The sequence below is a fragment of the Clupea harengus genome, unplaced genomic scaffold (assembly GCF_900700415.2).
Source record: "Clupea harengus unplaced genomic scaffold, Ch_v2.0.2, whole genome shotgun sequence".
NCBI classification, from domain to species: domain Eukaryota; kingdom Metazoa; phylum Chordata; class Actinopteri; order Clupeiformes; family Clupeidae; genus Clupea; species Clupea harengus.
The window spans coordinates 10,736-80,564 of NW_024879706.1; the positions used below are offsets into that span (position 1 = coordinate 10,736).

General features: G+C 41.0%; 7 protein-coding genes across 11 annotated transcripts in view; 2 read left to right on the forward strand and 5 right to left on the reverse strand.

The window, feature by feature from the left end:
- Positions 1-3,045: 3,045 nt before the first annotated feature.
- LOC105893520 (asporin (LRR class 1)) lies at positions 3,046-8,943 on the reverse strand. The gene is made up of 8 exons (XM_012819946.3): positions 8,317-8,943; positions 7,025-7,304; positions 6,486-6,598; positions 6,043-6,256; positions 4,086-4,196; positions 3,654-3,747; positions 3,388-3,526; positions 3,046-3,240 (listed from the first exon to the last, which is right to left on the reverse strand). The coding sequence occupies exons 2-8, from the start codon at positions 7,251-7,253 to the stop codon at positions 3,046-3,048; spliced, it is 1,095 nt and encodes a 364-aa protein (XP_012675400.3). The 5' UTR covers positions 7,254-7,304; positions 8,317-8,943.
- Positions 8,944-14,047: 5,104 nt separating this feature from the next.
- On the reverse strand, positions 14,048-26,542 carry ecm2 (extracellular matrix protein 2, female organ and adipocyte specific). 2 transcript variants are annotated; one of them, XM_042704671.1, is made up of 10 exons: positions 26,264-26,542; positions 24,241-24,502; positions 20,739-20,927; positions 19,382-20,077; positions 17,401-17,516; positions 16,457-16,592; positions 16,148-16,305; positions 15,744-15,883; positions 14,923-15,249; positions 14,048-14,655 (listed from the first exon to the last, which is right to left on the reverse strand). In XM_042704671.1, the coding sequence occupies exons 2-10, from the start codon at positions 24,491-24,493 to the stop codon at positions 14,490-14,492; spliced, it is 2,181 nt and encodes a 726-aa protein (XP_042560605.1). In that variant the 5' UTR covers positions 24,494-24,502; positions 26,264-26,542; the 3' UTR covers positions 14,048-14,489. The 2 variants fall into 2 exon arrangements, with proteins under 2 accessions (XP_042560605.1, XP_042560604.1); XM_042704670.1 differs by having other exon boundaries at positions 19,382-20,113; positions 26,264-26,541.
- A 7,123-nt stretch (positions 26,543-33,665) lies between these two features.
- LOC122129935 (centromere protein P-like) lies at positions 33,666-34,650 on the forward strand. The gene is made up of 3 exons (XM_042704675.1): positions 33,666-33,816; positions 34,067-34,158; positions 34,243-34,650. Exons 1-3 carry the CDS (start codon positions 33,752-33,754, stop codon positions 34,359-34,361), a joined length of 276 nt encoding a protein of 91 aa, XP_042560609.1. The 5' UTR covers positions 33,666-33,751; the 3' UTR covers positions 34,362-34,650.
- A 1,508-nt stretch (positions 34,651-36,158) lies between these two features.
- Positions 36,159-50,336, reverse strand: LOC122129934 (inositol-pentakisphosphate 2-kinase-like). Of its 3 annotated transcripts, none has more exons than XM_042704673.1 (14): positions 50,227-50,336; positions 50,016-50,103; positions 46,079-46,138; positions 45,827-45,922; positions 45,661-45,727; positions 45,072-45,193; positions 44,582-44,671; positions 40,800-40,858; positions 40,583-40,655; positions 39,292-39,571; positions 38,978-39,113; positions 37,949-38,051; positions 37,618-37,697; positions 36,159-37,390 (listed from the first exon to the last, which is right to left on the reverse strand). In XM_042704673.1, exons 2-14 carry the CDS (start codon positions 50,094-50,096, stop codon positions 37,162-37,164), a joined length of 1,476 nt encoding a protein of 491 aa, XP_042560607.1. In that variant the 5' UTR covers positions 50,097-50,103; positions 50,227-50,336; the 3' UTR covers positions 36,159-37,161. The 3 variants fall into 3 exon arrangements, with proteins under 3 accessions (XP_042560607.1, XP_042560608.1, XP_042560606.1); XM_042704674.1 differs by having other exon boundaries at positions 50,191-50,256; XM_042704672.1 differs by lacking the exon at positions 50,227-50,336 and having other exon boundaries at positions 50,016-50,161.
- A 2,489-nt stretch (positions 50,337-52,825) lies between these two features.
- Positions 52,826-53,993, reverse strand: LOC122129937 (protein BTG1-like). 2 transcript variants are annotated; one of them, XM_042704678.1, is made up of 3 exons: positions 53,857-53,993; positions 53,545-53,687; positions 52,826-53,288 (listed from the first exon to the last, which is right to left on the reverse strand). In XM_042704678.1, the coding sequence occupies exons 2-3, from the start codon at positions 53,660-53,662 to the stop codon at positions 52,933-52,935; spliced, it is 474 nt and encodes a 157-aa protein (XP_042560612.1). In that variant the 5' UTR covers positions 53,663-53,687; positions 53,857-53,993; the 3' UTR covers positions 52,826-52,932. The 2 variants fall into 2 exon arrangements, with proteins under 2 accessions (XP_042560612.1, XP_042560611.1); XM_042704677.1 differs by having other exon boundaries at positions 53,545-53,738.
- A 3,545-nt stretch (positions 53,994-57,538) lies between these two features.
- Positions 57,539-69,339, forward strand: LOC122129936 (ATR-interacting protein-like). The gene is made up of 13 exons (XM_042704676.1): positions 57,539-58,353; positions 58,648-58,730; positions 60,303-60,473; positions 60,857-60,975; positions 63,183-63,325; positions 63,457-63,531; positions 63,692-63,815; positions 64,951-65,667; positions 66,029-66,171; positions 66,291-66,382; positions 67,913-67,999; positions 68,579-68,837; positions 69,031-69,339. The coding sequence occupies exons 1-13, from the start codon at positions 58,041-58,043 to the stop codon at positions 69,102-69,104; spliced, it is 2,400 nt and encodes a 799-aa protein (XP_042560610.1). The 5' UTR covers positions 57,539-58,040; the 3' UTR covers positions 69,105-69,339.
- Positions 69,340-69,414: 75 nt separating this feature from the next.
- The window catches only part of shisa10.1 (shisa family member 10, tandem duplicate 1), a 9,821-nt gene continuing 9,406 nt past the window's right edge, over positions 69,415-69,829 (reverse strand). Inside the window, exon 5 of the mRNA XM_012819939.3 lies at positions 69,415-69,829. This exon is cut by the window's right edge and continues 1,315 nt beyond it. The gene's annotated coding sequence lies outside the window, so the exon portion shown is untranslated.

Consider the following 69,829-nt stretch of genomic DNA (forward strand, 5'->3'; position numbering starts at 1 on the left):
TCTGTGTGTGTGTGTGAGTGTGTGTCTATGTGTGTGTGTCTGTGTCTGTGTGTCTGTCTGTGTGTGTGTGTGTGTGTGTGTGTCCTGTGTGTGTGTGTGTCTGTGTGTGTGTGTGTCTGTGTCTGGGTCTGTGTCTGTGTGTGTGTCTGTGTGTGTGTCTGTGTGTGTGTGTGTGTCTGTGTGTGTGTGTGTGTCTGTGTGTGTGTGTGTCTGTGTGTCTGTGGTGTGTGAGTGTGTGTCTCTATGTGTGTGTGTCTGTGTCTGGTGTGTCTGTCTGTGTGTGTGTGTGTGTGTGTCTGTGTGTGTGTGTGTCTCTGTGTCTGTGTGTGTGTGTGTGTGTGTGTGTGTCCTCTGTGTCTGTGTATCTGTGTCCTGTGTGTGTGGGTGTGTTTGTGTGTGTCTCTGTGTGTCTGTGTCCTGTGTGTGTGTGAGTGTGTGAGTGTGTGTCTCTATGTGTGTGTGTCTGTGTGTGTGGTCTGTGTCTGTGTGTCTGTCTGTGTGTGTGTGTGTGTCTGTGTGTGTGTGTGTCTCTGTGTCTGTGTGTTGTGTGTCTGTGTGTGTGTGTGTGTGTCTGTGTGTGTGTGTGTGTCTGTGTGTCTGTGTGTGTGTGAGTGTGTGTCTCTATGTGTGTGTGTCTGTGTGTGTGTCTGTGTCTGTGTGTCTGTCTGTGTGTGTGTGTGTGTCTGTGTGTGTGTGTGTCTCTGTGTCTGTGTGTGTGTGTGTGTGTGTGTGTGTGTGTGTGTCTCTGTGTCTGTGTATCTGTGTCTGTGTGTGTGTGTCTGTGTGTGTGGGTGTGTTTGTGTGTGTCTCTGTGTGTGTGTGTGTGTGTGTGTGTGTGTGTGTCTGTCTGTGTGTGTGTGTGTGTGTGTGTGTGTGTGTGTGTGTGTGTGTCTGTGTGTTTGTCCATTTCGTCCCCCCAGGTGTTTTCCTGGTTGGGGAGCACATAAATGCTCCAAACCTGTTGTGAGTTTTCAGGAGACGTCGGTATGTGAGACGTGGCAGAAGCAATCCTGGCCAATCTGCAGATTTGTTCCATATGTTTCCTGACCACATGCAGTCTGCCTCTCTCTTTCTCTCTCTCCCTCTCTCTTTCTCCCCCTCTCTTTCTTCTCCCCTCTCTCGTTCTCTCTCATACACACTTACTGTCCCCCTCTCTCTCTCACACTGTAGGCTTAAGACTGTCCAAGTCATGGTGAGCAGAAAATTGATTGCAACGTTTCGTTCTGTAAATGGCAGCATCGATATAATTTAATAATTAGAAAATATGCCATTGTCAGTGGTTTTAAAGCCGTTAAATGAAATGTGATATGCTCTCCACAAACTGTTTATGAAATATAATTAAAATACATTTGTTTGAGAAATCTTAGAGGCAAATGTGGCCAAGTACTGTTTTTATGAGCAGCGTTCGGAATCTAAATGGTAAACATTGTCACTTATGTCATGTATGAAGAGAGCTCATGTTGACTTGTATTGATTTCATTCACAAATACACTTTTTAGTTGGTTCCTTTTCTCCGATTACCAGATCAGGCTGGGAGCTAAACAATTTCTTAGCAGCAGTTTGGCCAGAGTTGAACAGATACACTTACAATTGAACTGGAGTTTTTACTTTACTGTTGAAAGTTGAAAGACTTGCTGTTTTATTTATTTTTGTGCTTTCTTGGAGACATTTTTACAAGAAAGTAAATAGTCCGTCTTTGTAACATGGATTGGATGGGATAGTATTTTGTTTTGTCAGTCCTGCTGAAAACACCCCTCTGGCGCCTCCTGGTGCAGGCATAGTGTACTGTGAAGCACTGATTTAAGCTTGCTGCAAAACTAGGGCCGTTAAAGTAATGAGTGAGGGCTCCCTCTACTGGTCGAACAAGCATAGTGAAAACAATTCATACACGGTACAATTCCAGTCGCAAATTTATTGGGCTCATTTAAACCAGATATCCAAAACAACAAGTAATAGAAGAAGACATACAAGAAGTTTTCTACCAAAATAATGTTTCAATGTATTTATAGAGGGATTTTGAAATGACTTGGTGAAATAGCCAATCAAATCATCATTCAACCAAACACATGTCATAGTATTTTAGTCAAGGGTTGAAAGGTCGCCAGAATGAGTCATGCAGTGTCCACTTTTCCTGAAAAAGGAAGTTCGTCCATTCTTTGTAATATAATCAAATTCTTCATCAAATTAATTTATGGCCAAGCTCATTATTTTTGTCATTTGCTGTTAACATATACATATATCTCAGTGTGTGTGAGTGTATGCAGATGACGTTTTGGGATAAATGTTTTTTTGTGTGTTACTAGGCCTTTAAAACTGTTGTAGCAAATTATAATGTAATATTGCCGTGCTTTAAGAAATGGAGATACAAAAAGTGAAAAAAGAAAAAATTATCTTAAAGATATAGATACAATTCTGCAAATCTAGCTTGAAACCATTTAACATTTTACTGCTAGGATAATGGACAGGCCAGTATTTTACCACATCAAGAACATTTCAATGAATAAGATAAGGTAAGTGTAATGTTACTTGCACTGTTTAACTGTAACATTACCGAGGACATGCAATATTTATGCTATGTTTTTTTGTGTGTGTGTCAGGATCATGCTGGAAAAGATGATCACTGAATTTTAGTTTACCCATGACTTTCTAACATTGACTAGATGCATATGACAACAATAACAATGTAAACAGTTACTTTCTAAACCTACAAACCTTCTGATTGAACAAAATGGTTCTTAAAAAAGTGAAAGAAAAAAAAAATCTGTTCATTAGCACCAGCTTTAACTTAACCTCTCCTGCGCTTTCCTGTACCAGATAATTCAGTCACGGATGGTTTTATTTCTTTGAAGTCACTGTTCATATTCAAGTAATTAGACTCTGCTTTGTCTTCTCCAAACCCATGCCGAGTCTAGAGAACTGCAGTCAATGACTGGTGGTAGTATTTGATGTAGGTCTCTAAACAGGATGAAAAGGTGTTGTTTGCTACATACTGAGTTGGAATGATTCCCTGTAGGGCAAGAACACAGAACACTGTCTCAGTGTTGCTCACTTCCTCCTGTTCCCAACATGGAGTCCTCGGCTTGAAACACAGCGGAACGCAGCGGGCTGAATCTGCCAGTGCCTGACTGGATTGGCAAAGAGACTGATGCCATTGTAGAGGGCCTTTTTGGCCCGGACGTCAGCAGGGCAGAAGTCATTCATTCCCACAGTTTGAATTTTATTGGCATGAAGTAACAAAACCTAGACGGCGGTAGACAGGTAGAAACTCAGGTTCAATTTTGTGTCTTTGAATTTATTGAATCATTTATTGTAGAATATGACCTTCAATGCCGTAATTCTCTCCTGAGAAAGATGCATAGAGTAAAAATAAACCCACAAAAAGCTTACCTGGAGATACTTAAGTGAATTCAAACCTGGCGGAACTCTCTTCAGTTTGTTGTTGTCCAAGCGGATTTCTCGGATGTTGGGAATGCTGGCAAGGCTTCCATTCTCCACGTACTTGATTTGGTTGAACTCTAAACCCAATCTGTCAAATGATGCTTTGAGTCAAAGGGGATGATCGACATGCCTCTACTGTGCTTCAGTAACACTTATCTTTGACATGTTCAGAGACACAATAGAAGGACTTGCATGCATCTCCAGTGTTTTTTTACCTTTGCAACTTTTTGTATCTGAAAAAGTCCTCAACCTCCACTTTAGCGATCTTGTTGTAATCCAGGTTAAGATCGACGAGCGCAGACGGCAGATCTACAGAAATAACATTCGTTTATCACTGTGCAAAAAGTTGGTTTTATGTACGCATATCCAAAAAATAAATTAAATAGGTACACACTCAAAGTGGTGAACAAAATAACAAGGTAAGTTGCGGCAAGCAGTTCAGTCTTCCATGTCATTTATTGTTTGCTCTGTTTCCATCCCACAGGATCTTTGCCCGGGGAAGTTCCCATGGGATCAAAACATTACAAACAATAAATGCCTTTGGAGATGCAACTGTTTGTCACTCCTTACCTTGTGCTTTTTATCACTGTGCAAGCTATAACATGCGGCTGCATTCCACACAGGCACAAGCATATGTGAGAGTTTACCTTTGGGTACTGCTGTCAGCCTGGCCTCAGCAATCCGCAGATAAAAAGTAGACATGCCTTCAAAAGCTCCAAATTCAATACCACTGTTCGGAATCGGGTTGGCACTCATCTCTAGGGCAGACACAGTGATAGAAATATGTAAACAAATGTTTCAGTGGAATTAATAATTCATTGAATAGTCAGTATTAATACGCAAAGACAGTCCAATTTTGACTATTTTAATTAATACGTTTTTTATGTCATTTAAGGCATAAATATGCACAAAAACCTTTTTAGCATTATCATAGCGTTTAGTTAGTCTCAAAAACCGTGCACATAAAAACCACGTGCATGTCCGTCATACGAGTGCACAGAACACTAGCGGAAAAGTATCCTGGCAAGGGAGCATTTGTGCTCCGCATGCAGAAATGTGGTTTTGTGAGCATGGGGCTGTGACAAGCTAACATGAAACGAAACTTATAATGATTGCTAAAACACTAATAAAATAAGACAAAAAATTATTGTTGTTATTGTTTCAAGACCGTGGACGTCGTATCCATTCAAGGTGGCAGGTGTCACACTCTCAAAATTCTGTGAACAGCATGTAGCTATGTCGATATATCATGTCAGGACGCTAACCCCAAATGTTAAAGTTCCTTAGCAAAGTTACCATCAACGGCAATACACTTCATCCACGAGAAAGGATAGCAAGACAGAGCATGAGTGACAAACGTAATGTTTTTTAACAAACATGTGAATTCTATAGGGGTTTCCGGTTAACTGTACTTGGTTGACTGTGAAAACCCATGTCATATTGTTTGCCTGAAGTAAATGGTTGAAATATTAGATTGCGTTCTTGCCTTTTACGTATTAAAGGTGTAGTCCGTGAATCTAATCCCATACACTTTTTGTTAAATTCAGCGAATTGCTCCTCATGGTCCTCTAGCTGTCCATTCAGTGTTTGCACTCATTAAAAGTCAGGTGTTTGTACACAGTCCTGGCTCTGTCAATGGGAAACAAACATAGTGGCTCCCAGCCAATCAACACAGTGCTTTGGGAGAACGGAAGGGAGTGGTATAATTGAATTGACTGTTGAGCACAAAAAGGCTTTTGCAAAACTGAAACTGAATCGCGGACAGCATCTTTAACAGGCTTTCAGTCTGAAACAAATGTAGCTTATGTATGTTTATGTATGTTTATTTATGCACTGTGAAGGTTTCTAAGCTCTAAAACCTTTACTTTTCGAGATATTCAAGAAAAAACTATTTTTGTTTATTCGCGGAGGGCGCAAAAAGTACTCCACTAGCAGGCTCAAGTTGAGTATGCATTATGAGCGGCACAACTTTTCTCAACGGTTTCTGGCTAATTTGACCCTGAGGAACAAAACTAGGGTGCTGTTGTTTATTGTGACCGAGCGAACATCAAGATTTTGCCACGCCCTTTTAGCGTGTGTCCAGCGCATCTGTATCTCAGCTTCTGAAGGTCGTAGACACGGAATAGGCATGTTTATATATGCACTGTTAAGGTTTCTAAGCTCTAAAACCTTTACTTTTCGAGATATTCAAGATTTGAAGCTTTTTGCGCCCCACGCGAATATCCCCCCCAAAACATCTTGAATATCTCGAAAGGTAAAGGTTTTAGAGCCTAGAAACCTTCATAGTGCATATATAAACATGCGTATTCCGGTCATTTTGAGACCAAATTCAAGTGTCTATGGCCTTCAGAAGCTGAGATACAGATAACAGCACCCTAGTTTTGTTCCTCATGGTCAAATTAGCCAGAAACCGCTGAGAAAAGTCACGCCGCTCATACTTCATACTCAAACGATGGGCTGCTACTGGAGTATAATCAAGGGTGTATGTTTGAAAGAATATTCTATAAAAAATATTTACGTTTCGTTTGAGCCCCTATACCTATTAACATGATCCCAACCAGGATTATTTATGCAGTCCTGTCCTCAAATGATTGCGTTGTCTACCTAGAACTTGCAAGGACATCATGCCCTTGAAAGCATCTTTCTGGATCCGGTTTATGTTGTTATCACTGAGACGTAGCTCCAGGATACTCTTCGGCAAGTTGGCTGGTATTGCAGTCAGGAGGTTGTAGGACAAGTAAAGAAGTTTCAGCTTATTCATATCTCGGAAAGCCCGTGGATGGATCTTTGTGATTTCATTGCTGAGCAGGAACAAACCCTGCAGTGACGGATGCACAGGAGAATTGGAGAAGCAGTTGTAAATAGATGGTTTATGCCATTTTGTAAAATTGCTTGGTATTTATTTATATGATGAAAAACCTTTGTTAACCATTAAGCATTGTTAAATGTGAGATGCATTAGACAAGGCGTTTCTAGGAGATAGTGATAGAAACAGATGTCTTTCTTTGAAACACGACAGAAATCCAGGCAAATGATCTGTTTCTCACATAAAGGTTGTTCAAGCCCTTGAAGTCATCCTCCTTAATCTCAGAGATGTAGTTATTCTGGAGATCAAGCATCACTGTGTCTTCTGGAAGTTTGTCTGGAACCTGCCCTAGGGCTGAAAAGAAGAAAAAACCTAATTAGGGTGATTTGTACTCCAACGTACACTGGATAGAAATGGTGTAAAATTGTCAACTTGTATTGAGGCAGTTCATATTTGCCGCTGTTAAACTAGTAAGTAACAGCAAAATAAATCGCTAGATGTTAAAAATATTTTAAAACTTAATTTTGGTGCATTTTATAGTTTTGATGGTCAATGCTGTGATGACGCATGTAATAGGCTACATGGGGTTAATAGGCTTCATAGAAGCTAGCTTCATTTGTAGTCAGTTCAGACGCAACATAATCCTTGGACATATTTTACAAACTTTATATTTAATCTGCTTTCAGTAAGACCTGTTGCTGGATGTGCCCTACAGTGGAACAGGTCTACGTAAAACAAACACAGCTTTTTATGAAGGTGATAATGACAAGGAACTCTTACCTTTGTCTGAACACCTAACAACTCTTAGTGAGCATTCACAGTCACGAGGACAATCCAGTAGGTCATTGTCATAATCGTCGTCGTCGTCGTCATCGTCGTCGTCATCATCATCATCCCCAAAATCCCTCATCATGATGTCATGGATATTCATTGTATCCATGATATCAACTGGCCGATAGGGTTTGCCATGGCAACGCAGGAGGAGGAACATCAGTAGAAATAGCTTCATAATGCAAGTTAATAATGCTGAAGATTCTCAGGGAGCAGCTTCAGGGAGAATCTGGATGAACAGACAGAGACTCTCTTTACTTGCGTAGACGTTTGCCATAGAAACCTGCTTTGGAAAACATATCAACAAACATTTCTATCTGTAGTCATTACACTTATTATTAGCAAAAGTCAAAATAGCAACTTGTCATGCTGTCGTTGTATATAGCATTATTCAACACTGGAAGGAGGAAACAATAAATGTGACTGAATGACTTGACTGACACTACTGTTAAACTGGAGAGTTGAAGTTTACAGGGAACACTGAGGATTAAAGAGTCGGCACTATTTTTTTCTTTATCTTTTCAAAAGTTGGTTCTTAAATTGTCAGCACCTCATATACAACTCTGCTGTAAATAGTCAGTTCATTAGGCAGTGAAAATTCTGCCAAACTTCAGTGAGTTCATGACCAAAAGCCATCAGCCATGAAAAGATCGTGAACAGTCTAACAATGAGGGACTTCTTTTTGTGTCTGCACTGAGGCTGAAATGGGACAGAGGAGTTATGGGAAAACACATCTATTTTGGTTTGGCACAGATAAAGGCGAGTAAGCAAAAGCAATATAGATAAACAGTAATGTGGACCACACAGACTTAATTGCATTATAAAAGAGTGGACTAATAAGCTGACTTGCACTTTCAACCACTGAAATTACGTTCTCTTGTAAAAAAAAAAAAAGGTTGAGGTTTTCTGCCGATTTCTCTGTACTTGAAACTGATTTTTGAGTATTAAAGGACCAGTGCATTTCCTCATGCAAAAATGAAATCTTTTATTTGACATATATTTCTCATGTTATTTAATTAAAAGTTATATCGAGGGTAATTAAAAAGTATCAAGTATAGTTGAAAGCATCAAGATGATCAATAACTCCATCATTTTTGAAAAGTTGAAATGGGATTTATTTGATAAAGAACACTTTCTTTATAAATGTTATGACATAAAGTTAATGTTTCTCATGAAAATGTATATCATTTTGCACTAAAGCTTAACATAATACAACATAATATTAACATAATACACCATACCTGAAATTTGCGTTATCCTTATTTAACTCCGGGAGGATTTCTGAATGAAAGGAATCAGGTGTGCTGTGAATCCAATGAAAGCTGCTCGATGGAAGTTCAAAACAAGCTGACGGGTGCAGCCCTCCAAAGCAAGAGATACATTCCTGAGTGAGAACAGCAGTCTGTTGCCTGGATGACAGGCTGTGCATGAATAAGGCACTTACACAGATCGCAGCATCCCTGTGTTCTAGGCTGCTATTGAAAACACATTGTTACCGCTCATATGTTTCCCATCAGAGCTTGAATCAATGCCAACATGGTTACTGTGTTTTTTTATACGGTTAGACCTTATAAAGGATTTTCCGGAGGGTTCGTACAATCGAGTAGTGTGGGTGGGTGGCCTCGTGCCACTTTAAATACTAGACATGTATTAAAATGGCTCTTGGTGGGATGCGTGGTGGGAAATAGCATTACATAATTTGAAAGGGAATCTGGAAGGCAACTGGATTTGCAGATCCTTTAGTTCACCCTCCCAGAAATCTGATTTTCAACATTTGAATGAAAAATGGGTCTTTAAACATTTTTTTGTAACTTGGTAATTGTCATGCACTTTAACCACCAAAATGCTCATGCAACTGTGTGCAGAAGAGGCATAACTGAGGAAGTATGCACAACTCAAGGACAAGAAGGCAGTCAAGACAGTGTGGCAATTCTAGCTGTGTATGCATTAATCAGAATTCTAGCTGTGTATGCATTAATCAGAATTCTAGCTGTGTATGCATTCTAGTATGAAATGCTTAACACCAAGTTCCAACTGAATACAAAAGCATGGCAAATGTAGCATTATACATTGTAGACTTCCATTTTGTGCTTGACTTTATGTCCTTCAGGGGCAGTGCCTCATCTACACATTTATTTATGTGTATGTGTGTAGGCAAATATATGTTTCATGATTAGACTCATTTGTTGGACTGAGGTGTTCTTTCATGGAAATAATCCTCCCCATCCCTTATATTGAGCTGGAAACTCCCTCTATCTGTGTAGACAATGTGGAGAAGGTTGATACTTATATATTATATAAGTATCATATATATTATTATATATCACTTATATCCCATATTTTTATATCTTGGACATAATGGGCTTTTCCTGGTGCTGGGTATGTTTTTCATATTTTTTTGTAAACTTACAGTAGTGCTCTTATTTTGAATATTGTTTTGAAAATGTTGAAAGAGTCCTGTATGTTCTGCTAAAATCCCCATCAAATAATGATACTGTGAAGAGTTTGGACTTTGGTGCTGGAATATGTGCAAAAACAACCACAGTGACGAACTGTTTTGGTGATTCTCTAAGGTCTTTGGTATGCTCTAAGCATAAAAGCTCCTAATCACACCATTCATATGAACAAATACATGGCCATCTAACATGTATGTAGGGCCAATGATTTTCCGTTTAAAAACAATGCATTTTCCGTTTCACATTTGGTGAATTCCGTTTTTTTTCCGTTTCAGCTCATTTTGTTCACCCTGAGGTAGATTGATGGCTTAAAATGAGTGAATAATATGTGCCCTTCTTAGATTGTTGTTTGCCAGCCATCAACAGAACAGAAGACTAAACATTTTTTGTTTTAAATGCGATTGGGAAGACGAGCGCGTGAATGTGACTGAATGTGGCTTTAGCGGAGATCTGTGGGTCAACCGTTGAAAAGGGGGGCGTGGCCGGAGCAGAGTTCAGCGCAGACGTGACATTTTCTCAGTGGTTTTGTTCTTTAATTAATGTTTGTTCATCGTTGCAATCGTTGTTGTGTTTATTTGAAAGAAATATAGCCTTGCAGCCCAAATACAGGGGAATTTGGGCGATTTGTATGAACAAAATGATGTTTCCGTTTCAAAGGTGCAATTCCGTTTCAAAGTGTTCATTCCGCGAATTCCGTCCGTTTTCCGTTATCGCGGAAAATCATTGGCCCTATGTATGACCCTGTCACTGCTGTATCAAGCGGTATCAGTGGAAGGGCTAATGGTCTTGAACCATGCATCTACAGAGGGAGGCTGATTGAACACCCCACCCCTCTTACACAAAACCATCTCACGAGGGAGTGTCTTTTGGAATAGAGAAGAACACTGCTGTTTTACAGTATTCACTTTATGCCTACACATGCACATGTACATTTTGACCCAAATGACACTCCCTAACTGTCCAAATGTATTATACTGTATGAGTAAACATTCAAGAGCTCACACTATTTATTTATGTCCACACAAAAAAAAAAAAGCATGCAGTGGGAGTAATACAAACTATTACCACAACGCAGACTGCACATTATATCCATCCAGTATGGAGTAAAACAAACTATTACCATAACGCAGACTGCACATTATATCCATCCAGTATGGAGTAAAACAAACTATTACCACAACGCAGACTGCACATTATATCCATCCAGTATGGAGTAAAACAAACTATTACCATAACGCAGACTGCACATTATATCCATCCAGTATGGCCGCCACTAAACGCAGTGACATATAGGGTCAAGGGGCATCACTGAGTGCCAAACCCTAGTCGTCATAACAACACTATTCCATTAAATTCAATTTGACTTATATAGCGCCAAAACAATAACATTGTCTCAAGGCGCTTTCCAGAGCCCAGAGCCTGAACCCCCCTGGAGCAGGCACAAGGGCAACAGGGGCAAGGAAACTCTGTTAGCAGAAAGAAACCTTGGGCCAAACCTGGGCTCATTAGGGGGGGCCCATCTGCTTGGAGCTGGCCGGGTAGAGAGTTAGAGATAGAAAAAGGGGAGTTTGGGGGCGAGGTGGCAAAAGGGAGGGGAGAGAATCAGAAACATGGCAGATGAATTCATACACCTATCAGGATAAGCATGCTAGCACACATGTGGCAAATGTACACGAATCGTACAAACGTAAGATGGTATATACATGATACATACAAAATGAATAGTGGATAAGATGGGGAGAGAGCATTCAACTATTGCAGAACAGTTTAGTGGGTATACAGTGTGCTCGTAAGGTTACTATTACAGGGGTAAGTAGAGCAATGAAATAGGAAACTGTCGATAGTGGCAGTTATTTACATCAAGGGTAAATGGACTGGAACAGAGTATGTAGATGCATCATGAGCAGGTTAGAAGTAATGCATGACGGTGGGGATGGGTTGGTGTAGGCACTAGCAAATATGTTACGCTAAAAGCATTAGCCTATGCTAAAAAGATGATCTCTATACAACACGCAAATCTCCTAGTGTGACAGTTAGAAATTAGACGTACTCATCTTGTTCCTCCTTGGATAGTAGCAGTTCATAAAAGCTGTACCTTCACATCACACTATTTCTCATTGTCCTTGGAATGGAAAAGCTTGGTAAAAAAAACGACTCCAGGTCTCTCCATATGTTTACATTTACATTTACATTCAGCAGACGCTTTTATCCAAAGCGACTTACAAGGTATACACATTATTTACACTGATGGCACACTGCACATCAGGAGCAATTAGGGGTTCAGTGTCTTGCTCAAGGACGCTTCGACAGGGAATCGAACTAGCAGCCTTCTGATTACTAAACGACTTCTCTACCTCCTGTACCACTGTCGCCCCTAGTCAAGTATGTCCGTTTACACACACGAGTGGACATGTATTACACCTCCTACGGTGGGATTCCATATCTACTACCATCTACTTCTACATGGCGGGGCTTACCTCCAAATAAAGGAAGGAACTTCTTGGAACACTCTGACCTGGGTGAGGTGTGTTTCCAGTGGACCTTCACCCATGTGGTGTACAGTACCTCTCTGTTATCGCCACAGGTGATGATGAAGTCTAGGGCATGTGAATAGAAACACTGATGAAGAGGTGGGTGTTTGCGCTTTTCCTACTGGTGCTGTGACTGACAGATGGACATACCTGAAGATTTCACTTATTTTATGTACTTTTTAGTCAGTGACTTTATGTGTCTTATGTGTTTTACTTGGAAAGAAAAGCCTTTAAGGTTTATGCCAACGCTGTTATGGTGTTGAGGTGATAATGTGGTGTGAAAATTGAATTTGAGATTTCATAGATTTAATTTCGTTTGATCTCATTTTTCTCGCCATCGGTGACGATGACCCTGACTTCAAAGAGTTAGTGAGTGCTCCACAGATACCCAGTCCCCGAAGCTGGGTGAGTTCTGCTTCCACTAAAAGCTAAATATTACATGATGACTTTTCCAGGCGGTGTTAATATGTGCTTAGAACAGCAGAAAATACAAGCTGAAGCTGTAGTTATGGCTCACACAGCCGTGCCAAATATGTTGAGTTTGGCACATACGCCAAACATGATGGAAACTCTTCGCTCTGCCTACAGTGCCTCATCTGCAAAATCTCAAAAGTGGTGTAATATTTTCCAGCCTCCATCCTGATACCAGTCTGGTAGCATCATTATTTAGAATATCACTCGTGTTGTAATAATATAGTCATTCTTGAGACCATATATTTTGAAATGATTCGCCAGCCATGAAAACTCAGAAATGTGCTGAATTCTTTCTGGCAACCAAGAGACTTCCTTTGCCCTGGGGGACCTCAGTAACACAGTCAACCAAGAGACTTCCTTTGCCCTGGGGGACCTCAGTAACACAGTCAACCAAGAGACTTCCTTTGCCCTGGGTGACCTCAGTAACACAGTCAACCAAGAGACTTCCTTTGCCCTGGGGGACCTCAGACCTCAGTAGACACAGTCAACCAAGAGACTTCCTTTGCCCTGGGGGACCTCAGTAACACAGTCAACCAACAGGCTTCCTTTGCCCTGGGTGACCTCAGACCTCAGTAGGCACAGTCAACCAAGAGACTTCCTTTGCCCTGGGGGACCCCAGTAGGCACAGTCAACCAAGAGGCTTCCTTTGCCCTGCGGGCATTCAGTAGGCACACACCCCTCTTTGCTATCTTGACCAGCTTGTCTGGAATCTAAGATTTAGCTTGCCAATGTAAATATAAACCAATTTTAACACTCCAGCGGTAACACCATGGAAAAGTACACTAGACCACAGCCATGCTCAGAATGTTTATGTCAGGGTGTTTGTGCTCTTGGAAATCTAGGGAAACTATGAGAGGAGAAGGCTACAGTTTTAATTGAATTTTCATTCTTCCAGCATCACTGGCAGTCATGTGAATGAAGGCTGATTCATGAAGAATGAGACATATCCCAACTTCAGAAAATCCATTTGTGCTGGCCATCGTTTTTCTTGTCTAAACAGATTTCCACTGTGTGCACAGAGGCTTTTAAACAGTGTGATTTTTTTTAGATTTAATGTGATTTCCTGGATCATAATGATCTGACAACAACAAACTATAGTCTTGTGGAGGTTTTAATACAGTCCTTTAAAGGGCAAAGATGCCTTTATGGTCACACCATTTACAATGTAGATTATAACTGAAATATACAGTACTTCTGCATTGTGGTAGACACATGATTTGTTTCCGGAATTACGTTCACAATGAATTAATGGACCATGCATTTTGGTGACATTCTTCATGAGAACTGTTTTTATTTTTACTGTCATTAGTACCACCTTTTATTGTGCATTATATGACCAAAATCAATAATCGGAATTAGCCAATAATGAGTGGTTGAGAAGTAAAAATGTGCTTCCACGCTTGCAGACATACACAAATGGATCTGGTCTCTGCATCGTTCCTTTGTCATAAATACTGATAGTTTCCAGGTTTTCATCATTTCAATAATTGTCCAACTGTTTAGCGGCCAGTAGTCAATTTTGTTGGATTTTGTACAGTATCTGATTTAATGATAGACATAAATTAAAAACTAAAATGATCTGATGCATGCATCTCCTCCCATTGCAAAGAAGACGTTTGTTTGATCTGCTTTGTGATGATGATGATGATGATGATGATGATCTATTCTATCTGAAAGACACACAGTATGTAACAGACGGATGACACAGTGAAAGTGATGCTGCCTCATCGTTGTTGACTTTCCTGTTGGATATCTAGTATGCTCATACAGTGTCGTCAGCCATCATAAGGTACAATGTTACAAATGTCTCTGAAGGTTACAGGGTGGGTAGGTGGGTGTACAGTATTTTTCCCCAAGTCTGTATCAAGGTATATGAAAGGGCTTGACATAATACAGTGAAATCATTCTGTTGGATGGTGCTAAAAAAAATCTTCCAAGTGAAAAAGGCTTTTGTTATTTCATCTGTGGCTTCAGAACCACACTGGAGTAGGACCTGACACAGGAGAATGTAGTGGGTGGAATCTTTCGTGGGTCAAGGAGGTTGTTTTCGAGGCGCACTGCCACAAGTTGCGAGTCTTCATCATTGATTGGGTCACAGAGGGAGTCCACAGCTATATTCCTGTGACACAAGTAATAAGAATAGAGACAACATGCTCAGAAAGCAAACTTTGGTTTCTTTTCTCATGCCTGGAATATCACTTAGTAAGTCTGTATGTGTGTAACTCGTGCTTGTCAAAGAGAAATGGACCTCTTCCTCATGGTACACACACAGAGAAAATGTGGCCACCCACCAATATATGTATTTTTAATCATAATCTGCCTCGTATAATATCTCAAGGAAAGTTTATGTTGAAAAAAAAAAAGCACCATTGCTGGCTGCCCATACCTTATTTTGTTGTTGTTGAGTCTAAGAAAATGAAGTGACGTCATCTCATTGATTCCAATGGGGACGCCGGTGAGTTGATTGTGGTCCAGACACAGCTCCGTCATGGAGTGAAGGCAGCCAACGAAAGACTCTGGCTCAATCCCCTCAGCGTCCAGCTTGTTGTAGGACAGATAGAGGTACTCCAGGCCTTGCTCCATATGGGCGAACACATACCCTGGAATCCTTTCGATCTGGTTCCCGACCAGCACTAAGTGCACGAGGGACTTTGGCAGGAAGGATGGGACAAGGTACAAATTGTTGTAGGAGAGATCTATTGACTCCAGGGTCCTTCAGGAAGAAAACAAACGTGTCAAAGTTGTGTCCTACATCATGGAAGAGGCCAGGTGATGTAGATAATGAGGTGTACTGTAGGTAATGTGTATTTAATTGATAAAAAAAGCCCTTTTATGAGCGAATAGGTGTCTCAGTATTTTCTTATTCTACAAAGCCTGGTTAAAATAGAAATTACCATTCTACAAGTATACTGGATAGGGCTTAAGAAACACACAACATATGAGTAAAAAAAAAGCTGTTGCAAGTACATATTGGTTTGACTAGATGAAGACTATATGTCACATTGTCTCCCAGCCCTTAAGTAACCATCGTAACCATGGTATAAATGAGGTGGCCCAATACGATTTAGGGAGGAAACTCCACTCTGCATAACACTGTGTCTCTGCCTTGTTCTTGTTTAGTATATTGAGACACATTGGTGGCTGCTATGCCTTAAATAGAGCTGCATATTAGTATCTCAGTCATTTGGGCGTGTGAGTTTTATTTACTTGTGGTTTATCCAGGCCAGTGGTGCAATTCGAGACTCATCAATCTTATTGTGTCGCAGTACGACTACATTCAGGTTGGAGGTCTGATTGAAAGCTGCCTCAGATATTTCCTCAATCATATTGTTCTCCAGGTGAAGTTCCTGAAACACAAGCATAAAGACATCCTGTTGTTCTCTACTTTTATGTAGAGAGTTTTCTCCAGCGTAATCCTGATTTATATCTTTCATATTAAAATGGCGTTTCACTGATAGTCATATTATTATTGTCATTAATAAAAGACAAAGATATCTGCCTAAGCTGGTTAGGTAGACAGGATTTTCAGTTGTTTGGTATACACTAAATGAGTGTTGGCTTGACTTAATTAGCAATTAAGCAGGTAGTTGGCTACCCATGGAATACATTACCAGCAGTGAAGGGGGCAGGCCTTGGGGGATAGTTCGGAAGTGGTTCCTGCCCAGACGCAGGTAGGAGAGTCCTGTCAGAGGTGTGAAGCCTGGGGGATCCACATTCCCCTCACTCAGCATATTCCCCTCCAGCTCCAGAGTAATCAGGCCGCTCAGTTCTGCAAGGAAATCAAGCAACCCATTTACAGTTGTAGCATCGCTAGTGATTTAAGCTACAGACATTAGTTGTATACACTTTGTTGTTATTTTATTGCCAGCCATTGATATTGCAAGGTTGATTTAGTTAACTGTTGTTTTTTGTTTGCATACCCTCGAAACTGTTTTTATTGATTTCACGAAGGTTGTTTTCATTGATCTTCAGTTCTTGTAGCGTTGAAGGAAGAGGAGAGGGGATTTGTTCAAGGAGATTTCCATCCATGTACAAACGACTCAGTAATTTCAGGCCCTTAGAAATCAAATCAGAGGTAGAAAAAGTCGTCACCCTACTATGCATGATGGTTAGTAATACATGTTCCCCACTTCGCCATTGTGTTGCTCTAGGACACAGTAGCTATTTTGGCAGAACCGCAGGACATCATATGTACCGTAGTGTGTCTTCTGAACTCTGATTTCACGTCAATGCAGGCCATGGAATTTGACTTTTGTTTAGATCGGATCTAGCAGGTTTTTGTTTGAACAAAGAGTGTTGCCAGTGCTGGTGTTTTGTCTACAGATGCACAGTGCATCCACTCTAGCCATCTTCTTACTCAATACTAATTAGGTTTGCAATACAGGCGGACCGCAAAACAGAGAACCGCACTAGTCTCTCAAAGATGTCAAAGCCTTTTTGGCTCAGTCCCTCTCCAGAGGTTTGGTTTCACTGCAGCTTTGTCATATATTTCTTCCTTGAGTCAATAGACAAAGCAATAAGCAAAGCTGGAATCTGGCTGCTTGCAAGGCTCCAGTGGAATTACAGTTAGAATAGTTGTGTGGCACTGCACAACTGTAATGTACACGACTGTAGAGATCACGTTTCATCTAAATGCATATTTTGGTTTCAAACTTGCAAAAGCAGCATACACCATTGATGTGAGTAAACAGAATGCCCTCTAAGTTGCTCCTATAATAACAGACTGCTGAGGCTGAGGTTTAATATAAATGGGCTGTAAGTGGTTACTGGACAACATGTAATGTTTGCCTGCAGTGTTCTGTGCAAGAAAAATGCACCGAACGTCACTGGAAAGGATGCATAATGATGTACAGAATAGGCTTACCTTGAATGCTTGTGGGTCAATGTTTTGGGATGTGATCTTGTTCCTGCCAAAGTTGATCCATTCCACATTGGGAATGCCATTAAAGGCCCCCATTGGGATTGCAGTGATGTCATTACCTGAGGATGTTGAGACACAGGTGTTCAGCTCATTTGGTTGTAACAGTTGTCCTTAAAAGACTCCATGTAATACCTTGTGGATGATTTATTTCAAAATAATTGTGATTTATTTAAAAATAAAACCAAAAGTGTGCGGTGGCATTCTCGAAAGGATAACCTGTTTGGCAAGATAGCTAGCTGGCTATTTAAAAAATAAGTACTTTAAAATAAAAAATTGATACTTGTATTGGTCTAATATTTTGTATGTACTCTACTGTTCAAAAGTTGAGAAGCACAGAGAAGGTTCCTTGTTTTTAAAAGAAAATAAAAAAAATTCAATCAAAAAATATAAAATTATTCTGAGATATAGTCTACAACTGTTAATGTTTAAATTACCATTATCACAGATTTTTAACAAAAAAAAGGCATACAATATTTTGTTAGCTAATCCTAAATTATCATGTTAAAAGCCTTATTCATCATCAGAAAACCCTTTTGAAATGACATTTGCCAAGCTGAACTGTTTTAAGGAAGCAATAACATGTACTATGTATTAAGGTATTTTATTTATTTTTTAATTTTTTAATTTTGAAAATGGTTTGGCTTAGCAACTAGACCCTGAAGGTTCTAAACTGGTGCTACATGATCATGTTACTTTAAAATCTGAATAGGCAGTGACATTACCAGAATCTCATCCTGGGGTGGGCATTTGGATTAGTAGGGGGAATAACTCCACTCAACACGAATAGAAGCCTACCGTCTGTCAGTTGTCACTTCACAACACGATCATGCTTCAAATTGAATTATTATAATTTGACGCAATCAAAAACTTTGGAGCTGTCCTGCTTAGCAACCACGTTAAAAGAAACTAAAGGTTTTGCCGGTTTCAATCGATTTCAAAGAAAAAATCTCGTGAAGTCACTGAACGCAGTAGAGGACTGTGGGTTTTACAGTTGGGCCTTCAAAAACAAGTGACAAGTGAATGACGGTACATGGTTAATATCACCATTTGATTGGCTGATCACCATGATACTGACACTACTGAGGAAGTGGTGGAGGCTTTGGGGGCAGAGCTCAGGCTGACTCTTCATGGAATGAACGAATGAATGAATGAATGAATGAATGAGTGAACGAACGAACGAATGAATGAATGAATGAATGAATGAACGAATGAATGAATGAATGAATGAATGAATGAATGAGTGAACGAATGAATGAATGAACGAATGAATGAATGAATGAATGAATGAACGAATTAATAAATGAACGAATGAATGAACGAATGAATGAACGAATGAATGAATGAATGAATGAACGAATGAATAAATGAATGAACGAACGAATGAATGAATGAATGAATAAATGAACGAATGAATGAATGAATGAACAAATGAATGAATGAATGAATGAACAAATGAATGAATGAACAAATGAATGAATGAATGAATGAATGAATATCTGTTTTCTCCCCTCACTGTTTGTTCCCATTTCTTTAATGACAGTAGGATGGGGACAATGGGATTTTGTGACTTGACTCAATAAAATATACTTTGCCATTATACATTTCTTTGTTTTGAGGGAGGGGAGGCATCTGCTGATAGTGGGGTGGGTGTGTCACCATGTCCCCCCTATTCCCCTTCAACCCTGAATATGTGCACTTCTACCTACTCAATCATTTCTAAATCCCTGGTAGCGCGTCGGGCAGGCATTCTTCAGATTTGTATTTGTCTAGCCCAAATAAAAAAGACAATATTTCTGCTGAAAGGTAGATATAATAGAGAAAGCAATAAATAAATAAATGTATAATATAATAGCCCTTGTGAAATCTACTTAAAGCAATACATAAATAAATGTATAATATAATAGCCCTCGTGAAATCTACTTACCCTCTAGACTCAGAGACTTCAGTTCAGGGATAGATAGGGGTGGGATGCTGCTGAGCTTTGCGTTGTCACAGTTAATAATGACATCAGACATGGTGCAGCCTTTTGGAAGAGATTGTGTCACCCTCTGAATCACTACCTCCTCGCTGTCAGCATAATCATTCTCCTCCCCATCCCTGGGCTCTACAGGTTCAGCCAGGGGTGGTGGGAGGGGTGGAAGCCCTACTGCGGTGGGCTCTAATGGGGGCATTTGAAAGACATCTCCCCTCAACCACACAATGTCCTCATCTTCCTCCTCCTCTTGATCGGCCGTCCTCTCTGAGGCTCTCTGAGCTTCTCTCTCAGCGGCCTCTTCTAACGCCTCGAGCATCAGCCTCTGTTCCGTCTCCATCCTTCTCATCCTTTCCTCCTCTTCCTTCCTCTGTTCCTCCTGTCGTCTTCTCCTCTCCTCTGCGGCCTCTGCCTCCTCCCGTTCCCATCTGTCCTCCTCTTCCTTCCTCTGTTCCTTCTGAGCTTTCCTCTCAGCTGCCTCCCGATCCTTTTTCTCCTTCTTCTTCTTCTGCTTCTTCTTGGCTTGATCTTTCTTGCGAAGACGTTCTTCCTCCTCCCGGTGTTCTTCCTCTTCTTGTCTTAGAATCTCTTCGATCTCTGCCGGTGTTTGCGGTGACCACAGGTCTGGCTCACTGGGGTTGTTGGGCACTGGGGATTCGCCAGAGAAATCAGGGACATCAAGCACTGGAATGGTGGGATGCAGAGGCCATTGATGCACACACACACACACACACAACACAACACAACACAACACAACACAACACAACACATAAGGATGAGGATGAGGGCGTAGAAGAGGGACAGTGTTGAGAAATAAATGAAAAGAAGATTAAAGAGGAGTGACATACTGGAAGGATACTGATCAAGTTTGATTATTTATTCTATGTTGTAAAAGATTGTGTCATTAAGATCACGATTACTGGGGCCTTGTACTGTAGCCCCAGTGTGTCCTTCGGGCATGTACGCTATAGCAATGATTAAAGCTAGTGTCCAGCGTAATAGATTGAGATGGAACCAGGAACTCAAAATAAGAGAAGAAAAATGGCCACAGAATATCTAGTACAAATCTAGTAATATAAAGTATATATATATATATATATATATATAAAACTCAAATTAACATATTCAAAACTGCACTATATTTACTTAGAGGGACACCCACCTTCTCTGTAGTAAACTTAAACAGGGATTTTACCACTTTAGCTCTTGGAGATACAACACAGTATACACCATATCAAACCACTATCAGTGTATTGATCAATGTGCATTTAATTGTGTGCGCTTGCATAGGTTAGACAGAGACAGGTACCAGGCTCTGGACACACTGGGCAGCACTCTCCAATGGGTGTGTAGGTGAGGTGGCAGCGCAGGCTAGGGCACGTGACCTCATCACACACCACGGTACCCTCGGAGCACAAGCAGGTGACGCAGGGCTTGGGCGACCAAACGGCTTTGTCAAACATGGTGATGCCCATGTACTGGCACTGCCCCCTCCGCCCTGGCACAGAGAGAGAGAGAGAGAGCGAGAGAGAGAGAGAGAGAGAGAGGAGAGAGAGAGAGGAGAGAGAGAGAGGAGAGAGAGAGAGAGAGAGAGCGAGAGAGAGAGAGAGAGGAGAGAGAGAGAGGAGAGAGAGAGAGAGAGAGAGAGAGAGAGAGAGAGTGAGTTCAGAGTTGGGACAGCAACCATTTCAAAAAGACTCCACACGCCACCCAAGGGCTAATCAATGTACTTATTTAGCTGGTCAAAAGAGGTATAGCTCCTCCTTGTATTTTTTACAAGGAGTATAAACAAGGAAAACCTACATAGTATTCTGTCATGTTCCTGTTTCATTTAACAAGTTGTATGCCCTTACAGTAAAAATGAAGGGCATAGATGTAAAATGGCTTGTATTGCACTCAGCTTAGCCATTGCTTTTCTGTTAAGTGTGTGTAGATTTGGACTAGTCTTTTCTGTTAAGTGTGTGTAGATTTGGACTAGTCTTTTCTGTTAAGTGTGTGTAGATTTGGACTAGTCTTTTCTGTTAAGTGTGTGTAGATTTGGACTGTAGTCTTTTCTGTTACGTGTGTGTGGTTTGGACTGTAGTCTTTTCTGTTACGTGTGTGTGGTTTGGACTGTAGTCTTTTCTGTTAAGTGTGTGTAGATTTGGGCTGTAGTCTTTCTCAGGGTTGGGGTAAAGTACCTCTGTACAGTTCCTTTCATGGAAGTAGCAGTGTATGGGCTAAGTCTATACTTTAGGCCCAGAGGGATTGCTGACCGAGCACTTAATTGACGCGCTTGTTAGATGTAAAATAAGTTCCAATTTTGCGTTCTCTTTCTTGGTTATGCAAACTTTATTTCTCACAGTAAGATCCAATCCATAAGCATGTCCATACATCCCAACTTGCATCTTATATACATGTAACAGACCTTTGCAAATACAAATGAAGCGGTCAAAAAGGTGTGTGTGCTCTCCCTCAGTCAAGCAACACCTGATACCTGCATGAACTTTCACACCTATATGGTTTGAGCCCAATTAAAATGGAGCGCCATCTAGTGTCCCAACAAGATTAAAACATGAACCCAAATGGCTCCTACAAGCAGTCCTGCCTGTTGAGTGGGCAAAGAGAGTCGAGTACTTGTGACTCCCTCCCAGACATCTTTCTGTTTGTGCTCCCAGAGAACAATACGACCACTATGACATGCTCATGCCAGCACCGTTAAGAATGGGTGACTGAGGTTTTGGTAAGGTTCATCAAAATAACCACCCTGAAAAGTATAGACATTCATTTCGCCCCCTTTGAACCTGATGCTATGGAAAAATCCTAAGAAGCGGCTTACACAGTTTGAGGATTTCCTGCATTTTGAGTACTTTTGTGACTTACGATGGCAATATCAGTGCTTTATAAATGCAGCAAGCCCAAGCAGTTGATATATGTGCAGTAGCACATACTAACTGAGGTATTTACGCCATGACAATTCTTAAAAGCATGTGAAGTGGGTCGTCACACTTCTTGATTCAAAATAAGTATATGTGACAAATAAACTCTTTTCCCCCACTCCTTGAATAGCCCATGACCTTCATGTAGTTGGCATGTTTGTTTGGGATTGTAGTCTACAGACGTGGACAAAATTGTTGGTACCCTTCTGTTAAAGAAAGAAAAACCCACAATGGTCACTGAAATAACTTGAAACTGACAAAAGTAATAATATATTAAAATATTCAGAAAATAACTAATGATAATCAGACATTGCTTTTGAATTGTGGTTCAACAGAATAATAATAATAAAAAAAAAAAAATGAAACTGGCCTGGACAAAATTGATGGTACCCTTAACTTAATATTTTGTTGCACAACCTTTTGAGGCAATCACGGCAATCAATCGATTTCTGTAAGTCTCAATGAGACTTCTGCACCTGTCAACAGGTATTTTGGCCTACTCCTTGTGAGCAAACTGCTCCAGCTCTCTTGGGTTTGAAGGTTGCCTTCTCCAGACTGCATGTTTCAGCTCCTTCCACAGATGTTCAATAGGATTTAGATCAGGGCTCATAGAAGGCCACTTCAGAATAGTCCAATGTTTTGCTCTTAGCCATTCTTGGGGGTTTTAGCTGTGTGTTTTGGGTCATTATGCTGTTGGAGGACCCATGACCTTGCGGCCACGTCCAGGGAGGTTGGCTATAGTCCCCTGGACCTTAAACTTCTGAATAATATGTGCAACTGTAGTCACAGGAATATCAAGCTGCTTGGAGATGGTCTTATAGCCTTTACCTTTAACATGCTTGTCTATAATTTTCTTTCTAATCTCCTGAGACAACTCTCTCTTTAGCCTACTGTGGTCCATGTTCAGCATGGTACACACCATGATACCAAACAGCACAGTGACTACTTTTCACCCTTTAAATTGGCAGACTGAATGATTACAGGGTTGAAGACACCTGTAATGCTAATTAGAGGACACACCTTAGTTTAACATGTCCCTATGGTCAAATTATTTTCAATCTTTTCTAGGGGTACCATCATTTTTGTCCAGGCCAGTTTCATTATTTTTATTTTTTTTTTAATTATTCTGTTGAACCACAATTCAAAGCAATGTCTGATTTTCATTAGTTACTTTTCAGTACATTTTAATTTATTATTACTTTTTTCAGTTTCAAGTTATTTCATTGACTATTGTGGGTTTTCCTTTCTTTAACGTAAGGGTACCAACAATTTTGTCCACGTCTATGTCTGGGTGGTGTGGTAAAGTGCACCATACATCTTTTTTGTACACTGTGGTCAGTTTGTGAAGCTGTGGTTCACCCAGGCATACAAGACTAGGGCTAGTTTGGTCGTGTAAATGGTCACCTAGATTATAGGCTTGGCTTCAACTAGAACTCCACCAGCACTTTTGCACGCTGCCACACTGAAAGACGCTCCCTTCTAAGACAGTGGAGGTTTCAAAGTTTGGCTTACATTAAAATTCCATAACACCCTCCTAATTGTTTCTGCTGGGCAAATACATTCTCAGACAATGAACAATTTATGAGTTGTCTAAATGTACTTTGCCCAACTAGATGTGGTTTGCTTAATATGGCTGACATCTAAGAAATTATTTTTTACACAAAAAACATTATTTCTTCCCATAAAATGCACTCTAAACCGACACTGCTTCACTTTAGACAATGAAGAGCACAGCATTATGGCAAACCATTTCATTGTTTCCTTCAATCATTACATTGTGGAAACGTATTTATCTTACTCCTTTGTTGTTTAATCAATAAAAAGATAATAGCCTTTTGACTAACATTTACTTCCACCACACAATACTTATACAACTCTTTTTGAGAAACAAACCTGGAATGATGTTGTAGTTGGATTCCTGTTCATTGACGCTTTTGTATGACTCAAGGAAAATTGCTGTCCCCGCATCCCCATTGAGAACTGGCAGACCTCCCGGATGGGCCGGCTGACTGGAGTTGGCCTTCTTGCCCCTTCTCTGCCCGGCCCTTCTCCCCTTTCCCCGGGCAAGTGACACCTGCTGCTCCTGAGTCACAGCGAGGCTCAGACACACCATGAACCAGAGCGCGAATACAACCCTTAGTCTCATGGCAAGGATCTGGCAGAACAAAGAGAAGAGGTCCCATTCCATCAGACCCTTTGATATACCTGGCTTTAATACAGGGTTGCTTCTCACACTCCCGTAATGATAAGTCTCAAACAATAACTAGTAAGGCTCCCTACCGCCACACAGTATATTCACTGATTATCAGTACCAGACTCACAGACTCTGCTTAGCTGTGTTTACAAGATGGGACATTTTGCAACAGTCCACAACAGTTTTTGGTACTTTTAGTCAATAAAATGGTTCAACAAGTCAGCCAATATATCCTTCATTGGTAGGATGTGAACCGTCTTAACAGTCTTCTTAAAATCTGTTTGGGTAATATACTTTTTTGTGAAAACCATGTAGTTGTAATATGAACAAGGTTTAGGCTCCATCTTCAGACATGTTGTTTGCCCCATGCTTGTTTACATGACAACAATAACTTGGAACATTGTGTCAAGGTTTTGTTTGGACGATAGATTGTTACTAATTACCACACAGATTAAAGCACAATGTCAGTATTCTTTTATAACTCACTATCTTATATAAAAAAAACAAAGTCAAGCATGGAGAACTTTCAGTGAGGTTTGGTAGTGGTTTGCTTCTGTTACTGGATGCCTTGCAAATTGAAATGTCATGTCAAAATATCAAGCCATTTTAGTAAAACTAGTTCTCTTTCAAAGTTGTCATAGGTCTTTAAATGACTGACAAATATGAGTGAGACTCCCAGCAAGTGGTGCAAGCCCATCAGTAGCTCCAGATATTACAGTTATTTAGCTAAAGGCTTTGTTACTGAAAACTAACTTGAGGGTCACACACACAGGTCCATAATCATGTTCATTACATTACCGGTACTGGCGGGAACTCTGACAAACATTATAACATGGTCAAACTAGCCATTGTTTACATTCTTTTCCACAACACTGTTTGTTGCCAAGCAAGCACATTATGAAGTAGAGCATAGACAACAAGAAACTTATACAGTTTAGAGTTCGAAAAAGACTAAACATTGGTGCAGCAGTTAACGTGAGATTTATCTTAAAATCTCAGTGAAGTATTTGACGTATACTTCTTGATGTATACTTCTTGATGTATACTCTGACAGGCTGTGCTTTGCAGGAAGGGCAGACATGTTAGGGGACGACCTCCCCCTCAGGCTCAAGGCAAGAAAGACATCATGCCGTCAGTATTAACTCAGATTTGGAACCGTGACAAAACAACAAAAAAGCAGCGAAGAAAAGAGCAATGAAGGAAGTGGGTAGGAAAAGCCTTTAGTAAAGCAGTCTCTGGATGTCAAGGCTTGGCTGGAGAGAATCTGACACCAGGGGAAAGAAAGCAAAGAAAATGACAAGAACGAACATATCCCTGTTGAACGATATGAGTTGTTTGGAACTTTCATTTTTAGCTGGCAGTAATGAAAACTAGATTCCAAGCTTCAGAAAAGGTTTTCTCATCCTATAAAACAAGTAAACAATCCTTGCAGGATCTTCAAGGGAGTAGCTGCCTAGAACAGACTTCCCAAAACAGATATCCTCAAAATCCTTACTTTTAAACTCTCTACCTCTTGAGCAGTAAAAATCAAGTTCACAACTGGCAGTGCTGACATGCTTGTTACTGACCACTGTCTCATGTGCAAAGCTGCATGCAGTGGACGTGTCAGAATATGCACTCCAAGAAGGACCCTATGGTGAACCCCCAACCCTGTACAAACCCCACCATCCAAACTTATAGAGTGAAAGCACAAGAAAGACAATCACGGAGCAAGTACGTTACCAGTGGTCTGCAGACAGAGTGGGTTTTTTTTCCCCCTTGAGGCCAAATATTTCCGTTCTTTCCCAAGCCTTGTGGGGAGATTTGCCAATACCGCTTGCAGACAGAAAGCGCCTGCTCAGTTGCTGAGCTGATAAATGTTTAAAACAGACAGGACTGTGCTCGCTCACTTCTGGGAAGCCACGACCTGCGTAGGGAGCGTTTTTGAAGTCATGTTTCCAAAGCCACTCGATCGGAGAAAGAGAGGGGGTCAGTTACAAGATGGAGCCACTGCTGACAGAGTTGTAGGTGCTTGGAGTTTTGGGGGGGAGGTTGGTGATGTTCTGAGACATAATGACTGGGTTTGGGACACACTGGGCACTCAAGTCAATTAAAGAGGTGGCACCTGGCTTGTCATTACTGGTGCAGGTAAAAGAGGACCTATGGTTGAATGCAAGTAATGATTGCACAGACACTAAGGGGAGACCCTAGGGCTTGTGCAAGCTGACTTGGAGCTCTCTGGAAATGCCATGGTATCAGAGTTTTGAAACCACATTGGTAAGCAGTATTGCCCAGTAAAACTTTTGTCCGGCCCCTTCTCTCTCATTTCAGGGGAGGGAGGATACGTTTGGGCTTAAAGCACGCCGTCAGCTGAGGAGGGGAAAGGAAGGGAGAGAGAGGTCATTTTGTGTGTTTGTGTGCTGGAGAGAGAGAGAGAGAGAGAGAGAGAGTGAGGGCTTGGAAGTATGGTGCTGTTGTGGATTTGTTTTTAACAGAATTTAGTGGGCCTTCCTCAAAGGAATGACACAATAAAATGTTGTAGTGTGCATGTTATAGTTTTTCTGCATTCTGGGCTTGTTCTGTAGTATTTATGGTTGTCTTGACACAGAGTATTTGTCATATTCAGTGAAATGATTATGTGCACTTTGTGAAGCACATCTTATTGCTTTTCTGAAATAAATGAGGTATTTTAATATATCCCAGGCTCATAACCACAAGCCTTTGAAGGAACTTGAATGCTATGTACCCAAAACACTAATTGATGTCCGTGAAATAGGTATATTCCTGGAAAAGGAATTAGTCCATGTCATTTCCTCAACAATGATCGTTGATGTTTCCAACGATCATGGAAAGTCTGGAAAATTCATGGAGTTTCTGGAAAAGTCATGAAATTTGATTTTGGTCTATGTAGGTGTAATGAAATGTATCATGTTCTCTTGGATGGAGACTGTTTTGTTGTGCTCATTTCTTCAGCATGATACAGTTTCTACTTGAATTGACATAGTCAGACTAGTCTCATAGTAAAGTAATGGAGAAGGACATTTTTCATACAATAATTAGGCCCAATCTGTGCTGTAAAGTATGCCATTTTTGAAAATGGGTGGGAATCCTGATTTTAACAATCAGTACAATGAAAGGTACATAGAGTATATCAGATCTATCAACTAGTGCTGAATTCAAACCAAATCCTCTATGTTACGAAATGAGATAAATCAGATGATTATTTTATAGACTCTTTTCCGTTGTAATGAATTGACAGTCTGTCATTATCCCATAAACTTTTTGTCCAATTCAGAAAACTGCTCCTCACAGTCCTATAGCTGTCCTTCCATTGTGTGCGCTCAAAACAATTCTGATGCTCGTCCAAGTGCTGCCTCTGTGAATGGGAAAGGAACATTGTGGCTCGGACCAAGCCCTGAGCAATCCCAGACAATCAACTTGTTGATTCAGGAGCACAGAAGGCAGGGGTGTCATTTGATTTGACGGTTGAGCTCAAATATCAACAACCTTTTGCCAGAATCACAGACTGCATCTTCAAGGACCTTCCTTTTCAGCTCTGTCGTTTATGTTTGGTTTCTTTTGTTTCATTTGTCAATATATTTAAAGTGTAAATTCACCCCCAGCTCTGAGCCAAACTCCACCCACTGAGAGGCGGGCAAGGTGCTGTGAGTGGGGACGGGGAGAGTTAATAGACTGGAAGTCTGTGAATATCATGACGACGTAGAGAGGTCCCAAACAGTGGACTAAACGTCTGCATCGGCCTTGCAAGTTTCATGATGATTTGAAACAGTGGATGGCTTGTTGAACCATGTTTAATCCATAAAATGACAAGTTTTTATGATGATTTGAAACAGTAGATGGCTTGTTGAACCATGTTCAATCCATAAAATGACTCACTGTCTCACGCCCTCCACTGGCGTGTCTTCACAGTGCATCCTGGTGACATCACTTCCTCAGGTAAACAGTGCACCCATATCCAGCTGTCCAAATCATGGAAAAGAAAGCAGAACTCATCCAACCACCCAGCCCTCCTCCATCACTCTGTGTTTGCATGCCCACATCAGGCCCTTCCGCCAGCCCATAGCCAGTAGGGTGAGACGCTTGGTGTGTTGTGACATATTCCTCCATAACTAACCAGCATTCAAATATTCCGCTAATGGTGCTGTCATGGCAAAAAGTGACCGGGCGCCAAAAAGAGCCCGGGTGACGTAATATTGGCTTTCGAACGACTCTTGAGTGACAGTTGCTATACCAACACTAGCATTACGTCACCCGGGCTCTTTTTGGAAGTCACAGACTGGCGCTGCATTAAATACCTCAATAACGCGATTTACCCCGGAGCATCTCGCATTATACTGAGACCAGCTTGCCTGTATTTTACCTGCAATAAACCAAGCAAAACAACCATGTGCTTGATGTTTGACTGTGTTAGGAAAGTTGTTGACTCACTAGTTTGTTATAGTGTCAAAGTAAGCACATTTCAACAGGTTTCGCCGCTAGCATCTCGTTAGCGATTAGCAATCCCTCCGGTGGCTGCTTTAAGAAGGTCCTTAATGTGCTGTGATTAATAGACATATCTGACGGCACCCACAATTACATTTTCACAAGACAGGGAATTGTTTGCACCACCTTTATATATAGAGCACAACGGGAGGAATTGCTAATCGCTAACGAGATGCTAGCGGCTAGACCTGTTGAAATTTGCTTACTTACAGGATATCGCCACTCGGAGATTCTTCTGAATGAAGAGTGCGTTACAAATAAAATGAATTATTAATATTATTATTACCGGCAGGTGTAGCTAAAACGGAATACTTCATAGTTTAGGCACAATATTAAGAGACTAAAAAGCAGCTGATGGCTTTCGAACGACTCTTGAGACTGACTGATAGCCAAAAAGTGTCCGGATTACGTAATGCTAGCATTGGTATAGCAACTGTCACTCAAGAGTCGTTCGAAAGCCAATATTATGTCACCCGGGCTCTTTTTGGCACCCGGTCACTGTCCTTCTGTCAGTCTATCTGTCCTTGTTTAGCCTTGGGCTCCCTAAACCGTTTGCCAGTTTGTAGTTTGTCCCGTCTGGTTGGTAGGTACTCACCAGTGGTGACCGGGAACACTCAATAAGCTTTGACGTTTTAGAGATGCTCTGACCCAGTCATCTGGCTGATGTTTTGGCCCTCGTCAAACACATACAGGCCACCATAGTGTCTCCTCTCCATCAACATCTATTGATATTTATGTTAACTTCATTGAGTCAGATAGACCCCTGTAGGTCTTCATTTAAACGCTCAAGCTTTTGAGATAGCGGATAGACTAACCATTAATATTAACCAATGAGCTTCCAACTAACTATAGGATTGCCAATCTTACCTGCTGTTTCAGCCTCTTTCTTGAGGTACAAAGTGGTATTATGAAAGAGGCTGTGTCGATAGTAGCTGTTTTTGTTTGTTTTTGGAAATTACTTTAAAGCTGTTATTTCTTCACATTCTGTACATGTTTTCAGTTTAAACTAAAATCATTACATACATCACCTCTAAGACTCAAAAGACATACTGGGCGGAGCGGTGAAAAACACTGAATTGATTAACTTCAATTTTCAGACCTGCAAAGGTGAGAGAACATTCCGAAGGTTTCTGATCTCAATGCTCTGGGAGATATCAGTCATGTGGAATGTGTCTTCAGGATCCTTTTCAGAAATGGAAAGGTCAGCATGTGGGGATGTTTTCATAACTCGTGTGTAGTGAAGGGAAGGAGTCCTCCAGTAGAGGTTATCAGTAGTGCTATCCTGTGACAGCATCATGGTTAGGCATTTATGTCCAGACTTGCCATGAGGTGTGTTGGTTGTGTTTTACTATCTCACCTGCAGGGAGTATGAAAAACATATATTTCACTCAAGAATTTGACTTGAAAATGAAAACGGTGCTTCTTGTTGAAATGGCCCATATGAACCTTAAAGCAACTCAGTTCCTTTAACACTACTATAAGGAACTACAATATGGCTGTGATTATGTGGTGATAGGAATCAAATATGTCATAATATATCAAATAGATGGCAATGTGGTACAGGAGGTAGAGAAGTCGTTTAGTAATCAGAAGGTTGCTAGTTCGATTCCCTGTCGAAGCGTCCTTGAGCAAGACACTGAACCCCTAATTGCTCCTGATGTGCAGTGTGCCATCAGTGTAAATGTACAATGTGTATACATCCTTGTAAGTCGCTTTGGATAAAAGCGTCTGCTAAATGACTAAATGTAAAATAGAAAAAAATAGAGATTAAAAAAACGTGCAAGGCCATAACTGATTTACCAGTCTGATAAAAAACGTTTTAAGAAAAAAAAAACTATGACTAATTCTTTTACTAAATATGTTGCTGTTTTGAAGTGTGACTGTATGTTTAAACAGAGGACGCCGTCACTTGTAGCTCTGATCAGGTGAGGGGTGGAACCATGTGATTCAGCCCTCAGGTATGCACAGCTGCGTCTACTCCTCCCACACACCCCACCCCACCCCACCCATCACATGCCACCCCACCCCACCCCACCCCACCCCACCCCCTTCTTGTGAAGTCACAAGGGAAGGAGTTGTTCTATCATTGCCATCTGATTCTAAAATGCTGTTAGCATTATCTCTCTCCTTGAGTCCTGAAGAGAATGATGAGGAGATTGACCCATGTGTATTAAGAGTGAAACACTGAGTACAGTCACTTTACTGATGGGTAGAGTAGATGCTTGGTGACAGTGGAGTTTTAGAATGGTATGCCCAATTGGGAATGGGTCAATGGATTATTCCACTGCAGTATTTGACTGTGATTTGATATGTTTTGCCCTACTTTCTGTGGTATGGTAACACCAGAAACCAATCAACATTAAGCTACAATCCTTCGCTAATTTCATGCTGTTTGTGAAACAATTTGTCCTGTACTCCTCGTTTATTTTCTTGACCAGAAGTGATGCTTGGATTGAAAGAGGCCGGAGGAAGTGTGTGTTGGTGAAAAACCATTCTGACGAGGATGGGTGGCATGCCTGTGATGTTTTTCCAATCCACTGCTAGTCTCCAGAGGAAATTCTGATTCCACTGTAAGACAAAGTCAGAAATGATCTCATAGCCATCATTAAGGCTGCCTAGAGCAAAGCCACGCTGTGTTTAATGCTTAGGTTGAAAAATATGGCTCTGTTTAAGTTCCTTTTTCCGTTGAGGTTATGTTGGTTCGGTTAGGTTCTGGTTATAAACTTAAGCTGTTTTTCCACCTTTCTTTGCGGAAATATGTAAAGTTAGGGTGGCCTGAATCTTGCCAGAGCTTGTTCATATAATGTGAAGAGTTTTTCATAATATTCTGTTCTTGGTTGTTGTGGAAGTAATGCTGTCTTAGAATATCTGTATTTTGTGTCCAACTGATTGACACAACTAAATAATTCGAATAGAACCTAAAACACTGTGCAAAAGGGTCTAGTCTGAGTGGACACATGTCCACTGAATGGACCTGGCTCTGGAAGGTCTCTCACAGCAGATGTCTTTGTGTAAGCAGCACAGTGTTCAGCGTCTCTGTTCAGGCTGTCCTGCCAGCCCACACCTGTTGGCACACTCAAAGGGCATCTGGTTTGGAAAAGCAGTCTCATCTTATGAACAAGCTCAGAAAACTCTGACTACATTGTCTGACACCTTAATAACTGTGTTGAGGAAAGTATGCTGTTGGCATAACATGTCTCCTGGACTAGACACTGGGAGTGTAGTGGGCCTAATGGCCAGGTAGGGCACTGAAGTCTCAACTAGAGCCTTTGTGGAAGGGAAACAAGAAGAGTTGGGGGAAACGCTGTCTTGATTTCAGACTTGGGATCATAGTTATCCATAGCAGCCATAATTGCTGTTGCAGTAACCACTAGCATGTGTGGTGTGTACAGTCTAGGAGGAGATGTTAATTGTGTCTGTCTGTACCATCTCTGCCACATTTCATTACTGTGTTTATTGTGTCCATGTATTAGCATACATATTGTGTCAATCAATTTGTACAATTAATGGTGTTGGCTTGAATTACTTTTAAATACTCTTGTATACAAAATCTAAAACAGACATCGTTTTTGAGATTACATGACATTCCAATTATGAGGCATCTTAAATAGCTGTGACTTTTGTTGGAACAAACTTGGTCCATGAACTTTCCTTGTTAGTCAAGGAGTTTCTGTTCTCCATGTAGCCTGCTGTTTAATGACAAGAATAGATGTTGGGAAAAGTGTGTTTATTATGTTACAGCATAACATTAGTGTCGTCATGAATGTTTGGAGCTTTTTTTTTTTCAGTTCAATTATGTGTTGTCTTTTATCAAGGAATATGTCATCAAGATAGTAGTTTTAATCTTAGTTTGAGACAGTCGGTGAACATTTTCTTGCTGATTTGTTGGAACCAGTTTACCCTTGTCCAGCATTTTGCATTTCAGTTTTTTTTTGCCCACAGAAATGTGTACAGGAGATTCCTCTTTGATAACTTCCAGCTTTCACAACTGCCATTTTGTATTCAACTGACGAATATGTATAGTTGGGTGTGTTTATGTCTAATCATTAGCCCTCACAATGAAAAGAGGTATCTGCTTTTCCAGTCAGCAGAAAATCTGCCTTCCACATCTACCGCCCTCCATTGTGATGGATGGAAACCATGATTACGGTTCAACAAATGCCTCTCATAAATTGAGTCCACAGTACTGATTAGAATGTCTCTGTGCAAGACCACAGACTGGGGGGATGAGGATTCTTTTCAGAAGTTGTCTGCCGTGTAGAGGGAGTTTGGACCTCTTGGTGTACGAGTGTGTTTCTCATGAAAAGCCGCAGATTGACTCATTCTTTCCAGATATGCCGCTTAAAGCAGTGCTCTGACTGCAGTGTCCCCAGTCTCCACTGTCTCTGCATCAGCCACAGAGGGAGAGCTCCCATTACTGGGAAGAAAAATCCATCTGAACTTAAGAAAATGGGTGAAATGTCTCCTTTTAAAAATGGAATGCTATGGATTATGATCATTGCATATCATTAAAATGAGAAACTCCATTCAAACTAGTCACATCATTTTGGTAACAGTAGGCCTTGACTAATATTTTCAAGACATGATGTGGGGGAATCTGTCAACGGAATGGAGTGTGGGTCTTGAGAGCTATGGAAACCTCAGCTGGCATTTTAAAAAGCCTTTTTGAAAATTGAGCAGTAATTCCTACGTGTCCCTGGTTCTGTTTTTCAGGAAAAGTACCCAGATATGGTCAGTCTTCCTGAGGGGTGCCAATCTGAACTCATGCTGATCCAAAGTCCAAAACTCCAAGGGTATGCTGTTTACCTCACTAGTAGAGTACTGCTCCTCGCTTCCCTTGGTTTTTGCTGAGTATTTAACAGAAAATGTCTTGTTCCTGCACAGTCCTGATTATGGTACAATATAATTGTAGTCTTAATGAAATCCTTCATCAATGAGTGAGACTGAATTTAACATGTATTGATGTAGTGTACCTCACCACTGCAGGTAAATAGTCACACAATGATCCGGTTGAGTTGATTGATGTTTGTGTTTTATACCCAGCTGCACGATGTGTATTTTCTGGGACATTGAAGTGACACTGGAAGGCGATGTAAGACCCAAACTCGACCTTCTGATGAAAATGCCCGAGGAAGGTAGGACTCGCAGCATCACATGATTTATTTATTTATTTTTTAAATGCATATCCCTCTTAATAGGAATCTTCTTTCATTTGACAGCTATGAGGATGGACTCCAAGAACATTGTGGAAAATGCTCCGGACTACTTCCTGAACCTTCTACGCATTCTAGGACCTGAAGCATCTATTGAGAGTGTTATTAAGACAGTGTGTGTGTGACACTTTAGGAGCTGAAACATCTATTGAAAGTGTTATTAAGACAGTGTGTGTGTGACACTCTAGGAGCTGGAGCATCTATTGAGAGTGTTATTAAGACCGTGTGTGTGTGTGACAGACTGAGAACTACAGTGATAGCACCAAGCCCATTCATCATCATTTTATTCAATATGAACAACTCAGTACAATCAACCATTAGCAAATGTTTTAATGCCATCTGTACATTCTCTTACAATTACTCATATGCACATACTGTATGTAAATATATATTCATTAGTAAAGACCTAGAAAAATAAATAATTTAAATACAAAATTCTAGACAGCAAAATTCACTGTGCATTCTGAAATAGTTAAACCTAAATCCTTTCCTTTACTGTATGCATCACAGTGGGTGTGATTTTCTTTAAAGAGGCTTAAAGTCAATTATATTTTACAGTGAAATAATCTTTCATAGTTGCTTGTGTTTGAGAATACTAATAAAATCTGCACAATCTGGGAAATATCGTTTTATTATTTATCTTAAATTCAGTGTTGGGAAACCTTTATTAAGGTAAGACACTTAGTTCAGACTAAACTCCTTACTTTCATGAACTCTTTGGTGCAAGACCGTCTCAGCTAGCTCTTTTGTGCTGAAGGACATCATAGCTAATGCAGTTTTTAATGGGAATTTCTTGGGTTACACTTTCATCACCAATGGAGTGTGCATTCAGATATTATTTTACAGTCATGTCAGTAAAGAAGATGTGCTGGCTGTAAAGCACTAGACATGACTGACACACTAGCACGTTGGGTCTGGAGACCTTCTTCTCTTTTACATACTTAGGGGAAACAGAAAGAGACTTCGTCCTGAGGAATAGAGAAAGCTCTTACATTTCTGACTCAAAGGTACTCAATGTGTTCTGGGTTAGCAATCCCATGCAGCTCTGCTCGGTGCACTTTAAGGACTGAAGCAGCCTTTTCAGGTCTCTTGTTGTTGTAGTTGTCATTATTTGGAACCTAAGTGGACTGAAACACTAGTGATGCACTAGACAGACATGATGGCCAGGGACAAACGATCATGGATTAGCTCCTCATAATCCCCAATAAAACAAAAAATACAAATCCTAAAATCAATTCCAAATAGGTTTTTTTTTTTTTTTTTTTTTTAAATTGTACCCTTTCCAGAAGCTGGCCATGTATACAATAACAAAAGTGACTGACTGACTCCATAATCATGCATCTTCAAGTCTGAAACTACAAAGAATCCAGAAACTCATGAGTAATGTTAATTTGTGTCTCAGATCTGACTATAATAGGCAAAACCAAGCCTTAACCATGTAAGAGAATAGGACTGTTGAACTCTCCTTGATTCAAAGGGTCTGCCCGCTGAGGACCTAAAATGTTATATAGGCAAGGTTCATATGTTGACCTGCACGTGCCCACAAATTGTTTAATGAAATGATCAATGTAAAAACACTCTGACAACCATTTTACAAGAGCCGTCCTCGGAGCAACTCAAGGTGTATGCACATGTATGTTAAAGGTAAGTAACCAAATTTAACTTTCTCTAAAAGCAAGATATTTATAGCACTTTGCAGTCTATAAAACCCCTAGACACACCACCACAGAAAAATTGTGGTTGTTGTAACAGAACAGGCTGCTGTTGGTCATCACCAAACAGCGTCACTTAGAAGAGGAAATGGCAAAGCACAGCAGCACACCGGCGCCTCACTCTAGTGCAGCCCTCAACATGTTTGACTACCAGCACCGGCACTTCACTCTAGTGCAGCCCTCAACATGTTTGACTACCAGCACCAGCACCGGCGCCTCACTCTAGTGCAGCCCTCAACATGTTTGACTACCAGCACCGGCACTTCACTCTAGTGCAGCCCTCAACATGTTTGACTACCAGCACCGGCGCCTCACTCTAGTGCAGCCCTCAACATGTTTGACTACCAGCACCGGCGACTCACTCTAGTGCAGCCCTCAACATGTTTGACTACCAGCACCGGTGACTCACTCTAGTGCAGCCCTCAACATGTTTGACTACCAGCACCGGTGACTCACTCTAGTGCAGCCCTCAGCATGTTTGACTACCAGCACCGGTGACTCACTCTAGTGCAGCCCTCAACATGTTTGACTACCAGCACCGGTGCCTCACCGTCACCGTCACCCCTCCCAAGATACAAGTACTACCAGCAACAACTACAAGAACCAACTTGAAGCCATTTCACTCAGCTAGAATTGCTGACACTCCCACTTTTGGCACATGTTTCCCACCCACAGAGAGCTGTGAACACAAAAGGACAAGTACCCAAATAATATATTTCAAACCATTCAACCCGTGGACTCCCTCAGTGTCATTCACACAAGGCTATGTGCTTAAGGAGGCCAGCCCCCCAAGGCAGAGAAAAGGAACCCGCACGCACACAACATGTGCACAAGAAACACCAGAATCATTCCACCGCACTGGAGGCAAACAGCGTCACGTCACGTCTCCGACATTCAGCTCATAAAGTATGGGATACGTCTCAAGATGAGAAAACTAAACAACTACAAATCCACCTCAACACACAAAGACAGACAAAACAGAAAAAAGTTCCTATGTTCAATCATTTTGCATTTGTCATTGCTCAATTCCAAAAGCAGCACAATGTGGAGCGGAGCTGTGGTTGGATGAGAGGGATGGGGTCCTCTCGCTCCGTGAGGGCTGTGGTTGGATGAGAGGGATGGGGTCCTCCCGCTCCGTGAGGGCTGTGGTTGGATGAGAGGGGTGGGGTCCTCCCGCTCCGTGAGGGCTGTGGTTGGATGAGAGGGGTGGGGCTCATACGGGATGGAACACCAGCGTGCGCTCCTCCCGCTCCATGAGGAGGCTGGGTGAGGCGCTCCGGTCCTGTTTGGAGTGTGTGCTCCGCAGATAGTAGTTGACTATCTTAGAGTCCAGCTTGTGCTGGTAGGGGATGGCGTCATAGGGCTTGGGGTCCAGGTCCAGGATGGACACGGAGTACGTGAGGCGAGGCTTGGCAGGCTGGATCTCCAGGGTGGACTCAAGTCTGTACAGAGGGAACACACACAGATTATTATTATGTTTATTTATTATATTTTATTTATTTATTTATATTATTAAGCCCATGCTATCCTTCAATGAAGAATAATCAATTCAAGTCTGTACAGAGGAAAGAAACACACAGATTATTCTTCTTCATAGCAGGATAGCATGGGCTATACCACCACTGGACCTTTTGACTACTACACAATACAAACATGGCAGTGTGCTTACACTTGATCCTCTCCACAGGGGGCCAGTGTGATCATGACGGAGCAGTCTTTGGCTGTCATAGCAACTCTGTACTGATGAACCTACAGAGTAGATAGATAGATAGATAGATGGATACTTTATTAATCCCGAGGGAAATTTTTGAATAAAACATCATTTGCAGCAGTAGTTAATAAGCAGAACCATACAAATCTTGAATCAGATGGAATATGGTAGTTATAGTGTGGTCATATCTGTTAGATGGATTATTGAAGTTCAATATGCCACACCCCAAATACGGGTGTCTCCCAGATAGATTGATTGCTATGAAAGAAAAAGCAGAGGACGATCTTACCTTTCCTATGGCGTACTCTATCGATCCATCGTCTTCTGCAGGACAATTCTTCACCTTCTCCAGATAACTGTCATTATACGGCCCATCAATCTGCAGTCTACTCCTGGAATGAGAAAACAACCAGAGTTCTTTGAATGAAGTACTGCACAGATTACAGTTCTACCCAGGATAAAGGGCAAAGAGCATTCAGTCTTAACAGACACTACTGCCACCATGTGGTCATTTCATTTAACTACAACATTAACCTGTTTTTTTTTTTGCTTGTTTGTTTATGAACATTGTGATTGAAAGCATACAAAGGATGGAGCGAAAGTGCCCCAATCACACAGAAAATGAGCTCATTCTTTTCTCTCGACAGGCCTATACCTAGCCTGACGTTGTCATACTCATAATTCTAGTAGTAGTATAGTATAACCATAACGTAGACCATCGGGGCCAGCTGATAAATTAAACTTTTACCGGATCCCGTAGGAAGGACGGTAAAAACATCTTTTCGATCGACAAATGCCTTGATCACGTTGGGGAGAAATTATGCCTGACCAGAAACTGTTCAGACGAATCAAATTGTCAGGGCGGGCTTTATACGATGATGGACAGATGATCAACAGTAATGTAATCAACACGTCACCAAAGAGCGCTTGGGTTGAATTCGTTTTCAACAAACATGGCTGCCGCTGGAGAGCTGAAATCTGTAGATTTGAGTCTGTTTTAGAGGACCTCGACAGCGCATTAATTTTCAAAATTAAACTTCCCGACCTCAAATGTTGTGGGCGGGGCTAAGTTGGTCTGGTATCCAGGCTAGCCTATACCCATAATGCTCATTAATATAGGAAACAAATACCAGTTGGCTACAAGTTTCACAAGTGCATTCTCTCACACAGCAAGGAACACACACATTGCACTGCTTCAGACAAGCATCTTGTGGCCATGCGCCATTTGACTTACATGGGCACGGAAGTGACTGGCACATTAGCAAGATTCAAGATTTTTTTCTTCTATCTGACCAGCTGGTAACGTACAGTTACAAACCTTTCTTTGGGAAACTCCTCCAGATACTGCTCCACGCGCTTGTAAAGAGGATAAATGCCTTCGATGTCCAGGTTATCCAGCATCTGAACTTGAAGTATTCTGCTGAGGACTGAGTCTTTTGACAGGCTGTTGTTACCTGGCAAATATAGGTGAAGTTTGTTTTTTAATTCATGTGGAAAATTGAACTGCAATGATCAAAGGCAAAACACTCAGAGTAGAACCACAGCCATGTTTCTATTCACATAGAATTGGAATGTAAGCGGTAACTAGCAGTAGCTGCATTCCAAAAGATCTGACTGGTGAACATGGCTGACCATTGCGGAGCAGGTCCCGGTGAAGAGGGCTGGCCTCGCAGTAGCCCCGCGCGTCAGCAGGATGCACCTTCTTGGGTTCAGCGGTGCGACTGCAGCTCCAGCTGCTGAGCAGTGCACTGCTGACCACCTGGATGAACTCGTTCAGCACGGCCTTGGCTGACAGGTGGCCCTTGTAGAGCCCTGCATTGTGGGTGAAGTAGGGCCTCAGCTGCTGAGCCAGCGCGCTCATGTCCGGCGTCTGCTCCGCAGCATCCTTACAGCCGAAGATCAGCTCTCCGCCCTGCAGGAACGTGCACACACACACGGGCCCATTTGGAGAAAGAGTCAGGGAAAGCTCCTGTTCCAGGGTCAACATTTTGTGGACACCTCGCATATTAAATAGATTTAGCAGCTGCTTCACCTGCACCCATTCAAATTATTAACACCCATCACAAACATCTGTAGTGGAAGGACGTCATACTGTATTTAGTGAGACGTCATGTGGTGTTGGGATGCCATTTGTTGCTTTTGTTAGAAACAAAGTCAGTGACATTTCTGCTTCATTTGCCCTGGTCAACTTTCTACAGTAAGTACAAAGGGGGAATGTTTAGGAGTAAGGTGCCTAACAAGCTCACCTAGCTGGACCACTAATGGTTTTGATGCATTAGCGCTTTAACACTCAGTCACCTGTGGGTACGCTCAATACTTAGTTCCAAACTGCCTCAGGAGACAACAATAGCACATAAACTATCATCATATGCTGGTCAAACAGTATGGTCTGTACGTGTGGTTCAGGACGGATATTTATGTGGAGCCCTTTTGGATGGCTTGAACTGGGCCCCTTACTTCCAATTAAGGGGAAATCTTAAATGACAGAACAAACCATTAGACTTCAGACAACGATAGGTTTCCAACTGTGTGGCAACAATTTGGGGAAGCCAATGTCCCTATGAACAGTGACCAAATGTTTTTCTAAGGTGTACAAGAACTTGAGGGCCTACTTCAAGTCCCATCGAATACTTTTGGGGTGAATTAGAAATCTTGACCTTTCCACATATTTTCTTTTGTATGGTTAGGTAGCATATTTACATAGCACACATCAGATGTCACTTATAGAGAACGGATGACCCAACTTCCTGTACAATGTGCAGTTATTCTAAAAATCTATAAAAAGGTGTAGGTCTCAGTCCTAGGAAACGGTGAAAACACTACATGTCATTACGAGAGCCTGAAATGCATATATATTGATTGACTGAAATGAAAGCCTTCAACAACAGGTATCCATCATTTCAAAGCAACAAGGCATCCTCACCTTAAAGATTTTAAAGTTGTTTTGCGGTTCTTCAAGAAGGTGTTTGACTGCAATATACATTCTCTGTTTGTTCCTAGACATACAAATGTTGGAGAGATGTTGGTGTTAAATCCATCAATTAAAAAAACTAAAACTGTATCAAAGCACCAAACTTAAATGTGTGTTTTCCATAGACAAATGGCCAGAGTTGACAGTCAGTTGACAGTACAGCACTCACCCTGAGAAGAGGTCCAAGGGGCAGTACCGGCTCTGCCGTTTCCACTTCCCATTGGCTAACTGCAGAGGAATGTCACAACATGAATTACAAGGATCTACTTCCAGTATTGGGACGCATTTCAAACACTCTACCAGCAGGGGTGCATTTCAGATGCCACTAACTGCTAGTACACTTCACCTTCCATGACCATTCTGTTAGAACGAACTCCATGCACTTCAGCACACACAGGTTTGAACATTCAGCCCAAATATTGCTGCATGCTAAAACCTTAGTGGATGGAGGACTGCCCGCCCACTGAGGACAGTAGTGCCCCTGTATCCACGGGGAGTACGTTCTAAGACCTACTGCCAATGGCTGAAACCGTGAATGGTTGCCAACACCATATGAATCGTTTTTTCCGTGTACATGCTTACATATGATATTTTGTGTAAAAAAAAAAAAAAAAATAAGACATGAACAATAACTAATAAATAAAACAATAATAACAACAAAAATAAAACAATTATAACAGTGGTTTAGAGGGGGTGGCAAGAAACCCAGCAGGGTATAGTTGCCGAGAAAACTTGATGTGACCCGTCATGTGAATTGACCAAACATTGGCTGATATGATCACACCTGATCGATAGGCTGTAACAGTTTTTGATTGGCTATAATGGACAGGCAGACAAGCGGTTTTGAAACTCTATAATCCACCTGATAACTTGGGTAAAAATTGAACAAAATTTGTGGCCTGTGAAAATGTTTGAATCCTTTCGATAAAATCCATCAATAAGGTTGACATGACATGTTGCCATGTCTCAGCCTTGGGACCTCCCATGACATATCAATCACATCAGCAGTCATCAGCCAAAACACATTCTGCTTATTGCAGCATCTCCGAATGGTCAGATGATTTGCCTTTGATATATCAAAGCATTGCCCAGATTTCAGGACCTTACTTCCTGTTTGGCAGCTTCGTCGCTGATTTTGATTGGCTGTATCAGAATAATGCTTTTCACAATCAAAAATCCATATTGGTCTGGAGATCATCTGTGCCGATTTTAGTGAGGGAACAAAAAGTGGCCTGTGAATTTTTTTTTAACATTTTCATAATACCAAAGATGGTGAATAATCCAGTATGATTGACAGAAAATTGACGTCAGAGTGCGTTGAACCCGGCTTGATTGCAACGGTACTTCATTATTTATTTTTTAATTTTTTTAAATTGGGCATAAACACACCTCCAACTTTGACCCGTTGGTGGCGCTACAGCGCTCAAGGCGCAGACAAAGCTTAATGGAAAGCATCCGGGGACTGTCCCCAATCAGTGTGCCAAATTTCAAAACTTCTTACCACATGGTTCTAGGGGCTGCCGTACTACAGAAGAAAGAAAGAAGAAAAAGAAGAAGAAAATGTAGAAACACAATGGATGCCTAAGCAGCCGCTTGGCCCCAATAAGAAACGGTAGAAACTAGGGGTGGGAATCTCTTGGCACCTCACGATTCGATTCCGATTCAGTGGTCAACGATTCGATTCTAAACCGATTATCGATTCTAAACCGATTATCGATTCTAAACCGATTATCGATTCAAAACCGATAAAACGATTATCGATGCATGCCGATTTTTAAAACATTTGAGTTTGCTACTCAGAGTCTCAAATCACTTCCTACTTTGTGTTTGATAATCAACAGATGAATTACCTTCTCTATTTTTTATTAGAGAAAAAGCTTTTCCTTGTCACAATTGTGACTTTCAATGAACAATGCAATAATCGATGCAGCTTGCATTTCAACACAAAATGGATGTGTAAAAAAAAAAAAAAAGAAAAAAAGAAATACTTTTTTTATTTATTTATTTTTATTAAAAAATCGATTATGAACTTTTCTGAATCGAGACAGAATCGTTCTAGAGAGAATCGAGAGAAATCGAAAAATCGAAAGTAGAAACCCAATAGCTGCATTTCCATTATCGGGCTAAACCAGTTGTGTCCCCATTGTCACTACCAGGGATTGATCGAACCTTCTCTGGGCTTTGTGACCGGCAATCACCCTTGGGCCAAGCAGGGCGTGTCAAGGAGAAAGGCAGGATTACCAGTCAGGTAAGAGAGGTTCAGCACCAAAAAAAGCTATTCAAAATGTGCAATGGTAGCTTGATCAAGTAGGGGAGCCTGAACAACCAACACGATTGTAATAGGTGTCATGGACATACAAGCTACAGAAATTTCGAGTTGCACAACTACCAGGGTACCATCAATTAAAACCCAAGTCTGTTACAACTTTTGGGGGGGGGGGGGGGAGAAATAAAAAAATTAACTTGCCCTGGCTGTTACAAGACGCAGGCGGGCTAGGCAGGCCACAAACACGGTGCCTATAATTATCCATAAAACTGGTGGATCAAATATCAATATATTTATACAATACAAATCACAGCTGGCTCTAATGAACACTCAGATTCACACAATGTATTGCAGGGAAGGATTATAGCCATGTTAACCCAGGCAATGGTCTCCCAGCCATATAATGAATAACCTCACGTTAACGTTTTGAATGTCTATTTTCTCTCGATCAATGAATTGTCAATGACATCGAACATAGTGGCATAACAGTGGAGAAATTTCGATTGGCACAACTACTAGGGTACTATCAATTCCAACTTGAGAAATGGTGTGATTATAACAGTGTGTGTAGTGATTTATGGATCTAATATGGATTCAATATATTTTCAATACAAAACTCTGAAATTGGCTCAAATGAACCCAATATGTATGGGTAATTAATTAACATCAAATGACTGCTCGACTGTTGAAGCGGATTTATTGCAAAGAAATGATTAGCATGCTTTCCGAGCTATGGTGTGCTCTAAACACTAATTTAGCTAATGTTAACTTCACTTCTGTAATCAATTGAGGCTAGCTTGCTATCTAACGTGAACTATGCCTATAGCTGGCTTGTATTAGAGCCACGTCTTCAGGCTACCTGATATCTGGATTGCTAAACTCCTCCAGTACCCTACATGACAGTCTGAGTCTGACCAGTCTGTTTACCTCATGAGGGCTATGCTTCATTTGAGTGTTAACTGTACATTCCACAAAACGAAGACAAGAAACAGCAAACCGTTACTTCGGTTTCCCCTTATATTCCTTTTCTTAACTTATTCTGTTGTAGACCATAGGTGCCTGGTATCCAGACTTTATCGCCTGATATCTCAACTTTTACGTTCACCACAAAGTGGCATGCTATGGCCCTATGACAATACTGGCAGCCCAGTAGTAGAAACGCAAATGTTGTTTTTGTTCTCTGGCTTGAGGCCCTTGGCCGATAGCGGAATCAGGACTAATGGGTGCCTATGCACCTCTCTGCTTGGCCCCCAAACATACTGTAATAACTTATGAGAATGTGGGTTCTCTTGAATGAAAAGGATTCGGAGGTATTTGCTTCACACACAACGGACGATGGAGCAATGAAAGATATCTTGTACACAACAGTTTTACCTTTTCCTTTTGTTCGTTCCTTTCATTACGTCCTAGCCCCTCCCTTTGATAAAACCGTGTAGGAAACGAAAGACGGAATGCAAGAAGGAATGGAGAATCATGGACAGACATACATGAGAAATGAGATGTGCTTAAAGACAGGAGTCACCGATTTTATGCGACGGTGCGGACAGGCTACTCTTTTCTCTTTTTTTTTTTTTCTCACTTAATATTTTGGGCCATGGTAAACCGCAGATAACTGAAACCGTAGCTAGCGAATAAGTGGATACGGGGGTTCTACTGAACTGTGGTCAGATTTATTATGTCCTTACCTTATAATGTTGGTGCATGCAAAACCGGCACACTCTGCGTTTGCATTCCTTGCTGACGTGCACCGAAAAAGGAAGAAATCCACATTTTGGCTGGAGAAAACAAAAAAAAAAGAAGTTGAAATATTTTTTATAATATATATATATATATATTATATATATTATACACATATGTACTGAATTGCATTATATATATATATAATGTATTGTGTCCTTGAAATGGTTGACCGTATGACAGTTTATGCAACCTGGTGAGTTAACAAATTTAAACAAACACGTGAGACACCCTGAAAAGCATGTGACTAGATTCCTGGCAAACTGAAGGTCTGAATCACTCTTCTGCTTTCGGTATTTCCCCTCTCCCATTGTTGCCTAGAGGCACGCCCTGTGCTTTCACTAAGTTCCGATGAAACTAATACCTTATGATAGACAGGTTTCTTCCTATTGCACAATGTTCACATTAGTATTAAATGACAAACAGCAGTTAGGTCACCTTTATTTCGACACAAAGAGGAAGTCTGTGATCTCCAAAGTGGCAGGCATTGAGCTGAGTGAGATTCGGTAGACACAAAGCATACCCACTGAACGTATCCATAACTTTGTCACAGCGCAATTCTAAAAGACCAAAAAAAAAAAACATAAAAAACATAAACACAACATAAAGCAATTCTTCTCCAAATCAACTCCTTTTGATTTTCCCTTCTTTTCCTCAAATCACCTCTAGGGGAACATAATCATATACAAAATATGTGATTAAATTACACATTGGTGTAAGACTGTAATTAGACACTATTGGTAAACACCTAATGTATTGATAACATACGCTACCCCTTCTTTCATCAAAGGTTGTGCATACAGCAGGTTTGGCTTATTGTGTGTGTGCCTATTTCATGATCTTTAGCTAATACAGGTATCGGCCTGAGGTAAGCCCTTGTTGAAATGTACACGATGCCTATAACAATGTATGTAGAAAGATTTCACAGGAAAAGGGTATGGGCTTGTTTTCTGTTACTGGGAGTGTCAGTCATGTTGTCAGTGAGATATTGCAAACAGGAACATTCGGTAACCTACGATGGATTTACCTGGTCTCTCTTGCTGAACCTTTAGAGACAGATGTCTCACAAAATCCAATGGTAGCTTAACAACTTCCTGTTAATACCAAAAGAAATAACTGTCTGATTACACAGTTCCTTTTAAAACACAGAGCTGAAATATTGGAGTATTTTCAAAAAGAACAGAGATACTTACACCACTGTGGACATATGCCTCTCCGAGCAATGGCTTCATGACATTTTTACTAAAATCCACGATGCTGTGTATGTGTCGACAGGCCTGTTCTGTTGTCTAGAAATCAAGTAAAAAAGCCAAAAATCCATGTTTTTAAAATGTATGTTTATTTATAGGTATTTTACCCCTCATGGGTGTACCAGTTCTTAGCAGTTGTTACCAACACACCGTCAGGTTCATTCAAAGGATCTCATGCATAACTGGTGTCTTTACCTGCTGGGAGTGCTCCGCATCCTGTGAGGGGTACTTCAGCAGCCGGAGTACACTTGAATGCTGGAGAAGGAAAAACAAATGCTCACTTAACAGGGTCAAAGATGGCCTTGCGTGTCCATCCAATAAGTAGAATTAACAAAACATAATGCGCATAACATTTTTATTTGAAATATCTACTAGGCTACTAGCTGTGAAATCACGTTCAATCAGAGATGGATCAAAGCTATGACTAGCCACATCTGAATTCAATGGAACAGAGTTCCAGACTTCAATAGCCGTGATTCCACAAATCAGGCCAGTGCAAGCTAGGGCTATCGGCTGGCCAACCGAAGCTAATGGCCTATAGGCATAGTTCACGTTAGACAGCAAGCTAGTCTCAATTGTTTACATAAGTGAAGTTAACGTTAGCCTGTGTTTAAAGAACACCATGGCTCGAATGGCATGTCAATCGTTTCTTTGCTCAATAATCATACAGGATTTTGATGTTAAACGAGCATCCATATATATTGTGTTCATTTGTGCCAGCAAAGTTTTGTACTGAAATATGCTGAAATTAGAAGTCATTACACACACTGTTATAATAATACCATTTTCATACAGTATGCGCGTTTCATGTTTGTAACAAGGGGCAAGCTCACTTTTTTGTGCCGGGTAGTGTCCTTTTATGCCATTCGACATCATTAAGAATTACTTGATCAAGAAAAATTTAACGCAAGGTTATTCATAACATGGCAGGAACAGCAGTGCCTTGCATGGGTTAACATATAATCGTTCCTTGCAACAAACGAATGATCATACAATCTGAATTTGATGGTACTTAAATACATACTGTGTTCATTTGAGCCAGCAATGGTTTTGTATTGAAATATATTGTGTTCTGATCCACCAGTGTTGTGGATCATGACATGCACCGTGTCTATAACCAGCCAGCGTCATGTAACAAAGCCAGGGCAAGTTTGTTTTTGGTTTAATTTGGGTTGTAATTGCAGTGCACCATGGTAGTCATGCAACTCAAAATGTCTTCGCTTTTATGCCCATCAACAGAGTCTGAACCTATCAAAAGTATTACAATTGTGTTGGTTGGCCCCATGTCAACTAGCTACCATTGCACATGTGTGTTAGCCCAAACATTAAGCAGAGCCCTGATGATTTCACATGTTGAACAGCTCCAACGATTCTCCATTTTTTATTTGATAGTGACCAGTGATCTTTTGGCGCTGAACCTCTCTTGCCTGACTCTACGAACACCGCCTTTCACCTTGACACTGCCTCAAGCACCAGTTAGCACTGAAGTTATCCTTTCAGACATCTTTAGGACAGGAAATTGTCCACATGAATCATGTTCATTAGCTAGAAATGATCTGGTAAGGTCACAAGTGAGTTCAAAATGAATGGAGGTCTCTGAAGGTTATGGAACAGTCATATTTGCTGATCTGCTGAAAGGGTCAAAATGAAATTTGGTGAAGTACAAACAACAATCATTTTACCATCTTAGCTATAGTGCCTACTGCCTAGCATAAGCTAAATATGTGCAGGCTGGGACTTCCATAGACCGAAAGTCCTGTTGGCAAACCAATAGACGCCACTTCGATCTCTTAGGGAGACAATATACTGAGTCGTTTTTTGTTTTAATCTGGTGATACACAATTCAGTTTAGAGCCATGTCTCTATGTGGCTCTGATTCAGATATCCTATAAGCAATAGAAAGCCTACCCATGGGGAGAAAGCAAATCCGGTCACCATAGTAACCCATTCACCCATTCACATTGACACAATCCTTATTTTCAAAAAATCTTTTATTTTAATAATTGCCCATGTCAAAATGTCATTGCGGTTTTTTTTTTCTACCACAAATAACTTGATGAATCCCAGAATCAATAATCTCCCAAAGAGGTCGAAGTGGCACTCATCTTCACACAAGTGAGAAGATGAGTGCTGTAAGGAGGGAAGTACGGAAGAATGACCAGATCAGAATAGAGTTTTGTAGAAATTGTGTCGGAGTGTAACTGTTTTGACCAAGACCGGAAGCACAAGGAACCTGTTTTATCCAGCGAGTAGCGCCACTCCAATTGAACACGTTTTTTCAGCATGGCATGGCAGCACAGGAAGCAGGTTAAAAGTTCCAAACATGTTTTACTGAAGTTATGAGCAGTTGTCAATTGTCATAGTTAAATGTGAAATTTGTGGAGTGCTCGCAAATGGCACCAGGAGCTGGCAACTCCCCAACAGTTGCATTTTTCAATTGAATTCAATTAAAATAATATAATAACAGCAATTCCCCATTTATCGCCAAACAGGATCACTTGTTTGGAGCCATCTGGCAGTCCATGAGTGTTCAGCAATGTTGACTCCGATTTGATCGTATCAGTCGATCGGAGCATGCAACTTATCCTCTGTCATGTCCTGCCTCTGCTAAATGTCAAGAACCAGCCCGGACAATCTACAATTGAGAGGTGCTTAGCTGTAATGCCATGTGATCAAAGATCCAAACGTGTCTTTTTGTATACTAAAGTCGTGAAATTCTACATTTTCTACCTGTTTGTTGACATTTCAGCTTTACAGCGACCAATTTACACCCCTCCCTTCCATGCTCCTGAGGCAAGGTGCTGATTGGCTGTACTTGTTCTCGGTCCAAGCCACGCCCTATTTACAGAGCAAACACGAGGTTTTCCATGTTTTAACTAAATGGACAGCTAGATGATCGTGAGAAATAAATATTTTTTACAAAAAAGTGTAATGGATTACAATCATGGGATGCACCTACAAAATAGGTCTTTAAAAAGTTCTACAATAATCAATATTGATTGATATTAAAACAATTGTTGGCTGATTATGTTTTCAGCTATTTCGCCCCAGCTTTAGTAAGAAGAGTACTTCCTTCAAACTTTAGGGATACCTGTTAGACTTGAAGTTGACGCAGATACTGTGATGTCAATTGTTTGTCGGACAAAATGGCGGAAAGCAACAAAGCTTATAATATTGGCCTTCTGATTGGTCCGATTGCCTGTCAAACTCCCAGGGAAAGGTCACTTCACAGTCGGTCACACCTTGACGTGCACAACTTTTTGATAGCCTCCGTACTCGTCAGTAGGCGAAAAGAAGATTTGTATGTGGGGTTTACTGACAAATTAGACGACAGATAATAAACTTGAGCCTTTGGTTTTCAGATTTGGCATGTCCCTACATCAAAGATATTAAAAGGTACTAACACAAAGTGACACATAAGATCCATTTCGGATTATCTGACCTTTAACGTCAAGAAAGGCCAAGTTATTTTTAACGTTAACTCTCGGGACCACCTCGCTAACGTTAGCTCATTCAACTTCACGTTGGTCATTCTGAATTCTCCTGAGGTTAACTAGCTTGCTGGCTGGCTAGCTAACTTCCTAAGTGAGACTGTTTGAGACACTGAGATTATAACGTAACGTTAACTCATTCAACGTTAAAAGTTACTTCCCAATATTGTCAAATTCTGGATTTGTTTTTTCTTTCTCTCAGTGGAACATCTGAAGAGCATAGCTAGCTCAACAACTTCACCATAGGCCAAATGGGTAGCTAGCTGGCTAATACATGCTAACAACGACTAACGTTACTCTATTGGCCAACAAACAAGCAAGCACAACTTTAGTCAGACCCATTTGAAGAATGTGCAACTATACATGCTTCTAGTAGTTTTGTCCTTTTTGTGTTTTTTAATTCGTTAAATTGAGGTTTCAGAAAATAACCCGAGCTAGCATGGCAACTACCGTAACGTACACAACTATGCTACATTTCTTTGCTATGAGATTTCGACCGTATGCAACTTAAACGTTAACTGAGGAACTCGTTCCAGAGATCAATCAAAGTCCATAAAACGTCTTTGGCTAAATGGCAGTATATGAAGCTAACTTACGCGGCTAGTTAGAGGATCTGGCATAAGTTAGCTAATCAAACTCACCTGAACATGAGAAACCACAAGGCTCTTGTTCCCTTCTCCGTGATATTTCCAGTCATTCTCGTCCATTTTATCCAGTTCCATAACACAGCTAAATTTAAATGCAAAGTAACAGAAAACAATCACTTGTAATTTTCACAGACAGACACACAAATGACCGCCGTACAAAAGCACAGACCGATGCGACGGGAAAACAATTCAACAGTGATGTTACCCGTGACAGCAAAGCTCGGAAGCGCGTGTCAAAAAAATGAAACAATTTTCAGTGAGGCTTTGTATTGAAGGTTGATTCGCTCTATCAAAATCACGTGACTAATGACGTCCGAAGCATCGTTTCATACACACACCCATGTGACGGCTTCGAAATATGATTCAAAGGTTTTTGGGTTGTTGACGTGACATGGCATTTTCACTGTGGCACAAGATAAAAATGAATATAATTAGCATTGTTATCATTTTAAATACAGTAAATGGTAAAGCATTTCTTTGTATATATATATATATATTGAGCTAAATCTCAAAATGTTTCCATGGTGTGACTGTCTGAAGCATGATTCAATACATTATAACTTTTATAAATAAAAAAGACATTTTAATTAATGTTGATTAATACCTCAGGCATCATTTTACAAGTGTCTATATTAGCAAATGGCAATACCTTTTTTCATCCATATGTTTCTGAAAGCATAGGAACCTGATGCGTTTTGTCACTGAAAAACGCAAAAAAAAAAGTCCTACAATATGACACCATGTCCTGATTTTACATAGGGCAATTCCAGGGACAACTTTATTTAGTTGAAGGGAACCATTCAAGATCACGTTACTGTGAAGCCCAGGACATAAACTACATTATATGGAAAAGTATGCAAATGTTTCTTGCTAACTGCTAATGACAGGAGGAGCTAATGACACACCTTGGCCACATCCTTGACTACATGCTTGGCAACATACTTGGCTACATTTGCTCACATCTCTTGAAGTTCCATTTGGCTTGCTCAACAAAATGGTCGCCAGCAGCATATCAAAATTCAGTAGCCAATACATGCCTGTGAGGTAAAGGTTCATATTTGAAACTTGCTTGGACCCCGATGATCGCTGCTGTGACTATATTGAAACTCATAATTTTGATAGTGTATACCCCTGTCCTGTTATTAATGTTGATTCTCTACATTTAGGACGGTTTTCAAACATATTCTTGCCTTCAACTAATAATCCTACATACATGCATATTTCTAAAAACTTTGTAAATCTACATGCATATTTCTAAAAACTTTGTAAATCTACATGTATCTACATGTAAATTTCACAAAATACTCAATTTAACAAACAAAGATATCTATTTTAAATTCACACTCATATTCACTAGATAGGTCACAAAACCACAGAACGTAACTCAAATGTACTTCTTCCCATCCTATCAGTGTACTGTCACCATGTCAAGATAACACACCTTTGTTGAAATGGAAAATATCTTCTCATTTCACTTAATTCTTGCTCATTCTCTGGCCTCAAGTACAGGCTCCTTAAAACTCACACCAAGTGAGACCTGCTGCTCCAGGTTTGACCCTTGAGAGTCCCTAAAGGCCCCAAGCAATATACAAAGGGATACATGGGCCCCCAGCCTGAATGCAAATGGTCCAGAGCTAGTCTGATCCAGTGGCATCGTTAGGTCTGATCACTGAGTCTGATCACGGAGATGTTTCTAGCAAAAGAACAGTTAGGTTGTATAACAGAGTGGCCTTTAAACAGTAGATGGAGGGAGGGAGGAGTAATCAAGCACTGCACAGTGGACACAAAGCTGGAAGAAGCACACACCCAGATGAAAAGCTCTGTATTTTAAAAAAATGATCTAGCTATCAAAAACTCAAGGGAAATCATTGAGCGTGGCTATGTACATTGGGTATGTATCGAATTATGTTTGATGCCAAAAAACTGATGTGACTATAGCAACCCAAATGTCTGACTGGATATGTTGTCGATGATATCATTATACAGATTATGTCTCTATACTCTTTTATCCCTACCTGGCAATCGAACTGGGGAAAAACAAACAATAAAAAAACCTTTTGTAAATTGTAACTCAAATTAATGTGTTTCAAATAACGCTATGCTTTGTTAAGCAAGCCTGTCTTGTTTGATTGGTTGTGAAAGGTCAAGCTGGGTCAATGGCAAGGAATGCCAGGCACAGCCACTGCCTATGGTATTAGTCTTGTAAATCCTGTATGATGGGCTATACAGGTGTCTTTTTATTTTGTCCAGGAGCCCTTGATTTCGTAATCCCTCCATGCTCATTCTCTCACTTTGTGTGGCAGTCACAAATGCACCGCTATGCAATACATCTAGTTTATAGAAACTGCTTGTAATGGAACACTGTCTTAAATATTACACCGTGATTCATATTTGAATATTAACTATCCCCAAAAAGAAAATGTTTTAGAGTAAGCCCGTCTCTCTTATTAAGATTAGTATGGGCTATGATTTTTGAGCAATTTTCATGAGAGAAGTTGCCCATGCCATGCCAGAGCAATGGAATATCCCTTTTAAGGGGGGAGGGGTTATGCCCCTCCGCACCCCCATTGGCCTTGTAGTGGCAGTGGAACAGTGGAACAGTCTTTGGGTGGTGCACGGGCATCATTTGCTTGATTGTCCACACCTGAGAAGTTTATTAAAATGTTTATATTTATCAAGTCAATGTATATATTTATTGAAAAATAAACCCCTATTTTTTGTAAACTCTGTGGTCTGTCTCCAATTTATCTCAATGTGGGAAATTGTATTATTTTGTTCAGTACCCTCAAATGTGAATAAAATGATCAGAAATACTAAAATCTTTATTGTTTGAAAAAAGCGGGAGAAAATATTAAGAAACAGACCTATCACATGAACATCCCCACTTTCAGCAATGGCAATGACTGAGCCATTAACTGATGACAGTCATCACATTGAAAGATTTGGAATGGCTTGACCTTCCAATTCTAAGTTCATCTTTACAGCTGTTTCTGTTGTCAACTAGGTTTGCACTTGTGGCTGCTGTAGGTGGTGTAGATTCGTAGAGCACACAGATGGAGCCATCCTCTCCTATCCGATAGGACACTTCGTATGGGTCGACCCACATGGTGAGCTCACTTGGCAGTAATGAGAAAAGTTGCTCACGGGTCAGTCCTGTGGTACTAGCAGCTTTGCCTATCAAAGGGTCCATTTTATGATTGATCCGAATGCAGCGATACCCCGAGCCTTTGCAAGGGGAATGAGGAAACCAATGGTGTTCATAGTGCTCTGAAATGAAGAGAAAAGACAATGCTCACTAACAGGATGTTCCTTACATTGTTCTTTATGATCTTCACGTAGGCTTACCATGCTGCCACAGATTTAGCTGTTGTTCATAAAATCATGTTATTGTAATATGTATTAACATGACAACAATACCAGTAATATACATCTATTTAAATCTGTATCTGTGATTCTTTGCACTTTAGCTAACAGGTTTTGATATCTAAACACAATACTTGTACAAGACGTGTGCCAGTCTTACCTCCCAAAGCCTCCTCCAACGAATGACTGAAATTTTGTAGTTGCTCCTCCGAGAGCAGTCCAGTTGTTCTTAGCAATCTTGCGACGAAGCAGGCAGCTGTGGATACCTCCGTTTTCATTCTGTCACGTCTGCTTTCTCACCAGCTAAAATAAATAGATTTTTACTCGACTATAAAAGGTAGCCTCGGTGAAAACCTGGAGTCGAATAAGACACAGTTATTAGCACTTCAGCTAGCAATTATGATTCTGTGTGAAGTGACAACATTCCTCATATCCTTTGTTAGCCAGCGATGCAATAACAGCAAAAACTAACCTTTTCCAATACGGTTATACGAGTTGACTTATTGTAACTACTTTGTTAATATTCACAAAGTAATCAGAATAAAGATGTAAAGGTAAAGCTTTCACAACAACGGTGGAAATAGACTTAGGTCTAGTGCTGCCACTGGTGTCGTTTCTCAGTCTTTTTTGTGGATTGTAAACATTCCCGAACACCCCTATTCTTGGGAACCAATTGCATTTTGCGATGTTGCTACGTCACAAGGCTACATTTACCAGCTAAATGACTAACATTATGATGTTATTACACCAGAATTCCACTTTTCTATCACTTTTTTAACCCTGTCATCCCTGAATAACGCGTGTTGTTCAATATTTGCTATCTTTGTCAAATTAAGCTAACATTGGGACTGAATGTTCTAAATGTATTAAAGTGCAAACACATCAATCAATCAATAGTGATGTTAACCGTGACTCCAAAGCTCCGAGGCGCGTGTAAAAACAATGAAAAATATTTCAGTTAGGCTTTGTATCGCAGCTTGATTCGCAAATAACGACATGACCAATGACGTTCGAAGCTTCATTTCACACACACACAAACACACACACACAAACACAACTGCTTCAAAATGCTTGTAGAGGTATGTTGCGAAAGTTAGGCAAAGTGTAGCTGCGGTTGCCCATCCTATCGTCTTTTCCCAACCACTTTTCCCCTACCTTGATGGAAAACACGAGGTCAAGGAAAGATGTGATGTACAATTCATGACGACCTAAGAAAACACAGCCGTGTGTGTGTTTGTGTGCACCTGCATTTATTTAGGCCCACTCCCTCTATTCATGAGTTTAATTTGTTTCCAAACAGGACAAATGTACAAATCTATAATGAACTGCATTGAACCTTTTTCTATACTATCTAAATATCTATTTACTGGCTGCCTACACTGTGTTAAAGAATTCTTCACTTCACTTCACGTTTTAAAGTGTAACATCACCCTAAAATGTGTTTCTTGACTGGACTGTAATGAAACACATCATTGCTGGTGTTAATATTGACAAAATTCCCATTTTTATAAAAATCACTATTTTATGGATTGAAAACAAGCCATCTACTGTTTAAAATCCCACTCAACCTTGCAAGGCTGATGCTGAAGTATATGACCATTTGGTACGTCATGAAATGGGTGGCCCACCTGGCCCAGCCAGAGTGTTAGTCTCCATCATTTTCATTTGCTGATCGAGACTCATCATTCACAGGAGTTTACACTGTGCAAGAGGAGATGAGGAAAGGAGGACATATGAGCAAGGAAATACAAGTGGAAAGTCTTTTTAGAGATGGGTCTTATGTCTGTGGTTACAACTACAAGGTGTACTTTTGGCGCCTCAATGCAAATATTTCAGAATGCGTGAGGTATAGCCCAAAGTGAAATTCCCCTCCCCTCTCTGTTTCTTCACATCTGTCAACCTACAATTTCAAAATAAGATTTTATGCGGTTTATGAATGAAAATAAATGATCGGTCAAACCAAATAAAGATCTTCATATGCTTGAATTATCATCAAATATGGCAAATATTAACAAAACATTGATGATTGTGTAGCATACAGGAGCGTGTTTAAAAAACAATACATTCCTACCATGTCATGAGAACAGCAAAATATTACACCTTGTTAACAATATTTCTTAACTGAGAATTCTCCATGTTTTAGCAGATTTCAACAGCTGGAGTATGGTCAATATTGTCTGCAATTTCCACAGACTTCGACATAAAGTAGGCCTTATTCAATTCAGAGTTTAAAATAATTGAAGCTTTTACTTCTTAACATGCTGTTTTTTCAAAGATGGGTTTATATGAATAATACTTGCTGGTGTGCAATCGTGTCTTTCTTTTGCACTATAATAACTTGTATTATACTGTACTTTATTCAGGATGGAATTCATTTAATAGCACATTTAGTGTAGTTTATGGATTTAAGTGTTATTGCGATGTTAGCATTTAGCATTTCAGACAAAGAAAATAATGATGATGAATAATACAATTAAATGTGGACCTGTGTCAATGTAGGTACAAATCATTGCAACAACCCTAAATGTTGTTTGCTGCCTCACAGATGACAATTACATAATCTACAGTAGAACGGATGTTTTATTTGGTCCTTTATTTTTTTATGCTGGATATAATGACAGGTTTGATACCACCAGGTTTGTCATTAGTAATTGACCTCTAAGAAATGATAGGTGTGTGCGCAAGCACCTCTCATTTGTCATGTCTGTCTTTGACTTCTCCATCCTCGTTGCATGCCTTCCTCGTTTCCTTCATGTTTTTTTATCAGAGGGAGGGGCTAGGCTAACAGAAGGAAGGAATGAAGGTAGAAAGTAAAGAAGGAATGGAGGATTGACAAATAATACAAATGATTAGCACACTCTGGATAGTCAAAAACAAAAGGAAGGGATATAGCCAAGGGAAGGGAGGAGAGAGGGAGAGGAGAGAATCAGAAACATGGCAGATTCATTCATACACGTATGAGCATGCTAGTACACATGTGGCAAATATACACGATACATACACACATAAAGATGGTATATACATGATACCTACCAAATTAATAGTGGATAAAATGGGGAGAGAGCATTCAAATATTGTAAAACAGCTTAGTTGGTATACATTGTGTTCATAAGGTTACTATTACAAGGGCAAGCAGAAAATGAGACAGAAAACTATTTTAATGGTGCCAATAGTTTACATTACGGGTAAATAGCGGGGTAGAATTCATGCATGACAGTGTGGTAGGGATGGGTAGGTGTAGGCAGAAGGTTTCTACAAGTAGATCAGGTGGAGAGACTACAGCAGCATCTCACAGCGGAGAGTCTAGAATAGGAGGGGAAGAAAAGACACAAAGTAAGTAGACAGCCTAATATGTGTATATGTACTTAATGGTTATGATGATGAAGAACAATGTTTTCACAGCCATCGGCATTTGCAGGCAAAGGTCACACTATAAGAGAGAGAGAAATTTCGTTATTAAACATCAATTTATGAAACAGATAGAGAAACATTTAGATAAACAATTAACACCAGGTAATGTGACCACTTCATCAGGAGTAATGCCTTACAATGTCACAAAGAAGGAAGAGACAAAGAGGGAGATGTTATGTTTAGTTTTGTTGAGTTATATTTAGCTGACATGGTGCCATGGTGGCAATTTTACTTAATACAAGGATAGCAAGGGTGGCAGGATATAACAACAGTACACAACTGGCTGGCAACCGCCACAACACGCGTCACATGCTGTACCCAGGATCCGTTACACAGCACAGCATGCGCTGTCTGTCGCCCAATATTATTTACAACCGATCAACGTGACCCACATCATAAACATCCACCTTCGCACAATTGGTAGCCTAGTGTAAGTGCAGTCTCGTTTTTTTGGCACCGCGGTTGTCTTTTCCTAAGTCATAATGAATTCTCCTTCACATCCAGATAACTCGAGGTTTTCCATCGAGGTCAAGGAAAAGTGTTTGGGAAAAGACGAACTATCCGACCGTAGCCTCTGTCTCATTCCGGATACTTCCATCCTAAAATCTTTTGGGGCATCCTAAAATCTTTTGTGGATTGAAATTACTCTTTTGTCCTTTCTAGCTTTCCGTATGACCACAACATTATTCAACCAATGAAAAAGAGTGTATCAGCACCATGCATTACAGCAGAGGACTTTCGATCATAGCGCGTTCATTCTGCCTTGTTTATTGTAACATCACCTTATCGTGTATGAAACTTTCAGACAGTACACGAAAGGCTGAGTTTCACTCATACCTACACGAGTAACCTATTAGCTTGCAAGCTAGCTGGCCACCAAAGTAAGTTAACGCAGCGAGGAGTTATGGGCATAGGACACGTTCGTTCTTTTGAACGTTAAGTTAGCTGTTTAGCTATCGTAGTAAACCCTCAACATAGTCTGTACTTTGGAGACTTGGGAGCCCTCGCGCAGATGAAACCTATGTAGCGTTAACTAGCCAGAGAAAAGTAGCTAAATCATAGCTAAGCCCGATGTCAAGCAGTTTTAATTCAGCGGCTCTAGTCTGGCAAAGGTTATCAGATACCCTCTTAAACTACCAGTAGTCACTGTCGCAGCTGCATGAAGAAAAAGTGTTGGAGTACGACAAGATATACTTTAACGGTACTGAATTGCCTCTTTTCTCGCAGTAACGTTAACTTAATCCTATGTTACTCATGGAATATCCCCCAAGTAAACGACTGAAAGAGTACCACCACGATGCTGTCCCGGATCCATTTTCGGACGAAGAAGATTTTACTCAAGACGATCTGAATGAAATAGATGTTATAGCATCGCAGGCCATCACCCGGAATATTCAGGGCACAGTTGCTAAAACTCCCGTAGATCCTGTACGTTGTCCAGGAGGACACAGTAAACCAGAGGGCAGAAGAACATTTGCTCTCTCAAACCATCCCGGACCGAGCAGGGGTGTTGAAATCGGCAACGTCAGGACCAGTCATGGACGTAGCGTTACATCTGGTAAGTCGAGGTGGTACTGAAGTGGTATCTTTATAACGTTGCCACTGTGCCCCCCTGGGCAGTCACAAAGAGTAAAATGTGTTATCGTAGCTCCACTGGTAGACCAAAGTGCTAATAAGGACATTGATTCCATACCCATGAAGTTGCATAGTATGACATGTACATCTAAGCGACCCCTCTATACAGATCACATGTGTAGGTGTCAAACAGATGTGACATGTGACATTTACTAAGCAGTTGACTACTAATATCTCATTAGGTTGCAATCTTTTTTTATTGTCTTCTTCCCGATAGGTAATGGCCAGTCAGTTGAGAGGAATGGAGAAAAAAGCTGCTACAGCAAATTGGAAGCACAACATGCTACCCTTTTGGAAAAGGTGGGTGTTTTGGTCATCCCTTGTAGTTTTGTGTTATGATGTCTTGTTAACAAGGACAACATGATGATGATAATTGTAGTCTTGCTATTCAGCTAAATATGATTTCTTTTGCACTGTGTTTTATTAGTCGAATGCAGTTCAGTGGAGAGCCTTGCATAAAAATGTATTTCAGATTGTATGTATATCATGCATTCCAAGCAGAGGTAGGTAGGGAAAGCAAAAGCTGTACTCAAGTAAAAGCATTGTTACTTTATAATAATAATGACGCAAGTAGAAGTAAAAGTACCCATCAAATATATCATAAAACGACTACTCGTTAGTAGTGAGTAACTTAATTTAATGATATTTTTCACACCTATATGCCCAAAATATAAAAAATGTAAATGCACATTCAAGTGTTAACTCACATTGTGCTACATAAAGAAATAATAAATTGTAGGCTGGCCGATATAACCTAATTTTGGAGGCCCGTCATTGATGGATAACAAACGAGCAATGACGAACAAACGCTTTCACTACACTAATGTCATGTTATCTAAAGTTATAGTAACTAAAATCAAGATAAATCCAATATTATATAAGGTTTTCCAAGTACCTCAATAGCAGAAGTCCTTCTGAGAAAGGTACCTCAATAGCAGAAGTCCTTCTGAGGAAGGTACCTCAATAGCAAAGGTCCTTCTGAGGAAGCGGTTCCGGGCTCTAGTGTGCGACCAAATCTGTGGATTAAGAATTTCATGCTAAAACTTTGTACACTTTAATACCTGATCAACCTAGCGCAAAATGCCTATTGGTGGATGTGAACTGGCATTGTTCCATTGCTTCTAAACCAGTAGAAATCAAATACAAAATTAAGCTAGCAGACCAAATACAACTTTTCTCTGAAAGAAATTTGCCTAAGTTTTTTAATGATTCTCAATGAGTAGCCCTACATGTCTTCACAGATAGGCCTAGGATCTAAGGTAGGATCAGTTTATCTCAATATGAAGAAGACAATAACTTGCCTTCCACAAAATCTTCTTACATGATTCTGTATAAGGTGTCCACACACACACCTTTGTAATTATTCCAATTAATATATCGTTATTTATTTCTAGCAGCTCCTTCACTTTCCACCTGTCGCTCTGCTCATACATGCCAGTGCCTAGATCAAGCATAGTATGCACTGTAGTCTGTCCTTTTAAAAATGAAAGGTTAGCTTGAACGGATACCCTTTGTAGATGTGTAGACGGTGGGGGGGTAGGGTACAGTACAACTATATCAAAGTCCTCATAGGCAAGTAGCGCCACTCGGCAGCCATCTTGGCCATGCCAACGCCAAAACAAGATCAAGCTCCTATCTAAATGAATGGAGAGAGATTCATAACTCGGTGAAACAGACGTTAAAAGTACATCACGTAAATCTCTGTTTAAATCTGACACAAACAGTGTGTACATAGCCAAATATTGTGATCAAGATAGAAACACGATTACACAATTACAGCCATATTGCCATCTTGTTTCCACAATATGAGATCATTTTTTATGAATACAAACAGACTAATACAAAACTTTAAAATATGTCTGTGTACGGTAGCTGAAGGAGGTAGAGGAGGAGATCCTCATGAAGAATGGAGAGATCCGTGTCTTAAGGGACTCCATCAGGCTGGCCAATCAGGAGAAGGAGCAGCAGAGACTGGCTCTGTATCACCAGGAGAAGGAAAAGTCTCAAGCCCAGAGTGACAGAGAGAAGGAGCTCTCGAAGAAGGTAACTGTACTTCTCTGAAATGTCCAGTTCAGTATATGCAAGATTCGCAAAAAGAGTTGAATACTAGTGAGGTTAATGTTATAATCTTGGGTTTGGTGAGGTTTTGCATTTTTAAATACTTATTCTACCTGATGATTTCTAAAGAATCACATTAAAGAAGAAAAGAGGGAAAAAAGGCACCAGTTTGTATGGAATTATTCAAGGCAATCATTGCCATAGGGGTTAATTCAAGATTTGTATTGGTGTAATCTGCAACTGAGGCAATTACTGCTTGTTTCCAGTGTTCCTTATGCATTATGCTCAGGTCCATATCTATCAATAATGTCTTACTGCATTGATAATGTCTATATTGATTTCTGATGAAGTGGCCTCCATTATTGCAGATCCAATCCCTGCAGTCTGAGCTTCATTTTAAAGAGGCAGAAATGAACAAAATGAAAAGCAAACTTCAACATTCGGAGAGAGGAGGGAAACTCCCTGGAACACCCTCTGCCAAAAACAGGTCTGTTTTATTCACAGTGCCTGTATAAGGTATTCACACTTTTGGAAGTTCAGAACCTTTGTAATTGAGAACTACCCGCAAAAAAACAGTGATGTATTGTGGACTAATCATTCATTGTTAATATCATCCCATGTATGGCAGAAGGGGTTACAGTATGTACAGTACACAAGTGCAGAGATCCATCTAGAACAGGGGTTTTCAACTGGTTTTGTTTTTTTGAACCACCATTCTGACCAGAAAGTAATCCGCGGCCCACTGATGTGCCAGTGATTCCCAAAACAGTTTATAGTCCCGTACCCTTCTTTTTCATGTTTGTAACCGCCGCTGCCACGCCCCCTCCCCCCGCACACATATTCTGCCTATAATACTTGTCAGTGTAATTTCTTCGCTGAATATGGGTCTACATCAGTATTTTGGGCAATGCGACTTGGCTATTCAGACATAAATATGTCGACGGGCCCAGGTATACTTATAAAAATAAAAATAGTCAATGGTGAACTGATCAACATAGGCTCATGTCGCGGACCCCCTGCAATGCCGTCGCGGACCACCAGGGGGCTACGGACCCCTGGTTGAAAACCCCTGATCTAGAATATTGAAATGAGACCTGAAGGGGACGGGACTCTAAGTTAGTTGAGACGGGAAGAGTGCACAGGTCCCAATCTAAGAACGCAAAAGCCCATCAACTCATCCTAAGACAAAAGACACAAGCAACTTAACATTGTGGACCAATGATGCTCTTGCAGAGGTAGAGGCAATGAACTGTTTCAGTTGTTATTGGATGGTACTGAGGCTACGCAGGACACGTCTGGTAATGCTGTGCAGTGAATGAATACATCTGTGTGTGTTGTTTTTACCGTATATGAGCTGATTTTGATAGTGTTCTTTAGGGGTTTGTTTCTGTAACATTAGGTCACCAGGTTATAGCGCCAATATTGTAGTAGGTTACTGTTGGAACCTAGCCAATCTGTAATGACATGAATTAACTAGCTAACGCTAATCACGTATTATTATTAAAATGTTAAATAAGTTATATAACTAACAAGATAACTGCAAGCAGCAAGCCTTGCTCAATTGAAGGTTTTTTGGCTATGTGATCTTCCACACTGTTTAATCTATCGCCAGCATTCAGGCTCTCCTAGAATTTCCCAACATTTTCCTGCAGTCATTTTACCCTCCACCCTAACAAGCCTTCCTGGGCCTGCTGCAGAGACGCATCCCCACAGCATGATGCTGTCACCACCATGCTTCACTGTGAGGATGGTGTGTTTCTGATGATGTGCACTGACTGGTTTACTCCAAACATAGAACCATAGAACCTTCTTCCTCGTGAGTCTTCCACATGCCTTTTGGTAAACTGTAGCCAAGGTGTCATATGAGCTTTTATCAACAGTGGCCTTCTTTGCCACTCTCCCATAAATCTGTGACTAACCCTGGGTGGAGAACCTGAGCAACAGGTTATGTGAACAGCCTCTCCCATCTCAGCCACGGCAGCTTGTAAATCCCCCTTCAGAGGAGTCGTCACCGGTGTCTTGGTAGCCTCCCTCACTAGTCCCCATCTTGCATGGCCACTCAGTTTTTGAAAACGGCCTGTCCATGTTCCTTCCATTTCCTAATGATGGCTTTAACTGTAACTGTGATGGCAATAACCTTTGCGTGGAGTTGCTTTGTGTGTTCTTTTGTCTTCATGGTGTAGTTTTTGCCAGGATACTTATTCACCAGTGACTGGACTCTCCATATACAGGTGTATTTATACTACGATCACATGAAACACATTGACTCCACACAAGTGATCCCATTTAGCTAATTGTGTGACTTCTAAAACCAATTGGCTGTGCTAGTGATTATTTACTAGTAAGAATCAAAGAATGGACAATGGTCGGAAAAGCAACACGAACAAAGAAGTGTCGGGTTATACAAATACCTTCAGTCAAGAATAAATAAATGGGATATTAATAACTGGAAGCACTGTAGAGGAAAGTGTGTGTGTGTGTGTGTGTGTGTGTGTGTGTGTGTGTGTGTGTGTGTGTGTGTGTGTGTGTGTGTGTGTGTGTGTGTGTGTGTGTGTGTGTGTGTGTGTGTGTGGGTGTGTGTGTGTGGGGGGGGGGGGGGGGGGGGGTTTAGTCTGTGCTATATGTGTATGATCATGGTTGTAGAAGGCAACATTTGTTCAGCGTAGCCTTTGTTTGTATATGTCTCTTTACTAGCCCCAAGATGACTTCCACAGTCACCTTGCAGCAGGACAGAGAGCCTCATGTTTCTCCAGGAGGCAGTCCATTCATCACCAAGGAGACCTTTACAGCGCAGTTGTCTGTCAGACCCTCCCCACTGAAGTCCTGTCCTGCAGACGGTAGGGTCCTAATAATGTGAAAAATCATGGGACCAGTATCCTAAAACAGTATTAAGTTGCATGTAATGAAGATATTTCAGGGTATATTAATCTTTGACAGGCTGTGTTTTTTTTTTTGTTGTGTTTTTCAGGTACCAAACAGATCAGAGATGGTTTTGAAAAAGAAACACCTATAAACACATTCCCTGTCCAACAGCTCCAGCAAGGTGAGTTTATTTGCATCACATAGGCAAATGAACATTCCGTCTCAGCACAGTAGTACGTGTGAAGCATCGACAGTATCAGGCGTAGTCATTTATAGGGAAGTGGCTTTCTTTGAAACAGGGATTTTGTGGACCAAAACTGATCCTCTCTGTCCTAATGCAGGGTCAGTGTTGCTGAATCTGTTGCTGCAACATCCGTTGGACCCCAGCTCTCTGGGTCTGTGTCATCTGCTGTGCATCAGCCCCGACTCACTGTGTGGACTCCTCTCTCAGCACGGCTCTCTGAGGTAGAATTATGTTATAAGCAGATTATCAGAACAATAGTGACATACTGGTGGGGGGCACTGTGGCGCAAGCAGTAGCCCCGACCACATTTGGGCTTGACGCCCAGGAGGACACGGGTTCGAATCCAGCCCGATGTCATTTCTCCTGTCCACTCCCCAGCTCTTCTCCCTCTCATTTCCTGTCCCACTCTTCGATTAAAGGCACAAAAGCCCAAAAATAAATCTTTAAAAAATAGTGACATACTGGGGAGAGCACATGTCCAGGGGGCAGCAAGGGGTCCATTTTAGTTTAAGGGGTTAGCTTCTGCAACCTGCCCTCAGCCTGGTGGAAATGCATTGTTGCTTTTTGCTGTTTGAGTCAGCACCAGTACTTTAGGATTGGGTTCAAAATTGCAAACAAACACAGCAGTTTCCACCCACTTTTTAGGACAGATTCCCCTATACAGTGGTGCTAGAAAGTTTGTGACGCCCACAGAGGTTTCTGAAAATCCGAATCAGGGCCAGGACAACATGTCGTCATCATTGACATAACTATGAATTCTGCATTATGCTAGTAGGAACAGCTCAACAGAGAGGAGAAGGACTCTACACACACGTTGGTCCACCGATGGACGGTTAGGGGAGAGGAAATGTAACGTTTCGAAATGTCGAAGTCTGGACCTAAATCCAACGGAGGGGTTCATATACTTTTTAACATTTAATGTCTGGTAAATAAATAAAAACGTTACTTTTTTTAAATGAATGTACTATTGGCTTCTCTTTATCAATTTCTATAACTTTAAAGATCTGAGATCTAATCTCATTTAGGTCAAATTTATGCAGATTTTCAGAAATCTTCAAGGGGGTTCGAAAAACTTTCAAAGGCCACTGTAGTTGTTCTCAGACAAATATTTCAATTCACATCTGACTCCACAGGCCTGGAAGGGGTACTTGTGGGGTAATTGTGAAAGGTTAAAATACCTAAAATACATCTGTCACACAAAACAGATCTAAAACTATCCAAAAAGTCATCAGAATACTCTCCAAAAGCACTGTTTGTACATGTATTTGACCCAAGTCCTAAACATCACTGGTTTGCTCAGATAAGGCTGTATTGTAAACAACATGTACTTCCTGTCCACTGCCTGTCCTTTTGTAGAGGGTCCTTGTGCGGTTCCAGCACTTCCTCCTCCTCTGCCTGCTCTACGGACGCACGTCTTCTGTCCCGTCCTCATGCTCATTTCAACCAGCTACAGAGCCTAGCCATGTCTGGCCTGAGTGCTTTGGTCTTGGGTTATCCTACACACCCCAAGGTGCACACCAAGGGTCACTTGACTTCAGCCAAAAGTTGCCCAGGTGCAGTGCACCTTCTGCCATTACTGGAGCACCACATCAGCCTCTTTTGCCAGACATTGGAGACTATGGACAGCTCCGTGAAGAGTCCTCTACGTGGCATTTCCCTGTCCAGCTCCTCTGTGAGCCCCCTGTCCTCCAACATTGAGGAGACACTACTCAGCCAAGAGGACATCGCCCTGGCCTCCGTGAAAGCGGTTCGTCTCATTGTGTCTCAGAGTGACGAGGCCGTACAGACTCTGCTATCCCAGCCATCACAAGAGGTCACTCTTGAAATGGAGGCAATGGCGCAATCAAACGCGGCACCAAGCAACCAGCAGCCAGGGACCTCCAAAGGAAGGGGAGCCTCAGAGAGGGAGAGAGAAGAGCGTAAACTCCCACAGCATCCTCTGTTCAAGCGGTTGGTTCAGCTAGCAGATCCGACCTACAGCTGTAGCACCACACAAAAGGAGGCGCTTGTGATAGGCAGTCTGGCCACACTGAGTTTGCTTGCACAGCGAGCGGATGAAGGGCAGCTCCGAAGGTGAGCCTCACATACGCCAGACTAATGCATGGAAGCTTTTTGACAAGCGAGATGGAAGAAATGTAATCTTAGTATTGAAAGAATGAAGCAGTTTTGTGGAGTAGGAGTACGAGACATGATGTAAAAGCTGAGTTTACATTTAACTATTCTCAAGCAAGTTGTCTTTGCATCAGTTTACTAGATTGTGTATTGTTTGTTGTTTTTGATCGATTTTGCTAAATGAAAGTTGAAACCAAAACTGAAATGAAAGTGAAGGTTGTAGTTTGATTCCTAGATGGGTTGTGCACTCAGTAAGCGAATATACCTCTAGATCTGGTCATTTTAATGTCTTGTCCATACTTTTTTCCCCCTCTCTTTCTAGGTTTGACAGTCTCATGGCAAGTCAGTCCTTGTCACAGTGCCTATCTTTGGACTCCACATTCAACACCATCTTTCTCTCTGTGAGACTTTTGACTATCTTAGTCAGCAGTGATGATATGGCAGAGAAGCTTTGTTCTCATCTATGTGAGTGGTCATCACGCTAACGTCATCATGCTAAAGAAAACTGCTATTTACTGCTCACTTACTCATGGACGGGTCATGTCATCGAAATGTATTATTGTTGTTTACCTTTTTCTCTTCAGATTCTTGTCCCTTTCTCAAAATATTCCAGCTTGTGATTTCCAGACCAGATAAGAGTACTACAGAGGATCACTGGTTTAAACTGGAAATTGAGGTATGTCATCATTCATTTAGATGTTAACTTCCTTGTGCTATTGGTCGGGGACTTTCCACAGCGACCAATCTCAAGTACTCATACCCTACAACCTAACCTAACCAACATAACAACTGCCCAACCATAGATCCTGAGCAGCAGGATACAACAACAACAACAACAACAACAACAACAACAACGCACAAGTGGCTGGTGACAACTGCAACACGCACCGTATATTGTACCTGGGATCCATAAAGGCCCTCCTTCACAGTACAACATGCGCTGACAGCAGCCCATAACTGCCAAACAAAACAACATCACTGGCCAACCATAGAACCTGAGCAGCAGGATACAACAACAAGCTTGTCACCATCGGTTTCCTCTCTGGCAATGTAGCCTTTACCCCATGCTTTCCAACTGTCACCTAGCTACCCCAAACCCTGCCCTGTACCTGCCCAATGACATCGCTGTGCTGTAATGTGCCTTGTGCATGTTGAACCACTTCTCGTGGATTCCGCTTCTTCCCTGGTTTTATCGTTGGAACACTGTGCTTGCCTACTGGATCCTTAGACTGTGACCATCATCTTCAGGCTGGTCTTTGCACATTTGAACTCCTCCCCCTAGCTGGTCATTGGTATCTCCAAAATTCCCTTTCCATGCAAAGCTACAGTACCTAGACAACGTAGCACCCAAGTGATTTCCTAACTGCCTTATTCATTTCTCCACCTCTGTAATAGCAATCTCAAACACAGTCAAAGGCCACCGTACGCATGGCAAAAGTCCAAACTGCAAGCACCACATTTTCAGTTTACCAGGAAAGTTGGTATTTTCAATAGTAATGAAACCTTCACAATACATGATCCAAGCTCTGAAACCTGTCCTGGGTTCACTCAATGTGGAATTGTACCACCTGCCTAAACTCTTCACATGTTTTTCTACAATAGAGGGAATCACCTCAACTTCAGTATAAAACCTCTCTTCCACCAGTGTTCCCTTACTGATAGAAACACTCCTACCTTTACTAGGTTTCACTTTCATCATTGCCCATTTCAGACTGCCGTTGTACTTGGCTGACAGGTACATGGAGCAGTTGTTGTCAGCGTCGTCACGTCATCCATAGTATCTTGGATGGGAGGTAACCGGGGACGCTCCTGCAGTCTTTCACCGCCACTAACCCTTTTAATGACCTCCATTGCTGTCATAAAAGCCAACGTTTGAAATGGTACCCTTACTAGCACTGACATCTTCTCAGGGTCCTGAGAGTAACTGAATGCCTTCCAAAGGTACTCGCTAGATGCAAAAATCCCTACCACTGTACTAATTGCGTTCCTCCTTCGGGAAGAATTTGCCATTTTGAGTCCACAATTTCACAAACTGAGCGATTGGGGTGTTTTTATCTTTTACAACCTCAGTTTCAAACCTGATGATGCTTGCAAATCTGACTACAGATGCAATGCCATTCTAATGAGAAATTGATTGCTGATATCAATGAATTGTTAAGACAATTGAATGTGATTAAATGGGTGTGATCATTTTCTTTATTGACAGATGATCCGGTTTTTGTCCAGGCTCTTCATCCAGAAGGCCTCCCTGTGGACCACTTATTTTGCGACATCTTGTCAATGCAACAGTGAGGTACATGTGAAACTGATGTTGTATACCGCGGTGTTCCCTGAAAATGTATTTTGAGTTCTACATACTTCAAACTATTGATGACATGATTGATAGTCAATGCAATTGGGATCTTAAGTGGGTTCATTGTTACAGAAATAACACCGGTCCCATTCCCACCTTCTCACTCAGGAGAAATTGTTGATTTTGAAATCATACATACAGTTTCTTGCAAAATTACTCAACCCTGTGTTGTCACTGTGTTCTTAATTACAAATTACAAACTTAATTACATATTTTGTACAGAAGTGTTCACAATGAAGATGCTGATTTGTAAAATATGTGGAAGTATATTTTGACTTTCAGTGTGGTTGAGTACTTTTGCAAGGCGCTGTAAAGTACATATAAAGGTTAAGGACTGGTATTTAGCAGACACTTTTCTATAGTATGTAACAGTGGTTTGGGTATAGCAGATTCCTCCCGGTCAAATGTTCCCCCACAGCCATTTTGTCAACTCTTTTGCACACAAGGCTTGGGTCTGTTTTAGGGGGAAAGGAAATGGCCGCCTTAAATGTATGAATCCTGTGGTGCATGTGTGGGCAGGTGGTGCGGACCCTGGTGGTTCTGCTGCACAGGCAGTGGCTGCGTATGCACAGCGCCGAGTGGCGTCTGGGCCAGCAGGCGAACTGGACCGGGCCCGGTGTGACTCTTCTTAGGGAGGCCCTCATGCTGCTCTACTGGCTGCTGCAGAACGACTCCAACTTCTCGGACCACTGTCTGGATGTGATGCACATGTACGAGCAGATGATCCCAGCCATCAGGGACACTTTCCGCATGGTCCCCAACCTCACAGAGAGCGAAGGTAAGCCCTCTTTTAAAAAACGAATGGGCAAAAGAGTTCATTAGAAAAAATATGTTTACCGTACTGATGTAGTGGAATTAACTATATGGAGAATTGCAACAGAAAGTCATATTTGTTTCCTTCACTTATTTGACATATCAGTATTAAACAAACATAATATCTGTATTTACTTGTCTCCCTATTTGACTTCTAGAACTAGCACTGGATGAAATCTGTCGCTCTGTGGCTGAGAACGTTGAAGACATGGAGGTTGACGCAGGCTTCTGATGACCCAATCTCTTCATTTAGGGATTGGTGTTGGACTAGAACATGACCAAATTGAATTATTTCTCCAGAATGTCATAAATGTGTTATGAACTTTTGAGGCTGTTTGTATTTTCCTACTTAAGTGTGATTGTGTAACTTTTTGTGTTACTGTATGTCAACTATATGTATGTTAACTTTATGGTCATGGTGTAACTCATAGCTGGCATATGTAATTAAAGGAAGACTTTATCCAGAATCTTTACCTATGTCATATACCCTTGCCTATAGTAGCACAGTTTTAAGACCACATTGATTCCCGCAAGAGACTGGGTTTAAAGCATGTTCTTTATTTGTTGACATAAAAATGTGTTAAAGGTAAAGGACATATATACATTAAAAAAAAAACAAACATTGCACAGCATATGCATACATACAGCATACCACTTACATTTGTCTTTTGTTAACCAGAGTTCCACCTATATGCAAGTTAACATAACAGAACTGTATGCATAACTAAGGCTTGGTTGAGGTCTCAAAAGATAGTTACAGCCATTTCAGCAGAGGCCCAGGCCAAACGTGGCATGGATGTCCATTAGAAAAATGCAACGATGCATGCAGAAGTTGGATTAAAGAAAATGTAAAAGAGTGTAAAACAAAGGCACTTGGCAAATGTATTTAGCTGAAATCAATATTAAACCATGGATGGATGGGTGTCCGTTAGGGAGATGGCCTTTGGCACTGGCTGG

Excerpts from the sequence above, each read along its gene's own strand:
- LOC105893520 (XM_012819946.3), bottom strand. The coding sequence starts at position 7,253 with ATGAAGCTATTTCTACTGATGTTCCTCCTCCTGCGTTGCCATGGCAAA. Across the intron at positions 6,257-6,485 it reads AGGGCTTGAACAACCTTTAT|GGTTTGTTCCTGCTCAGCAA; the intron begins GTGAGAAACAGA and ends CCGTCACTGCAG. Across the intron at positions 3,527-3,653 it reads AGATACAAAAAGTTGCAAAG|ATTGGGTTTAGAGTTCAACC; the intron begins GTAAAAAAACAC and ends ATCATTTGACAG.
- ecm2 (XM_042704670.1), bottom strand. The coding sequence starts at position 24,493 with ATGAGACTAAGGGTTGTATTCGCGCTCTGGTTCATGGTGTGTCTGAGC. Across the intron at positions 20,114-20,738 it reads CCCAGTGTGTCCAGAGCCTG|TGCTTGATGTCCCTGATTTC; the intron begins GTACCTGTCTCT and ends CCACCATTCCAG. Across the intron at positions 16,306-16,456 it reads CAATAAAAACAGTTTCGAGG|AACTGAGCGGCCTGATTACT; the intron begins GTATGCAAACAA and ends ATTTCCTTGCAG.
- LOC122129935 (XM_042704675.1), top strand. The coding sequence starts at position 33,752 with ATGGTCAGTCTTCCTGAGGGGTGCCAATCTGAACTCATGCTGATCCAA. Across the intron at positions 33,817-34,066 it reads CAAAGTCCAAAACTCCAAGG|CTGCACGATGTGTATTTTCT; the intron begins GTATGCTGTTTA and ends TTTTATACCCAG. Across the intron at positions 34,159-34,242 it reads GATGAAAATGCCCGAGGAAG|CTATGAGGATGGACTCCAAG; the intron begins GTAGGACTCGCA and ends TTCATTTGACAG.
- LOC122129934 (XM_042704673.1), bottom strand. The coding sequence starts at position 50,096 with ATGGAACTGGATAAAATGGACGAGAATGACTGGAAATATCACGGAGAA. Across the intron at positions 45,194-45,660 it reads GGTTCAGCAAGAGAGACCAG|AATTGCGCTGTGACAAAGTT; the intron begins GTAAATCCATCG and ends TTGGTCTTTTAG. Across the intron at positions 38,052-38,977 it reads GAGGAGTTTCCCAAAGAAAG|GAGTAGACTGCAGATTGATG; the intron begins GTTTGTAACTGT and ends TTCTCATTCCAG.
- LOC122129937 (XM_042704678.1), bottom strand. The coding sequence starts at position 53,662 with ATGAAAACGGAGGTATCCACAGCTGCCTGCTTCGTCGCAAGATTGCTA. Across the intron at positions 53,289-53,544 it reads GTTGGAGGAGGCTTTGGGAG|AGCACTATGAACACCATTGG; the intron begins GTAAGACTGGCA and ends TCTTCATTTCAG.
- LOC122129936 (XM_042704676.1), top strand. The coding sequence starts at position 58,041 with ATGTTACTCATGGAATATCCCCCAAGTAAACGACTGAAAGAGTACCAC. Across the intron at positions 63,532-63,691 it reads TGTCCAACAGCTCCAGCAAG|GGTCAGTGTTGCTGAATCTG; the intron begins GTGAGTTTATTT and ends GTCCTAATGCAG. Across the intron at positions 63,816-64,950 it reads TCTCAGCACGGCTCTCTGAG|AGGGTCCTTGTGCGGTTCCA; the intron begins GTAGAATTATGT and ends GTCCTTTTGTAG.